Consider the following 72,089-nt stretch of genomic DNA (forward strand, 5'->3'; position numbering starts at 1 on the left):
TCAGCTTGTACTTGCTATTTAAAAACCAGTCTGTTTGGAAGAGACTAGTCCTATTTTAGCTTCTTTTTTCTTTAAAAATTGTATCCTCCACTTACAGCATTAATCTTGCCATTTTGTTTCCTGAGAGTGTATTTGTGTGTGTATTGAGGAATATAAAAGTGTAGGAACATACACAAGCATACATTTACCTGTATATATAAATAAATATGCAATTCTCTCTCTCTCTCTCTCTCTCTCTCTCTCTGTTTGTGTGTGTGTATTTCTTGATATGATTTTCTTAAAAAGAAAACATCAAACTTTTCAAAAAGAGACAGCTGAGATTATCAAGAAGTAAAACTCTTTTTCTGAGCTTAGTTTTGCCTACAAGGTAGAGAAGCTGTGCTGATGGTGCTGGAAAGTGATCTGGAGAGTATTTCAGAAGTGATCTGTTTAAATGAGTTATCCCAGTGGGGTCATGGGACAAACAAATGTGTACCTTTCAAACATGTGTGCTTGTGTGCTTTCATGGGCCTAGTTTGTGTGGGTTCAGCCCTATAAAACACGTAGACGTTTCTGGGATCATCCATCCCCATGCAAATGAACCTGCTAAAGACAAGACATGAGTCAAAAACAAAGTATCTTTATTAACAGATAAACACAGATTCTGACAATTCAGTGACATAGAGCTGATTGGGCCCAATAGGATTTACAGTATATTCTTGGCTGCAAAGCTGGGCTGATGCTGAGGTTATACTGTGCCCTGGAGACCCTCCACCAGGTTTCTTCTTCCCAGGCAGGCTTTCTCAACCTTGGCCCCTTAAAGATGTATGGACATCAACTCCCAGAATTCCCCAGCCAGCATGGGTAGTTGAGAAACACTATCCTAGAGCATGGTACTGAGCACCATACTCCCTAGGTCTGGAAAGAAAGAGCATACATACAGGGGCAGGTCTTGCCAAATAACAGGGCTGCAATGAGAACAGGACTGCAGCCCTTCGAAGCAAATAGCTCTTTCTCTGTCCCCCAAAAGATGAGGAATGAGAGAGCTCAGAGTTGAAAGCAGAAGGGGCTTTGATAGCGGAGAGGAAATTGACAGGGTGGTCTTGAATCTGCAAGACATGCCTATGCTGAATAATAATATACGCGCTCACAGGTGTGTACTAGAATACATGTGGATGGAGGTGCATTCTTTTTGCAACAATGATATGGCCGTGCCTCTCACAATTGTTGACCTTTTGCCAACCGCGCCTTTGGATGTGCAGTCTGTGTGTGCAGATCCATGAATTCCCTTTCCTAGATTCCTTTCTAGTCCTCCAGCCTAGGCCATGTTCATCCTCAAATAAACATCCATAAATACATGAATGCGACGGAAGTTCTGTAGATATAATGGAAAGATGCCTGCATTTGTAAGCACTACCACAAGTAGGCACAAGTACATATATTCATTGGGCTCTATACATCTCAAAGCGGCCTGAGAACTCTCAAGCTCTTTCACTTTTGGTACTTGAAAATGTAACAGTGCTTCAGTGAGTCAGTTCGGCTAATTCAGATTTTTTTTTTTTTGGCTCTAAAACTACTGAACTTCTCTCCCCCCCTTCTAATTTTTGCATAAATAGCCCTGTACATAAACATAAATATACAGTACATTTACAATTTCATTTGTATTGGGACATGCATGAACAGCTTTGCTATTTGTGGGGTCAAGAATCTCATCTGAACAATTTTTTGACAACATGGGGAGAGATCATGAAATCTACAAACGTGTAAATATACAAGTGCAAGTGCACACGTTTTCATATTTCAGTGCAGATATGACACCTAGAAAGAATTGTTGGTCTTGCTGTCCACCATGTTGAGGCGTGTGGAATGAAGAACGTTTTTTGTTTATTGTGAGAAGAAGAGGAGAAGGAGAAGAAGGAGAGGGGTAAAGCCAACTTAGAGCATTGACTATCTTGTCTCCTTGCTTTGGTCAAAGTTCTAGAAGCCAAAGCAATGCAAAGGCAGCGTGCACTTGAACGCAGCTCAGGAATTATTGTAGGTATGCCATGGAGCGGGGGAGAAATAATCTGAAATGATTGCATGGTTTTGGCTTAATGTGAATGCAGTTTTAATTGGTAATGCCCTGTTGGACTTAGGTCAGGATTGCAATGTCAGGCTAAGAGATGTTCTGCCTGAAGAACAGCCAACAAGATGTGTCCTCCACCAGTTTGACATTTCATTCAAATACCAGTTCTCTTGCTTTCTTCCATTTCAATCTGCCGTGGTGCAACTTGAAGCCAGTTGCTTCGTTGCTTCGATCTGTTCCATCCTTATTGAAGCGTATGGCTGCAGCCTGATTTTGTTTGCATCGGGGAGCTGTTTGGGTGCATATTGGCATGTATTAGGGACGTAGCTGGAATAGGGTGTCCATAGCTCTGCAAACGAAGGAGTCAAGTGCTAGAATGAATGTGCAGATGCTGCTTATGGATGTTTTTCTGGCAAGTGTACCTACCTGAAGTATGATAAGAGCGATGCAGTCTTTGGTGGATAGGTCAAGGAGAAAGTGAGGTCAGAGTGAGACATCTTCAGCTTCTATTGATGCCTGTTGGACTGGCTGTGTTGTTTCTGAGGAACATGACAAAACCTATCCATCAGCCCTTTGGCTGATTCCAGGATGGCAGCCAAAGTGAATATTTGCTGCTCTTCTTGTTTGGTAGTAGAGTCATCAATTTTTGTGTGGGTCTGTGATTCGGGATAGTAGAACTCTCATTTCTGAGTTCAAAAGGACTATGTGGAAAGTGGAACAGACTCCACTCATTTGATGTCTAAAGTCCATTTTCATTTTATTTGTATATCTTCATGCAGGTGAACCAAAGATTGTCTTCTGGAGCATTGGCTCCCAGAGTCTGTGAAGAATTATACAAAGCTTGATAGGAATCGAGATTGAACTGTCTAATATCTGTTGAAAAGCAAGGTAGGAGGCAGGGTTGATGAATGAAAAAGGATTTCTCCCCCCATTGCTTTCAATGGAACAATCTCATATTGGAAGATGTTGGCCTCATGTGTAGAGTTTTATCTGAATGTTTTCTCATGCTGATATATTTCAGATTCTATGGAGGCCAACACACATTTCTGTGGACGGTAGGACTGTGGAAACTGAAACTTGCTTGAAGTGCTCCATTCCACAAATAACTTCACATTGGCTGTTCTACTTGGAAAATCATGGTCTATTTTTTGATAGCCATCAGTTGAGATCCTTAATGAGGATTGTGCATCTCTTCACCAGCAACTGAACATGTAGGTGGGATGGGTGAAGAGGACAGTGTGTTTGTGTGTGTGTGAGAGAGAGAGAGAGAGAGAGAAAGACAGACAGACAGACAGAGCCAGAGAGCCAGAGAGAGCCAGAGAGCCAGAGCCAGAGATAGAGAGACAGAGACAGAAATCGGTCAGACAAAAATATTATTGGGGTGTTGGATAAAGAAAGGTGGGTGGTCCCACACATTTTCAGCTTTGGCCCTGCCTGTCATGTCCAGCCCTGCCCACCATTGGCATTCAATGCAACTCTGCAACAGATTATTCTTGTAGAAATGTAACAATCCCTTCAGAAAAAAAAGGAACTCGCTCTATAATCAACATAGACTGCAGGAGGATTGAAACTATATGTAGCAACCAGAGCCAGCATAGTTCCATGAAATGATACTATTCTCAGTTATTTGTATATCTTCATGCAGGTGAACAAAAGATTGTCTTCTGGAGCATCCAAATTAAAGACACCCAAATTAAATTCCCATTTAGCCATGAGGCTGGTTGGGTGATCTTAAACTGGCCACTCTGAAACTGAAATATCTTATAGGATATTTGTATGATAATAAGTTATCCTGAGGTTTTTGGAGGAAAGAGGAGGTATCAATGCAATAACTTCTATTTGGTGAAAGATGAAACAGAGTGCTGGCAAAACTCCCCCTTCTTTTATTTAGTGAAGGGGTATATATGTAGAGAGAATGAGTTTTGTAGAATTTGCCAGGGCTTTGACTCCATCCTTATTTAATTAGGGTTTTCCCCCCCACCCAAAGTACCCAAGCTCCAAAATTAGAAGTTATCTCTCTTATGGACACTCCTTTTATTGACCAAGGTCGCATAATAATTATAATAATAGGATAAAAATGCCAAATCCAGTCTAATCATCTAGGTGACTGGTCCACCAACCATAATATAATAATAGTTTACCCTGTTCCCACCCCCTCCCCGGTTTTCGCCATGCAGAGAAAGTCTCATATCAGCCGCCCTCCTTCCATTAGGAGGGACTGAATGGGGAGGGTAGAATCGCCGTTTCTCCCAAGTTTTTCTGATTCATCCTTGATTGACCAGAGCTTACAGAAGGAGCCTCTGGGAATCCACAGAGATGGTAAAGCCAAGAAGAATAAAAGCTGACTCACGGGGAAAGGATTTGGGGAGGCAAAACAGGGAGGGAAAAACTGGAGCCAGGGAAGCTCAGTCTGGGTAGATGATGAATCCAGAAAATGTGCTGTACTTGTTGGTGTTTCCACCGTGAACCTTCCCGCCATCCAGCTTGATGAAGACTTCATCACCTACATCCAGGTGCAGGATCACGCTGTTGCTGGCGTAGTCGTAGTTCTGATCGGCATCTTGTGCGATAGCGCTGGCACGGACCTAGTTAAAGAAACAACAGAGGTTCTGTCTCGTCTGCTTTCAGCAACAACAAGAATCCAACAGTAAGGTAGCATCTCCACCTTAGGTCCCCAGGTGAGGTAGGATGAATGACAAAGGGCAAGGGACAAAATGTGTACAGATAGTCTTCGAACTAGGACTACAACTGAGCTCAAAATTTCCCTTGCTAAACCAGACCGCTGGTAAGGGAGCTTTACTCCATTTTATGATCTTTCTTGCCACCGTTGTTAAATGAATCACTGCAACTGTTAAATTAGTAACATGGTTGTTAACATCCTCATTGACTTTGAGGGTCACACAAGGTGATCCCATGACACTGCCACCATCTTAAATACATTCCAGTTGCCAAGTGCCCAAATTTAAATCACGTGACCATGGGGATGCTGCAAAGGTTGCAATTATGAAAAATTGTCATAATGGTCACTTTTTCCAGTGCCTTTGTAACTTTGAACGATCACTAAATGAGTGGTTATAAGTCAAGGACTATTTGCATGTGGTCTTAATATCATTGTTGATATCATTCTGCTCAGGAATGGATGCATATATTCTTATCAATAGGTTTTGAAGTGGATATGAAAACCTTTAAGGCTATTCACTGAGAAGAATATGCACAGATTGAATTTATTTAATATAAGTAGTCCTTCACTTGCATTTAGTTTGATGCCCAATTTTCTTCCGTTTCCTGCCAAAAGCAATTGTTTCAGGAACTTGACGAGGTCCCACTCGCCATCTTCAGGCTGGTGATTTCAGCTTTGTGCTTGTGTGAGCAAAGCATGATCAGAGCTGCTATCTCTTTATAAATACTAGTGGGGAGGTGTGGTGTGCTGGCTCTGTTGTAAGTGGGCTGGTTGGCTGTGTTGTTATTTCTTGATTGGTTGATGGAGTTGAGTTTGCAAATTGGTTGGCTTTTTCGTAAGAACCTGTGTGGCTAAGGTGCTGGCTGTATGTCTATCAGCCTCCTGTGTTATAACGACCTGGGTAATGGGCTGTGTGATGACCTTCTGAGTTCTATTGTTGTGATATCCTGGATCTTGTGCTGTAATCTCTGGGGTCGTTGGCTGTGTTATAACATCCTGAAGTTTTGTGGTGTAAGCTCCTGAGTTCTGTGATGTGATATCCTGAGTGGGTGGCTGTGATGTAACGTTCTGGGTTTTGGTTTGGCTCCAAGTTTGAAGTCTGGCTATGCTTACAACAGAGCCAGCACACCACACATCCCCACCAGTATTTATAGAGAGACGGCCGCTCCGATCATGCTTTGCTCGCACAAGCACGAAGCTGAAAGCACCAGCCTGAAGATGGTGAGTGGGACCTCATCAAAACATCACCAAGATACTCTCAATCTTACACAGGAAAAGACTCGAACATGCCAAGACCTGCATACCTGTACCCGTAAAAATCTATGAAATATATATCACAGACTAACACAATACAGAAGCCTGATGATGGCAAATGAGATTCTGCTGAAACGTTGCTACAACTTTAAAAGCACAACTATAATGACGTGGGAAAATACCTGAACAAAGCTGAATACCATATATGTAAGTACCCGTGAAAACTTAAGAATGTATGTATGTATGTATGTATGTATGTATGTATGTATGTGTATAGTATGTATACACCAGGAACGTACTCTTTGAGAATGATCATCACTCTTATCCTGGAGCCAAGTAGTAGTATAATTTCTATCAGGAGTGTGTCCAAAACCATAGGTGCTAACCCCTCCCCTGAAAAAAAAACAACCAAATATAGCAAATCCTATCTACATTGCCACCAAACTTATTTTTTAAACTGTGAAGGAATTTCACTCAGTTCATTCTAAATTGAATCAAATGGCTGGTCCTGTTGTCAGCCCGAGCAGGTAAACAAGATTAGGAAACCAACCACACAGGAAGACTGGAATTATTTTTAATGAGATTGTCTATAAGGACAGAATTGTCTGATCTTCCCCCTTCTTATATATACTCCAGTGAAATAGGGAAGTCTTTGCCTAAGCTGCTTCTAAATGTTATCTAGTCTCTCAGGATTTAATTTTTTCCCCTCCAACACTATTGCCTAGTTAACAGTTACCAATATTGCATATTTTCATCAAGGTCATTTTCCTTGGTGACCTCTGCATGTGCTCAGGCAACTTTTGGCCTTCCTGCTTTTTTCTTTTTTCTTTTGGTCCAGCTTCACTTGAGGGGCAAAAAAAGAGGGGGGAGAGGGATGGCTCTCTGCCCCAAACAAGTAGCCTGCAGTACGAAACAGGTTGGAATTACAATTCTCAGAATTCCCTAGTGGCACAGCCAATGCTTTTGAGGCTTCTGGTAGCTGAAACTCCCATCCCATCTGGAGAACATCAACTTTGAGAAGACTGCTCTAAAGAAAGAGGGTTACCTATACAAAACATGTGACTCGGTTCTCCATAGGAGCTATAAACTCAGGAAGTTGTAAACTCAACTTATGGGTACATCGACAACATATAACCATTCATTTAGTGAACATTCATTCAAAGTTACAACAGCACTGAAAAAAGTGACTTATGACCAGTTTCCACACTTATAACTATTGCTGCATCCCCATAGTCACATGATCAAAATCCAGGCATTTGGCAACTGTATGTATTTGTAACTGTTGTGCTGTGCTGGGTTCATGTGGTCACCATTTGTAATCTTCCCAGCTACCTTCCAAGAAGCAAAGTCAATGAAGGCATCCAGATTCACTTAACAGCCATCTGATTCACTTAACAACTGCAGAGATTCACTTAGCAACTGTGGCAAAAAAGTGGGGCACAATTGGGCTCAATTGGGCTTGTAAGTTGAGAACTACCTGTACTCTGGATCCTGAAAACTGAATTAATTATGAAAAGAGAGTACATTTGCTATATTTCTTGCCACTTCAGAGAAGGCATCCAGAGATCCAAGAAGAAAGGTGCAGTCAACCACTTTTCTGCCTTCTGAAAACCTGTGCCCATGCTCTTGCAATGTATTTTCCTGGCATTATGGGCTAAGGTACTTCAGGGAACAAACACTGGTATGCTCAGGAAGATTAAGTTCAAGTATCAAATTGTGTACATGTGCAATGTGATAGGTAACAAATGTGGCTCAGAGCATACCAAACAGTGATTAATCTTTGAGGAGCACTCAATAATTGTAGATTGACAATGGACGGCAGCTGCAGCTCACAGAGAACACCTGAGGCCAGAATAGCTCCTATACATTCTAACTGGGCATTAACTCAAGGCGCCGTTTCTCATCCAATCAAACTTCTAGGAGATATAATTTCTGGAGCTTCCTTCCTAAGGCATCTTTATTATTATTATTATTATTTATTTATATTCCACCTGTATTATTCTTTATAAACAACTCAAGGCAGTGAATATATCTAATGGTCCTTCTTTCTCTTATTTTCCCCACAACAATAACTCTGTGAGGTGAGTTGGGCTGAGAGAGAAAGACTGGCCCAAGGTTACCCAGCTGGCTTTCATGGCTAAGGCGGGAAAAACTCAATAGTACCCAGTTTTTAGCCTGGTGCTTTAACTACTGGACCAAACTAGCTCTTTCATTCCAGGCAGCATCATTTTTGGAACATCTACCTATTAACTGATTTACACATGGACTATTCTAATGTGACTAGATACCTCAACCTGTGCATTTAAAAATAAATTTCATTGATTTATGAGCAGTAGCCTGTCTGGCTGTTCCTGTAATTCCTTTGGTACTGATAAAAAAGATAAACTTCATTGCTAAGTGAAAATAGCTTTCTGGCATTTATTCTTTTTTTAAAAATTTTTTATTGAACCCCCCCCAAAAAAGAAACATTTAAAAACAGTGAACATGGTGTAATCATCCTGACACACCTAATTGTCTTACATAGCTATTTCATATGATAAATAATACATATTTACATAATATATACGTAACACATAACATATATACATCAATATCAACAATTTTTAATTAATCCTAATCTATCATTTTAACTTATTTTAATTTACATTTTGAGTCTTTCCTTTTTCCCAACCAGTAGTAAAATTTTCCCCATACTTTACAATATTCATTTGTTTTTTAATTCCTGTGTTAATTGATCAATTTCTGCACAAGTCCATATCTTTTTAATTATCTCTATTTCATCTGGAATTTCCTTAAGTTTCCATTTTTGAGCATATACTAGTCTTGCAGCCATAATCACATGTATTATTAGGTACTTCATATCTTTATTATATCTCTCCATATTAATTCCCAATAAGAAGAATTCCGGTTTATATTCTATTTTAGTTTCACAAATTTCTTCTAACCAGCTCTGGATTTTATGGCTTTCTGGCATTTATTCTGATTGTCCAGAAGGCATATGTGGTAAAGATGTTGAATACCTGAGACTGGTTTACACCTTGCCATTTTCTTCCTCTTTTCATGTAACATTTTTTGATGTCTTGATTTGGGCAAGAAAAAAACCAAATGCACAGGTATAGTATAAGTGGTACCTGGCTCAATAGGAGTAACTGTGAGAGGGATCTTGGTGTCCTAGTGGACAATCACTTAAATATGAGCCAGCAGTGTGCTGCAGTTACCCAAAAAGTCAATGAAGTTCTAGGCTGCATTAATCAAGATCATGTTGCAGGAAATCAAGACCATTGCATTAATCAATTAATTAATTTAAAATTAAATTAATTAATTAATTGAAAATCAATTTAATTTAATTAATCAATTAATTAATTTAATTTAATTGGTTTAATTAATTTAATTAAACCAATTTTATTAAACTAATTAATTAATTTTAAATTAATTAATTAAAAAATTAATCAAGATCACTGCAGGAAATACAACTTCAGCAACAGAGTGGTCAATGTCTGGAACACTCTGCCTGACTGTGTTTTTTTCCCCAAACCCTAAAAACTTTAACCTTAGACTGTCTACTATTGACCTCACCCCTTTCCTAAGAGGTCTGTAGGGGGCGTGCATAAGCGCACCAACATGCCTACCATCCCTGTCCTATTGTTTCTTTTTCTTTTTCTTATATGTATCCATTTCATGTATTCATAACTATGCTTATACTTAGTTATGAATACATGAAATGGATACATATAAGAAAAATAAATACTTATACCTGTTATCTTGTAAGTGATTGACAAATCAAATAAATAAATAAAATAAATAAATAAATGTTGAAGTGCTGATACCACTTTATAATGCCTTGGTAAGACCACACTTGGAATACTACATCCAGTTTTTGTTCACCACAATGTAAAAACGATTCAAAATTCTAGAAAGAGTGCAGAGAAGAGCAATAAAGGTGATTAGAGATTGGAGGCTAAAACATATGAAGAACAGTTGCTGGAATTGGACATGTCTAATTTAATGAAAAAAAGGACTATGGGTGACATGATAGCAATGTTCTAATATCTCAGAGGCTGCCACAATGAAGAGGGGGGTCAACCTATTCTCCAAAACATCTGAAGCAGTGATGGGATTCAAATTTTTTTCCTACCAGGGCGTGACTTGGTGGGCGTGGCTTCTGTGGGCATGGCTTCTGTGGGCGTGGCAGGGGAAGGTTATTGTAAAATCTCCAGTCAGAGCTGGGATTTGCCGGTTCTCCGAACTACTCAAAATTTCCGCTACCAGTTCTCCAGAACTGGTCAGAACCTGCTTAATACCCACCTCTGATCTGAAGGCAGGACAAGAAGCAATGGGTGGAAACTAATCAAGGAGAGGAGCGGCCTAGAACTAAGGAGAAGCTTCCCGACAGAACAATTCATCAGTGGAACAACTTGCCTCCAGAAGTTGTGAATGCTTTAACACTGGAAGAAGAGATTGGATAACCATTTGTCTGAAATGGTGTAGGATTTATTGCCTGAGCAGGTGGTTGGACTAGTCTAGAAGATCTCCAAGTGCCCCTCCAACTCTGTCATTCTGTTATTCCAGTGTTCCAAGTCCATCCAAGTGAGAGCAACTAGTTCATTGTAGGTGCTTCTAAAAAGTGACTTCTGTTTTGCTGTTATGAAAACCATCTGGACATGGCTTTGTAACCACCAGGAACCCAGGTATCCCTACTTTTATTGAGGTGCTCCAAAGGTGGCTGCTGCCTCCTCAAATGTAGATTTCCCTCAGAAGAAGAGGTGTGTGAGCCCAGTGCCTTCACTCTGTGAATCAGCTCACTAAGTCCTGAGAGTTATAGACAAAATACAGATGATAGATGCAGTTGATAATGCCCAAAGAAAGAAAACATAAACCGTAACATTTGCAACAGCCAGGAAGCTTTCCTTTGCATGAAAATTGGCTTGTTTAGCGGTCCAACAAAGTAAGAGAGACAAAAGGATTAGGCCACAGCAATAATTCTGTTTTTTACTGTTAAATCCTAGCTGAAAGATCAGCTATCTGGCAGTTTTGTGAAATAGCTCCCATTGAACCCCTAACTTCAAATGACAAGGCTGGTTTTACAGATTATGCTAACACGGTTTTGTTAAACTTGGTTTCTTGAATAAAGTATGATTGATTGGGTTGGAACAACATGCAGAATTGAAATCCAAGAAACTGCATTATGGCTGAGCACGTACAGCATTGTGAAACCTCTCTAGGAGGTTTTTAGTCAGGGGTGGGATTCCACCAGTCCACACCTATTTGCTAGAACTGGTTGTTAACATTCTAAGCAGTTCGGAGAACTGGTTGTTAGAAGAAATTATTGGCCTAATCCTGTAAGGAAGACAGGAAGGAGACATTCTGGTGTTGCTTACAGAAACTGCCTCTCCGTTAACCCTTATTACATTCTTGGCAGGACTAGACTTCCTGTCTCAGGAATGTCTCTGGAGTTTTTTTCCCCTCCTTTGCTGGTACTTTGCTTGTGTGGAGTGACCATTCAAAGTTACAATGGCACTGAAAAAAGTGACTTATGACCATTTTTCACACTTACAACTGTTGCAGCATCCCCAAAGTCATGAGAGGCCAGGCGAGGAGATGCGTGCCTCGATGTGAGTGACATTGAGTTGGCCACGCACAGCCAATAACATGACCACCAAGCCACTCCCACCAACTAAGCCATGCCCACAGAACTGGTTGTTTAAAAATCTGAACCCCACCCCTGCTTTTAGTGCTGTGATGATGTCCTCCATCACAGCCCAGGACTGGATTAAGATGATAAGAGTCAGTCGGCAAATAAGAAGGTAGAGGGCTGCCTACTCAAATAATATTCTTCAGTCTTCTGCCTCAAGTAAGACTTTGGCATTTGTGCTCCTGCCTGTTATGGAAAAAAAAAATGGAAGTCCTATTTACATATTTTAACAGAAGGAAAGTGGAGCAATGTGTAAATTTGTGTGTGTAGTTCAAATCTGGGAGATATTAATTGCCAGTTAATCCTATTGGATGCCTGGATGCTTCTGGATAAATAATTTCTAGTGTTATCGTTCAAAAAAGGATGACACATTACTGTCTTTCCAATCTCTGTTAGCACATATTCTATGAAGGAAAAAAAAGGAAGAAATAGAGGAAAGCACAAAGGTTTTTTTTACCTGGTATGCAATCTGACTTCTCCCTCCTTCCCTTTTATAAATCCCACGAATGAAGCATGTTACTATACAATAAAAGCCTGTTTTGCAAGCAATCCTAGATTTGTATCCAGGAAGCCCGCAACACCTATTTCTGGACATGCCATTTAGTTGCAGGGAGTTGAGGTGTAGCTAAGGGAGCTGATTAATGAACAATCCAATGACTATTGAGATGTTTTCCTACCGCAGAAAATTCTGCGCTTGAAACGCACTAAGGTAGCCAGAGCTGACCATCACAAGAGATTTCTTTGAATATGCCTATTCTTGCAGTTGACTTGCTGTTTCGGAACCTTGGTTTCTCATATTGCTCTTGCCTTATAACCACATATATAAATAGATGGATCGCAAGGTTTGCTTGAGTAAAAAGAGCTCAGGTGAGGAGAACTCATGTTTTGAAAACTGACAGAAATTTACAAATGCTGGAGTGGTTTCATCTTCATATTATTCTTTTGTTGCTCATAGATAAATATATTTATTTCCCCCTGCTTTATATGCAAGGTGACAGGAATTAGAGACATCTGACTCAGTGGTGGGATTCAATTTTTTTTTTACTACTGGTTCTGTGGCTGTAACTTGGTGGGCATGGTAGGGAAGGATACTGTAAAATCTCCAGTCAGAGGTGGGATTTGCCAGTTCTCCGAACTACTCAAAATTTCTCCTACCGATTCTCCAGAACTGGTCAGAACCTGCCGAATATCACCTCTGATCTGACTGGAATAATAGACATATCACTTTCAGCTTCTGCTGGGGAGAAATAGTTGCTTTGAGTGATGCTACCCTTCATCCAAGGAACTCTTCTGCACCGCTGTTTTAAATGCTCGGGAGCAGCTTTCTATCAATCTGTGACTGGCTGCACCACAACTAAACAGTCTGTTCAGAGTCAAGTGGCATACATGTTCAATTAACAAGGACAATAGCAATAATAATAATATCATGGCTGTGTGCTTTCCCCTCAGCACATCCTTTCTCCCAAAGTTGCTGCTCCCGGGGTGGGGGTGGGGGAATTGGGAGGAGGGAGTGCTATGGTAGTCTTTGAGTTATGTCAAAAACTATCAAATCAAACGATTTTATTACAGTTGTCAACCAGCAGAACCAAAACCTCTCCTTGAGCCATGAGGCTGCTGACATTGGGTGCTGATGGTGACTTAATGAATTGTCCATGTAGTTACCAGGAGTCAACAGTGACTTGGATGAAATCTGCAAATGCATAGTTCTACTTCCATTCTCTGCATCTCTTGTGTTGTTATGTTAAATAGTCAAGGGACCTTTTGTGAAGTTGTGGGCCTGGAGTATGGTAACTGAAAATCAAAGCTGAGAAACAGACTGGAAACTAATCAGATAAACTCTCCCCAAGTGATTCAGGCCTGAGAGACATTGCACAGGGTCCAAATGGATATGCTTCTCTCAAGCCCATCTTGAAAAGGGTTTTCCAGTGAACAGGTCTGAACTGATAACAGAAGTGAGACCATTTTAGTGACATAATATGTAATCCTATCAATAAATTTGTACTGGCAATTTCTCATCCTATCCCAGCTCCAAGTTGTTTTGCCGAAGATTTTAAGCAGGGATGGGCTGCTGGAGGTTCGGGAGAGCCCCTAGCTAAGATTCTGTGCAGTTTGGAGAACCCCCAAATCCCACTTCTGGCTGTTTCCGCCCACCCCACTTCTCCCAGGAGTCCCCACGTGGCCTGTTAAGTTTGAGCAATGAGAGGCTGAACCAGAGCATGAGTGCAACAATACTTTATTATACAATAAAGGGCTGACCGTGCTTGCCACGCCTGGAACTGGCTCGCAGCAATCAGCAACTGGTTGGACCCCGCAGCCTGCTTTTATAGCTGGCTGCTGGAGAGAACCAACCAATGAGGATGGGGGAATAACGCCCACACAAAGTGAGTGGACCTGAGTGAGAACTCCTAGAGTCCTCAGGACATAACACCCCTTCCCCCAGATGCGAACATGCATAGTCCTTGAGGTAGACGGGGGTTGTGTTGGCGCCCGGAACGGCGCAGCTCGGGAACATTGTCTGTCTGTTCGGTATCAGTCTGTGACGGTTGAACCGGCATAGTGTCGCTAACGCTCTCTCCGGACTGGGCATCCTCGGAAACCACCGGGTTGGTTACTGGGGTCGAGCTCTCGTGGGTTGGATCAGGCTGGTCAACTCTCTGGGTGCTGTTGTCCGAGTTCGGGCTGACCGGAACGACTGCTGGTACAGACTGGTCGTTGGGTGCGATGTGGCTGGGCGGCGGATGAGGCGGTTCCCTCTTCGACTGGAGACTCTGGATTCTTGTTGGCAAGGGTGCTGAGGCGCCTTCTAAGCTGGTCTATGTGTCTCCTCCAGACGCGACCATCCTCCAGCCTGACCCTATACGATCTCGGCCCGGTGACGGCGTTGACCTCGCCTGGAATCCAAAGTGGGTCCCCAGCGAAATTCCTTGCGAATACTGGCTCCTGTAACATAAAATGTCTAACCCCCGAAGTAGAAGCGAGGGGAGAGTCAGGGCAGTATTGTGGGTGCAGTCTATCTAATACAGTCCTCAGGCGCCGGCCCATCAGGAGTTCCGCTGGGGACTTATTGGTGACTGCACAGGGGGTTGAGTGCTGGCTCATCAGGAACCGTGAGAGTTTGTGGTGCCAGTCATCCCTGCCAAACCTAGCGAGGGCCTCTTTGGTGGTCCTGACGGCCCTTTCAGCCAACCCATTACTGGCAGGGTGAAATGGGGCTGTGAAAATGTGGCGAATGCCCAGGTTGGCAGCAAAACGGCTGAATTCTACTGATGCGAACTGAGGGCCATTATCGGAGACAATGGAGTCGGGTAGTCCATGTGTAACGAACAGGCGCGTTAACACGTTGGTGATTGCTAGTGTGGTGGTCGTGGATAGCTGCGCCACGTCTATCCATTTGGAATAAGCGTCCACGACTACTAGGAACATCTTTCCATGCACGGGCCGGCCAGATCGATATGGATTCTAGACCAAGGGCGCTGGCGCTCCCATCTGGTAGGGGTGGCGATGGGGGAGCAGGACGGGATTCCTGGCAAATGCTGCAGGAACTTACCCAATTGACAATGTCCTCGTCTAGACCCGGCCACCACATGTAGCTGCGTGCTAATGCCTTCATTCTCACGATGCCGGGGTGTCCTCGTGCAACGCCTCCAGGACTCGGGACGCAGCGAGGTCGGAATGACCACCGAGTGCCCCACAGTAGACAACCCTGCAAACTGGACAGCTCCTGCATGCGAGTCTTAAAGGGTGCGAATTTGTTATCAACGTTGCCTCCCGGCCACCCCTCCTTACCCAGTCGAGCACCTGGGCGAGCGTTTGGTCTGCCTTGGTTTTAGCGGCGATGTCAAGGGCGGTGATGGGTAGGTCCAACTGGGTGATCTCGAAAATGGCGTTGACAGGAGCTGGGTCTTCAGCCGGAGCGGTAAGGGGCAGCGACTGAGAGCGTCGGCGTGGATAGAGTTTTGCCCGGGCGGTGAATAAGTTTGTATGAGTAGGCCGCTAGGAAAAGTGTCCACCTTGTCATCCTAGGGGAAAGGACTTGAGGAGTCTGTTTGTCGCCGGCCAGTAGGCCCAGGAGGGGCTTATGGTCGGTGACCAGTTCAAGAAGTGGCCAAAAAGGAATTCGTGAAACTTTTTCACGGCCGCAACAGCTGCTAGGGCTTCCTTGTCTATCTGGCTGTAATTTCGCTCCCGTGGCTGAGAGCGTCCTGGAGAAAAAGGCGATGGGGGCCTCGGCGCCATTGGAGAGTCTGTGACTAAGGACCGCCCCAATTCCAAAAGGGGATGCGTCTGCTGCCAGTACTAAAGGAAGGTTGGGGTCGAATTGGATGAGCACTGCCTCTGACGTAAGTAGTGATTTGACGGCGTTAAACGCCTGGTCTTCTTTGTGCCCCCAGTGCCACGGTGACTTTTTGTCTAGTAATCTGTGTAGGGGTTCGGCTACTGAGGCTTTATGGGGCAAGAAGGATGCATAAAAGTTCAGCAGCCCCAAGAAAGCTTGTAGCTCCGTTTTGGAGGTTGGTGTGGGAGCTTCGTGGATTGCCCTAACCTTGGACTCCAGGGGGCGAATGCCAGAGGCGTCAATTTTATAACCCAGAAAGTCCACCTGTCTAGTGGCAATGGCGCATTTTTCTTTTTTTAACTTGAGGCCATGCTGTCTGAACCTCTCTAACACTGCTCGCACTCTCTGGAAGAGTTGGGGTCTGTCCTGGCCGAGACCAAGATATCGTCGAAGTAGGGTACTACACCAGGGAGGCCCTGTAAAATCCGCTCCATGAGGGATTGAAAATACCCGGGCAACACTTACGCCAAATTGGAGACGCTTGCATCCGAAGGCACCCCTGTGAGTGACGATGGTCTGAAGTTCCGCTGTTTGGTTATCAACAGGGAACTGCTGATATGCTTGAGACATGTCCAATTTAGCAAAAATACTGCCCGGCTCGAATGTGTGTAATAAGTGCTGAATGACGGGCACCGGGTAGGCGCTAACTTGTAAATATTTATTGATTGTTGTCTTGTAGTCCGAGCAAATTCTCAGGCTACCATCTTTTTAAGGGGTGTGACAATGGGCGTCTCCCACTTGGCGAAATCTGTTGGTTCAATGACCCCTTGTTTTAATAGTTTATCCAATTCAGCGCCTAGTTTTGGCCGAATAGCAAATGGAACTCTACGTGGTTTTAATCTGATTGGGACTGCCTGGGGGTCAACGGTGAACGAGATGGGGTTCCATTATAACACCCCAGCTCCTCGCTGAACACATCTGCGTAGTCAGCGAATAAGGAGTCAGTGTCTGAGGTTGAGACAGCATGGACTCCTGTTAGCCCTAGGCCGAGGTGGGGAAACCAATCGAGCCCCAATAAGGTGGGTAGATTGCCGTTAACTACCACTAGAGGTAGGTGGCCTTTAAAAGCTCTAAAACTGACAAAGAACTTGCCTCTGCCGATCACGGGAATGGCCTTCCCTGGTAGTCCTTCAGACCGAACTGGCATCTCTGAAGCCGGGTAGTAGATAGGTTGGGGTGGAGTCTCTTGAGGGTGTTCCACGAGATTATTGAGAGCGCTGACCCTGTGTCAACCTCCATGTGGCACGGTTTACCTTCTAGGGAAACGGAGAGAGAAATTTACTGACAGTGTGGCAAGTACGCCTGGCAAGGCGGTGCGTGCGACAGTTTAATACTTGCCTCTGTGGTCCCAAGTGCGAGGAAGGGGTCTGTGTGCAGCGCTTTGGGGGCTTGGCAGACTCTCGCGATGTGCCCCTCTTATGGCAATTGTTGCAGGTGGCTCCTTTAAACTTGCAGGTGGCCCTTTGATGCGATCCCCACAGGCTAGGCACAATGTGATGTGCTTGGGTGGACCGGTGTTTTCTTGTTTGGCCCCTACCTGCGACCGTCTGTCGTTGGCGAGGCGGTGGACGTCGTTTTCATCGTTGTGGGTTTCTCCGCTTCCACCTCTTCGGAATGGACTGGGAACGATGCCAGCTTGGCACTTGGGCCTTGAATTTCGGTGGCTGAGTTCGTTGCTAGCTCGGCTGCTAGGGCCTCCCTCGACCGCTGCGAGGTTGAGGTCTTTTTGCTAGCAGGCGCCTCTGTAGGCTGAGATCCTTGACCCCACAAACTAATTGATCGAGGAGCATGTCCTCCAGGTATGTTCCAAACCCGCAGTGCAGGGCTGCTGTTCTGAGGGCGGCCATATATTGATTGATGGTCTCCTTACTCGATTGCTTCCTCATACGGAACGTGAACCTCCTGGCGATTTGTGAAGGCCTGGGAGCGTAGTGGTTAGTGAGGATCTCAAGCAACTCGGACCACGGAACGTTTTCAACTCTCTAGGCGCCACGAGTGCTGCGGCGGTATCGTAAACGGTGGCTCCTCAGTAGATTAGGAAATAGGATTTTTCCGATGCTCTCCGCATCCGCCAGGCCGACCGCATCGATGTAATGATTGAAGCGGTTCTTATACGATTCCCACTTCTCTTCGCCTGGTTTGAACGCCGGGAATACTGGGTTGGAACTCATGGTGCTGGAACGGCTGGGCTACCTGCGGAAAAAAATCTCTCTGGGACAACGGGCGCCGTGGGTTACTAGTGATATCAGCTCTGGAGAGGTTTTTTTGCTACCCTCTCTTTCTCTCTGGGTTACCACGTTGGCTGTTAGCCGTTGGAGGTGTCTCGATTCGCGCCAATGTGGGCGTTAGTGGCTTCCTACAGCGCTGTGCTGTGTCTCATACTGGCTCGAAATTCAAATGACACCCGCTTGAATTTCGCGCCAAATACAGAGCGGCTGCGCTCGCAGCGCTTCACTTTCCTGTAGAAGGGCTAACAAGCGGCTACAGACGCTTCTAACTTTTGAACCAGACCGCTTTCTCTGGCTGCGGATCAGCGTTTGCTCTTTTTGATCGCTCGTTTTGTTGGCTGACCGCTCTCTCTGGTTGCGGATCAGCGTTTCTCTTATCGCCAGCCGATCGCTCTCTCTGGCTGCGGATCGGTGGCTAGTGACTCAGCGGTTGCATGGTGCTTCTGGTAGCCATCCCATCCTCGTCGCCAGTGTTAAGTTTGAGCAATGAGAGGCTGAACCAGAGCATGAGTGCAACAATACTTTATTATACAATAAAGGGCTGACCGTGCTTGCCACGCCTGGAACTGGCTCGCAGCAATCAGCAACTGGTTGGACCCCGCAGCCTGCTTTTATAGCTGGCTGCTGGAGAGAACCAACCAATGAGGATGGGGGAATAACGCCCACACAAAGTGAGTGGACCTGAGTGAGAACTCCTAGAGTCCTCAGGACATAACATGGCCCATTTTGGATGCAGGTAAGTGCAGGGCATGCACGGAGGGAGGGCTAAAACAGGCCACTTGGAAGTTCTGGAAGACCAGAAATGGGCCTGTTTCCGGCTTCCAGAGAGCCTCTGGAGCCAGGGAAGGCCGTTTTCGCCCTCCTGGAGGCTTAAGGAAAGCCTTCTGCCCAGTGGTGGGATTCAAATTTTTTTATTACTGGTTCTGTGGGCATGACTTGGTGGGCGTGGCAGGGGAAGGACACTGTAAAATCTCCACTCAGAGGTGGTATTTGCTGATTCTTCAAACTACTCAAAATTTCCGCTACCGGTTCTCCAGAACTGGTCAGAACCTGCTGAATATCACTTCTGCTCTGAGCCCCGGGAGGGCAAAAATGCCCCCCCCCGCCATGGTGCAGGGGATTGACTAGGCCACACCCACCATGGTCACGCCCACCCAGCAACCGGGTAAAGAACCCTTTGCTAAAAATTTTGAAACCTATTCCTGGCTCTTGATCTAGGTCTATCCAAGTATGGCACCAAGATTTCAAAACGTTCCCCTTTGATGCTGACAATGTCACTTGATTCTCCAAGTGAAATGTATTATGCAGGGTGCACATATCAGCTTCTGGAAAAAATATCATCAATAGGACAGATCTGACAGCAGAAAGGGCACTGTCTGGAAATCAGTATATAAAAATTTCACCACACCTTAGATATTCTTTCCAGATCTCAAATTGGCTATTCTTAAACAAAAGAATTTTCCAATAGAGGATTCGGTTTTCTTCATTTTCTTATATTACATTGTCTCCTTGTACAGATAGTATGGAATTGGGAGAGAAAAATAAGAGAGAAATCCTATGAAGACCCATGAAAGGTTTAAAATGTAATAGATAAACAAGCAAACAAACCAATATGACACTGAAGAAACCGAGTCTTTAGTAGCTGGTAAACTGCTACACAGGCTGATCAGTCATGTTTTTCCCTTCCCCTTCTTTGTTATTATTATATTATATGAAATCTAATTAGTGCATGTTATGTTAATTCCTTTTAATTAAATTAATTTGCATTGTTAATTTCAGCACTTGAACAAATGCTGCTTTCAATTTTTCCGCACCTCTTTTAGTAACACAACTGAAAGTGTCATCCAGAAGAGATTTGAATTGCTGTGTGAAAGAAAGAAGGCAGATCTTGTTACCTTTTTATCACTGTCAGAATCCTTGTGGTTTGGTGTTCTATAGAAATATATAACCTATATAATTGTTTGTGTGAGTGTGCATGTTTGAGTCAAACTTGACTCACTGGACAAATCTGCTTGGCAAGATTTCTGAAATGGTCTGCTATTGCCTTCTTCCTGGTTCTGAGTGACTGCCCAAGGTCACCCTAACCCTAACCCTAACCCTAATCCAGCTGGCTTCGTTCCTAACATGAAACTAGAACTCACTGTCTCCCAGTTGCTAGCCTACACCAAATAGTCTCTTAATAATCAGGGACAGAATAGGTTAATTTTAATAAAAAAAATTATCCTCCCCATAGGCCATTAAGACCCATTTAAATAAATGTTATGTTTATATCATTTCACATAATTATTTAATTTAGTAATTGAATATTGGAGTTGTTTAAATTAAATCATGTAAAATAATTAGTAGTTCCCTATTTTGAACTTTTGAACAAAGACGAATCTTCCTTGGTAGCTGCTGCAATTAAAGTATACTGGATTGCAATTAAATAGACAGTGTACCAATTCAAAACCTTTAGACAATAATTGAGTAACTCTTTGCATTCCACTATTATCTGACTAGAAATACAGATGGTAATGAACTTTGTCTAGGTTTTCTAGGTAATTGTGCAAGGATATTAACACAGGCTCTTTTCTCAGTATTTAAATATGCAATATCTTCCTGACTAAATAATTTAACATGGGAACAAGAACATAATTCAGCCCAGTTTGAAGGTTTTCCTACTCCCACTGATTTTTATGGGAAATTAAATGTCAGCCAACCAAACACCCTGTCGTTGAAGTTAACATCTTGGTTTATTCATCATGCTTTAATTGTCTGAATTAATATCTTATCACCAATTGCTGGGTTTCTATTATATATTGCATTTAGGAATAACCAAACCAAATATGTTGTGCAAATGTAGAAAACATGTTTGTGTGTGGGGGCCACAGTTTTAGAAATGTTTAGCTTACAAACAGGGCACATCTGAAATTGTGTATTTACCATTCAATTTAAGAAGCAGCTTAGTGCATTTGTGAATCCAGTCAATGAGAAATAACATTGTTCAATTTACAAACAGATACAACCCGGACTTATTCAAGCATGTTATTTCTTAAACAAAAGTAGCTCTTTACACTTATGGATATATTCAGATTGACACTTAATTATGCCTTGACTGGTTGTCCAACTTAGTCAATGTTCACAAATGCTAATAATTGCCACAATAATTTTACAAGACTTCATTTCAAGAGACATTTTTTTTACATTCAAAACTGATGCCTGTGTTCCATAGCCACCAAGTACTTAGTTGTTCATATAGATTTATATATAAATGCATACATATTCATTATGTTATTACCTTTGCAAGATTACGCAAAATGCAGGAAAGGACCTACAACTTGTAAATCTAAGGCAGGGTTGTCAAACTCGATTTCATTGAGGGCCACATCAGGATTGTGTTTGACCTTGGGAGGGCTGGGGTGGGTGTGGCAGGGATTGGCGTGGCCAGCTCAATGTCACTCGTGTCAGGGGTGCCCGTCGTGGCCTGAGGGCTCTGCTAGTGAAAACAGGCTCCTGAGCTCAGTTTTAGGCAGCAACTACCTCCTGCAACCCTCTGCCAACGAAAGCAGGCCCCCCAAGTCCATTTTCACTGGCAGAGGTGCCATGGGCTGGTCTTTCACTCTTTCCAGGGTGGCCCTGTGGACCAGATTTAAGCACCCCACAATCCGGATCCATGAGTTTGATACCCCTGATCTAAGGCATACTGGTCATTCCACATCTTCCTGTCCTTCCAAACCAACGATGCTTCAACCATACTGATGCACCTCTTTGTACCTTGCCTTCTGTTGCTTAAACTTCTCACTTCTCTCTTTTTCAGATTCTCATCAACTCCATACTTATTGACCCATCTATCCTGCCTTTACATTTTTGCAACTATTACACCAAATCACATCAACACTCTTCTTTCTCTAGCCACTCATTTTTGTACAGCTAGTCCTCAACTTAAAACAGTTCATTTAGTGACTGTTCAGAGTTACAACAGCACTGAAAAATATGACTTTTGACCATTTTTTAAATAATTTTGATCTTTGCAATATCCCCATGATCATATGATCAAAATTCAGATGCTTGGCAACTCCCTAGATCATATTTATGACCATTGCTGTGTTCCAAAGTCATGTGATAGCCAGGTGTGGGATTCAAAATTTTTAACAACTGATTCTGTGGGCGTGGCTTGGTGGGTGTGGCTAGATGGCCATGTGACTGGGTGGGTCAAAAGAGAGAAACTCACTTTAACAATGCCCTTGGAGCAGGGGGTTGGACTAGATCAGGGGTCGCCAACCTTTTGGACCTCAGGGAGCACCAAACTCATAATTTTTGATCCCGGGGACCACTAACCAGTTCTGTGGGAGTGGCTTGGTGGTCATGTGACTGGCTGGGCATGGCTTGTATGTAAATATTATAAATATTTATATAAATATTGAATTTTCTATAAAAAAGAACAACTTTTACCCAAAATCAGTCAAAGCAGGCAGGCAGATTGAGTTGCTCACAGAATCACAGATTCATTCAGAGATCTATCTGCCATTGGCTAGCTCAATCTGTCACATAAAATTTGCTTGCAAGCAAACTCACAAAATTAACTCAAAACACACCATGCATGTATATGTTGATTAGTTTTATAGAAAATAGCAACTTTTACACAAAATCAGGCAAAGCAGGCAGACTGAGTTGCTCACAGAATCATTCAATGATCTATCTATCTGCCATCGGCTAGCTCAGTCTCTCAAATTTGCTTGCCATGAGTCTGCACTGAATTTGCTTGCAAGCAAACCTTCAGTCCTAAGGAAGATTTGGCAGAGCCGAAGATCTAAAGACTAGCTAGAAAGCAAGAAATCCAACCATTTCCTGCTTCCTAGCTAATTTAAATCTCCCAGCAAAGCAGAACAGATGCTGGTCGGAAAAAGGTAAAATAGCAATTTTAGCAGGCAAGTTTGTCGGGTAAGGAGTGAGTGGATGGGGAGCGTTCCTGTGGGCCATGTGGGCAGCGCAGCCTTGTGTTTCTGCACAGCCTGGATTAATTGCTTTGGGGGGGTGCTCTGGGGGTGAGAGTTCTCTGCGGCCCACCAAAATTTTCTCAAGGCCCACCGGTGGGCCGTGGCCCACCAGTTGGCAAACGCTGGACTAGATGACCTCCGAGGTACCTTCCAGCCCTGGATTGCTGTGCTGTTTCAAAACATCCTCTAAAGCTGCATCTAGTGCCAGAGTTTGTGTCCTTCCTTCCTCTCCTTTTTCTCTCCCTTCTCCCTCCCTTTACCCATCTATCTGTCCGTCCATCCATCCATCCATATCTCATTCACTTCTCTTTCCTTCCCTCTTTCTCCCTTTCCTTCTTTCTTTCTCCCTTTCTTCCTTCCTTCCCTCCCTCCCTTCCTTCTTTTCTTTCTCCCCTCCCTCTTTTTTCTTTCTCTCTTCCCTCTCTCCCTCCTTCCCTCCCTCTCCTCTTTCTTTCTTTCTTTCTTTCTTTCTTTCTTTCTTTCTTTCTTTCTTTCTTTCTTTCTTTCTTTCTTTCTTTCCACCCCCACGCCCCATTTTGGGCCTAGTAAGCCTCCTCGCAGCCTTGTGGGAGCAAAAGCGGGGTGTGGAGGAGGCTCGCATCCTTGAACCCCATTTTTGCTCCCAGGAGGCTGCAGGGAGGCCTCTTAGGCCCAAAACAGGGAGCAGGGGTGCTGGGTACTGCAACCCCCTACATCCCATTTTGGGCCTAGCAAGTGTCTCTTGGAGCCTCAGGAAAGCCAAAACGGGGCCCACTGTCTTCTTTATTTGCTTTTGTATTTTGTATTTATTTAATAAAAAAGTTAACCTGAAAACAACAGAAATTTTGGGCCCAATTGTGTCCATAAATCAAGGACTACTTGTAGTCCAGCCACTCTAATCCACTCATTTTGAATCTTAATTCTTCTTAATTTGCTACACTCTTCTTAACCCATGTTTTTAATGCCTTCAATGTATAGTTCTTCTGAAATCCCTAAATTTAATTTCCCAATAGCATACTGACAAAAGCATGCAAATATATACAGGCATTTTTGTTTATTTTGACAAATTTGATTGTTGTTTTGCAAATGACTTTAAGTACCTTTCTACAGTTTTCACACATCTTATATAAAGTAGTTTACTTGTACTAACTTTTCATCATCATGTATAATGTGCATTTTAAAATTCAGTTTTCTCTGTCAAATGCAACTGCTTTTTGATAAGAAATTGTTTGTTGCATCTATGGTATATCTAACATTCACCGCAAATCATTTTCATTCAACACAGAGTTGCCTCACACAAATGCATGCACATATTCAACATACTTCTAGCCTCACCACAATCAACAACTTCTATCTCACCACAATTAACAATTTCTAGCCTCACCACAAACATTCCCTGTGCAGTTATCTACAGTATAAATACACTAAACATGAAATAAAATTGCATATTTTTACCACTGATATTTTAATTATTGCTTATTTTTTATTGTGTTAAGTGAGGGAAAGATTGGAAACTATGTCAATATATAAATATAATTAATAATTAAAGCCTCTTCATTTTATTACACACTTTCTCTAATCTATAACAATCGAATAAATTTTCTTTATCACATACATAGATTTCTCAGTAACTGACTGAAGAATAAAAATATAGCCTGTATACTCACTGCCCAGTATAAGCTAGACTTCACTTCTATTGCTGTTTAGCTGAAAAATTATATATATGTAAAAAGGTATCTGAGCATGTTAGAAGTAACACAAATACCTCATTATTGAAAGACTTTTATAAAAAGACTAAACAAAAAATTTGAAAACTTTTGATAGACATGCAAATTTGGTGGTGATTTGGAATGCATTTAAGACATAAATTGGTGGTTTTATTACTGAATATGCTTTACACAGAAGAGAAAAAAAATGAGATTATTTGAAAAATAAAACTCAAGAGCTTCTGAATATTCTGTATACACTTGACAACCTCTGCTAGAATCATACAAAGCTTATTATCACCTTCTGTACTATTTTAATCAGAATTCTGCCAAATAACTCTTCAGGCACAAGCTATTTCCCTAAAATTTTGGAATTCATTCTATCCTCCCTTTTGGTAGGAAGGAATAAAGGCCTTCTTTTGATTCAGTATTTTAAATATATGAACTCATATCAGACTTCATTTTTATTCATTGGTCTTTTTAGCCAAAAGACATTGTATAATTGCTTGCTTAAAAACCAATTTTAAAATAAGCATGCAGTTTTACTTTTTAATAATTGATTTTCATCTGTTGCAGCAAGAAAAAAACGTCTCTGCTTCCTAAGGCAGAAGACACACCAGGGCTTCTTTAAATTAATTATCTCTTGGTCTACTCCCACCTACGTAGATACTTGAATCGCCTTGGACAGCAAGACAGGTAGTATATAAATGTAATAAATAAACATACTTCTGAATCCTCTACAAAGGCTGAACTAGACAGACTCTGCCCAAGTGAATAAATAGACCCAAACTGGACACCTTAGCTCAAGACTGCAACAAGATAGATAATGTTTTACTCCTAGATTAGTCCAACTCAAGGTATCAACAGAGGAACAGAGATATTGCTTCATCACAATGAAGGCAATCTAATTACAATATATCAACCAATCCAAACTGTTACTAAAATGTTGAATAGGGCTAATGAGCTCTTAAATCTGTTTTTATATGCGTGGCCCTTCAAGTCAGTTCCTTCTGCTGCTCTGTTGTGTCTGACTCTTTGCGCCCCCATGGACCAGAGTACACCTGTCCTTCTCTGTCTCCTGGAGTTTGCACAAATTCATGTTCATTGGATCAAGGACAATGATCTAACCACCTCCTCCTCTGCCTCCTCTTCAATCTTTCTCAGCATCATGGTCTTTTCCAATGAGTCCTCTTTTCTCATTTGGTTGAGAAAATATTTGAGCTTCAGCTTCAGTATCTGTCCTTCCAAAGAGGTGTCAAGGTTGATTTCTTTTAGGATTTACTGGTTTGATTTCCTTGCAGTCCAAGGGACTTTCAAGATTCTTCTCCAACAGCACAATTCAAAAGCATCAATTCTTCAGTGCTCAGCCTTACCCACAGCCATATGGTACTACTGAGAAAACCACAGCTTTGATATATGGACCTTTGTCGGCAAGGTGATATTTTTTAGTATGCTGTTTAACTATTTAGACTAGTTCCTGCAAATTTCTTGGCAAGATTTTCAGAAGGGATTTTTGCCTTTGCTTCTTCTTGAGGTTGAGAAAAAGAAGACTGGCTCAAGGTTACCCATCTGGCTTTTTGTCCAAGACAGGACTAGAACTCAGTCTCCTGACTTCTGGTACCTTAAACACCTCACAAACTGGCTCTCTTTTGACCCATTTTTTAGTATAACTCAGCCTCCATCCTTATTTGTGAGAACTTCCTCTGTGTCTCAACTACTGGGTAAACCTGTTAACTCCCCATCTTATTTTCCCTCCATCCCTTTTTTCTCTTTAACTCACTGTACTGTATTTCAGCTCCTGTAATAGTGATGTGCATGTGATGAAGTGATGGTCCATTCACAATAGCCTTAATACAGTTGATTACTCTCAAAAGTGTTTTCAGATTTGTGTTGCTCCTGTGTGGCGCTGTGCCCAATACACACAACACCCAGGGTTATTTGAAAGAAAGAAAAAAATCAGAAAAAAATATTATTTTATCTTCAAGGAACCACTAAAGTGAATCAGAAGCAAAGTAGCCGGTGGTCAGAGATCAGAAATTCTAGTTTTTCAGCTGAGATCAGAAAGTGCAGAAAATAATTTGAAGTGGCTCTAAAAGGGCCTTTTTTCTTGATGTAGGATTGCTTGCTTCCTGCTACCAAACAATCTACACAATGCATGCCAAGCAATTGCTATCTTATCTACCGGCATGTACTGCTTTCCATAAAGAATAATCTCAACATTTGGAGGGAATGTAAATAGTTCCACACTGGCCTCTCCATTTTTATTTTCTCCAAATGTGATAGCCTTGGGGAAAAATTTTTTTTGGAGAGGCAATATTGGGCTGCTGTGGTGCGACCAGTCTTCCTAGATAATTTTTCGCCCATGAAGGGAATGTGTGCATGATCCTGATTCTAAAACTCCTAAAGGCTAGACATCCTAAACTAGCTGACTCACAGCAGGGAATCAGATGTCTATAGGCTAACTGCCCTAAAGTAACTCTGGGAATGCAAATGTTGTTAAAACGTGACAAGACTTCATTTAAAGTTGTCTGTAACCCTCCGCCTTTGGAGAAACAGGATTTCACTTTTTTTTTTCTTTCTACCACCGATGTCCAGATAGATTCACCTTGGGCAATTTAATCCAGCAATGTGCTCAGTGCTCCAGAGAAACCAAGAGATGCACCTGCATACCCAGCCTTGTCTAAAGGCAGATATATCAATGATGTGAAAAGCTCAGATGCTCTAGTGACAGTGTCCAGGTAATAAATCTCTTGGATAGACAGATCAAAAGAGGCCAGCATCAGGCTTTACCAAACAAATCTCTGACAATAGAGTGAGCTCTTACATGGATCAAGCTGTCACCAGGGGAGATGAAAGCCTGCCTGTATCAGCAAAGGAAGGATAAACTTGCCATGTGGAGCTTATGTCTGAGCCATTGACATAGGGCAACGACCATGGGGCCGGAGAGAGGATTTAATGGGGAATCGGCCATATCTGGGGTTGCTGGGCTCAAGATATTTGCTTTCTCTCTGCTTTGTAGACAAGTCCATGAAAAGGACAGCATCAAGGATGTATCTTGTTTATTTCTTCCTGACTCTAAAAATAACTGGTATGCTGTTCTCAGTAAAACAGGGCTTGATTTCTCCAAATAAAAAAGTCAGAATAAGCCTGAAAGATGTTAAAACTATTGTGAAACAGTCAACATCATTTATTATGCGGTGTATGGTACATGCCTTAGAAATAATATGATACTTTTTGGAAAGAGATTTCTGCGGAAGTGATTCTGACAGGTTCTGGAGAACTGGTATTGGAAATTTTGAGTAGTTCGGAGAAGCAGCAAATACCACCTCTGATTGGCCCACCCCCATCTATACTCTGCCTCCCAAGTCCCAGCTGATTGGCTGGATCTTCTTTTGTTGCCCTGTACAGGAGAACGGAGCCGGAAAGCAGGTTAGTGGGTTGGGGAGGGAATGGGGACTTTACAGTATCCTTCCTCTGGAGTGGGGTGGAAATGGAGATTTTACAGTATCCTTCCTCTGCCATGGCCACCAAGCCATGCCAAACCCACCAAGCCACACCACCCGCACCAAGCCACACCCACAGAACCGGTAATAAAACATTTGAATACCACCTGTGGATTTCTGCATTGAATCATACAACTTATTTCTTCTGGATCAAATGCAGATGAGCGAAATTCAAATACCCAATTCTGTTGTGACTTGGAAATATATTGTACACTATATCCACATTCTGGGAACAGCAACATATCATTCCCGAAATATGTATGAAAATGCATAGAATTAACACAGGCAGGCAAAAGAGCACATGTGTTACTTCCTGAGACTGAACTTTCAGTTTCAAATAAGACCAAGCACAGTTAATTGAAACAGTAACAGTAACTATTAATTGTTTAATAACTGATTAATTATCTTTGCTGTTTACATTCATAACAGAATACAGATACCTTCAGTTTACAACACTTTGTTCAGTGACCATTTGAACTTAGAACAGCAGTGAAAAAAAGTGACTTACTGTGATGACCCCGGGCATGACACAAAAATAACAGTCACAAAAATTGAATAAATTCCATTTAATACCTCCAACTTGGGCCTCAATGTCCAATTATTCTCGACTTGATATCAAACTCTTCCAAAAACAGTCTATGAAGAAAGTAAATGCAGTCTGAACCAAAAGTAAAAATAATTAGAAATTAAAAAAAAAACTAACACAAACCATACTAGAGTCATTAACACGGCAGGCCAGGATGATACATTGCAAACCTCCACAAGTTAACGCAGCAACCACAATAGGGAAGAGGCCAAAACCCAGATAAGACTTGACCAAGATAAAGGACACTTTGGTTCCAGCAAAGAGCTATTTAAAATGCCCCACTTATATCCTGTTCTCCCAGCTACAAGTAATGAAAGGGATCAGGGCCTTTTCCTCTCCTGTAAGACACATTGCTCCCTTCTCTGTTCCTCCCTGCCTGCCCTAGGATGAAGAGGGGATGGCCCTGGGTTTTTCTCTGAATAGCAACCCGGACTGTGCCCTTCCCCCGTTTCCTCCACAGCCACCAGAGCCATACTCCCACTCCCTGTCAGCTCCTCAATCTCCCAGACTCTCTCAGACTTTAACAAGGGCATGACACTTATGACCTTTTTTTATGCTTACCACTCTTGTAGATCCTCATGATCACATGATGAAAATTCAACAGACTCATATTTCTGACAGTTGCAGTATATGGGGATCATGTGATCGCATTTTAAGACCTTCTGACAAGCAAAATCAATGGGGAAAGCAGATTCACTTAACAACCCTCTTACTAACTAAAAATTGCAGTGATTCACTTAATAACTGTAGCAAGAAAGGTGGTAAAATGGGGCAAAACTTACTTAATGAATATCTTATTTAACAAAAGAAATTTTGGGCTCAATTGTGATTGTAAGTTGAGGACTACCTGTAACCAGGGGTGGGATTCAGCCAGTTCGGACCAGTTTGGGGGAACCAGATGTTAAATTTATATCTGGTTCGCCAAACTGGCAGTTGAACCAACTGTCTGGCTCCGCCCCCCCCGCCCCCCCGGGAGTCTCCAGGCAGCCCGTTTTGGAGGCAGGTAAGTGCAGGGTCTGTGTGGAGGCTCTGGGAGGGTGAAAAATGGCCCTCTAGGAAGTTTCAGAAGTCTGGAAATGGGCATGTTACTGGCTTCCGGAGTGCCTCTGGAGCCCGGGGAAGGCTGTTTTTGCCCGCCCAGAGGCCCGAGGAAAGCCTCCGGACTCTGGGGAAAGTGAAAAACGGCCCTCCCAGAAGTTCTGGTAGTCCATGCCCACCATGGCAATGCCCACCCAGCAACTAGGCAGAGAAGCGGTAGTTGGGATTTTTGAATCCCACCCCTGCCTGTAACAAGGGACCTTGGAGGCCTTGTAGTCCAATCCCCTGCACAAGCAGGAAACCCTATACCATTCTGGACAAATCTCTTGTCCAATCTCTGCTTAAAAACCTCCAGTGATAAGGCACCCACAACTTCTGAATGCAAGCCATTCCACAGTAATTGATCTCACTGTCAGGAAATTTCTCCTTAGTTCTAGGTTGCTTCTTTCTTTAATTAGTTTCCATTCATTCCTTCTTGTCCTGCCTTCTGGTGTTTTGGAAAAAAGGCGAGCCCCTCTTCTTTATGATAGCCTCTCAAATATTGGACACTGTTATCATGTCACCCCTTGTCCTTCTTTTTACTAGACTGGAGGATTTCTTGGTGTTATATTGTTTTATAATTTTAGAATTATAAGCTTATTTGTTTCACTTGACTGAGTTATGATAGGCAATAAGAATAAAATGAATTAATAAATTTAAAAATATTGTTCTCTTGCTTATTCTTCCTACATTTCCCTTCCGTTCTCCAGCTGTCTCTCTTGCTTTTCTCACCATGTTTTTAAGTTAAGTACCATGCGCATGGATGATGCCAAATAAATAAATTGCTAATTGCAGTAATTCACCCTATGAGCCACTCCGTTAATTAACAACTGTGGTAATGACACACGAGGTAGAGAGACAAAAGCTGCTCTAAGAAAACCATTCCATTGGCCACCTCTTAGGCAGTGTTTCAGCCAACCCAGAGGAAATTACAAAAGGTTTTAAACAGAATAATAAATGGATTTTTTGCTTAATCAGTCTTTCAGAGCCAATGAAGAAACTGAGTAAACGGACAGGAGACAAATGGAGAATAGATATTTATCTATGTTTTCCTAAAGCAGGTTTGAGTCGCCTGTTGACTCAACTACTTTTTTTTGCCGACAATGTGAGTTTGTGAGTTCTAGTTCTGCTTCCAGTACATAGCCATTTGGGTGAGCTTGGGCCAGCCATTTTCCTTCTGAACTAGGAAGAAGGCAAGGGCAAATCACTTCTGAAAAATCTTGCGACGAAAACTGCAGGAACTTGTTCCCATATAGTCTCCAAGAATCAGACACAATTGAATGGAAGGAAAAAAAATACTGTAAATTGTTTTCACTGGAAGCCTTGCTTTCCTCCCAGTTATCACTCTTTCAGCAGAAAAGGTGACTTCCATTATGAATGAAGATGTATGTATGTATGTATGTATGTATGTATGTATGTATGGCATTCAGCTTTGTTCGGGTATTTTCCCACGTCATTGTAGTTGTGCTTTTAAAGTTGTAGTGACGTTTCAGCAGAATCTCATCTGCCATCATCAGGCTTCTGTATAGTGTTCATCTGAAACCACTGTAAAAGTCTGACTCACAGATGAACACTATACAGAAGCCTGATGATGGCAGATGAGATTCTGCTGAAACATTGCTACAACTTTAAAAACACAACTACAATGATGTGGGAAAATACCCGAACAAAGCTGAATAACATACATACATACATACATACATACATACATACATACACACATAATAACAGCAGCTAGAATTGTATTTGCTCAAAACTGGAAAAATGAGAAAGTTCCAATGGAGGAAGAAATGATTAAGAAAATAATGGAATGTGCAGAAATAACTAGATTAACATTAACAATTAGAGAAGAAGAAAAGGAGTATTACAAGATTTGGGATTTATTTTATGAATGGCTAGAAAGAAGAGTAAGAAAGTATATTGCAATAATAATAACATATTATAATTGGTTATTTTTGAATAAGTTATAATATGAATATAATTTAGTAACGGTTGAGATTTGCTCTTAAAGATAGCCTGGAATTGAAATAAAAACTTTAATGATAGTATAATAATGATACAATATGATATAGAATGTTGATTAGAATATAATATGAATGTAAATTTAAGAGGAAAGGTTTATAAATATTGTGCACATGACATATGTACCAAATTGACACACTGTATGATTGAAAGAAGGTTTTATTTGTTGTTTTGTTTGTCATAAAAATTTTTTTAAAAAAGAATGAAGAAATAACATTTACAGAGGATGCAATTCAAAGCTACAACTAAAGGTTGCAATATATCCTTACCTACAAATGAATTTCTTTTCTAAGTAATAACCACCACCAGCCAGTCAGCCATGCAATACCCCTTATCCTAGAGAGCCATTCCATCCTCTGTCTTTCGGGTATTAGATTTTTCTTTTTCCCAAATCCTCAACACTGTGTGGCATTGAGCACACTCACTTTTAGAGAATGCTTTAGTTTTGTTTCTGAGGGGCTCCGTTGTAGATATCCTTCCCATCAGCAGTCAGAACCTGTGTTTGTTGTTAGAGGGAATGACCGCAGATGGCCACTGTGATTGCACTACAGGGCTGCAAAAAGTGAGATACTTCATAGAAGAGCCAGTTCAGTCTTACTCTTGCTTGAACTCTGAGCTGCAATTGTTGAAAGCCGCAGTAGACACTGCTACATACTTTGCTAATAAAGCAGTTTTTTTTTTTTTCCAACCTTGGCAACTTTAAGATGAGCGGACTTCAATTCCCAGAATTCATGCTGGCTGGGGAATTCTAGTAGCCGAAGTCCACGCACATCTTAAAGTTGCCAAAGTTGAAAAACATGGCTGTAGAGGGAGAGGTGGAAAAGCTCTGGGCTGGCACTACACACGAACGAGCACCCAGGGAGAACAACAGTAGAAGAGGGATCAGAGGAAAGAGAGGCCTAATGAGATTGAAAATGGCAGGTTTGAAGTGATAAGAAGGTTGATGGGAGGGCCTGCTTTGAGGCCTGTTCAGTTGGGGGTGTGTATAGAATTGGGGCACGACAGGCAAATTCAGCTCCTGATCTCGGAAAAGGGGAGAGGGAGAGAATCCACATTCTCTGGCCTAGGGAGCATGAGGATGGCAAATCTGTGCAGTGAGTTGGTAAAATTAATGTGGCCTGGGAGGAAAGACTGTCATGTAATTGAAAGCTCCTGAATTAAAGCAAGCAGACAAAAAAAAAAAAAGATTGAAGTCTCAACAAGGGTCAATTTGTTTATTTTTTTTATCCTGCCCTTTTTTACTTTATTAGTAACTTAAGCCGGAGAACCTACTTATTACTCCTCCTTTCCCCCCCCACAACCACAACCCTGTGAGGTGGGTTGAATTCAGTGGTGGGATTCAATTTTTTTTCCCTACCGGTTCTGTGGGCGTGGCTTGGTGGGCGTGGCAGGGGAAAGGATACCATAAAATCTCCAGTCAGAGGTGGTATTTTCCGGTTCTCCGAATTACTCAAAATTTCCGCTACCGGTTCTCCAGAATTGGTCAGAACCTGCTGAATACCCACCTCTGGTTGATTGGCCCAATAATCATTCAGCTGACTTTCATGCCCAAGTCAGAAATTAGAATTCACCATCTCCTGGTTCCAGATCAGCACCTTAACCACTACACCAAACTATAGGTAGTCCTCAAGGTGCAACCATTTGTTTAGTGACCGTTCAAAGTTACAACATCATTGAAAAAAGTGATTTATGACCGTTTTTCACACTTACCATCATTGCAACGTCCCCACAGTCATGTGATCAAAATTAGGGCCCTTGGCTCATATTTATGACAGTTGCAGTGTCCCGGGGTCATGTGATCACATCACCTTTTGAGACCTTCTGACAAGCAAAGTCAAAGGGGAAGCCAGATTCACTTAGCAACCGTGCTACTAACTTAACAACTGTAATGATTCACATAACAACCATGGCAAGAAAGTTCATAAAATGGGGCAAAACTCACTTAACATCCGTCTTGTTTAGCAACAGAAATTTAGGGCTCAATTGTGGTCGTCATCTGTAATATTTTCCACAGAGCGTGTGAAACTGTACATAAAAAAATTGCTTTAAAAAAAAAACCCAACTCTGGAAATGGGGAGATGTGGAGAAGTATTGATCTAGGCTTTCATGGCTGGTATCAGTGAAGCAGTGATGAGTCTTCAGGCTGAATGGCTGTGGTCTAGACTGAGGCTCCAAAGCAGCTCACCCTGCTTCTGGAGATGCAAACCACCAGTTGCTGGTAAAATGTTAGGCTGGAATAAAGCTAGACCATGGCTATTCAGTCTGAAAGCTCATCACTGCTTCATGGAAAAGTACAGTATTCCCTGGCTCTCATATGAAGGGGAGTGTGACAACTTGCCACAGCCAACTTACTGCGGCCAATTTATGTTGGCCAACTCGCCACGGCCAACTAATCATGGCCAACTCACTGTGGGACAACTTGCCACAGCCAACTCGCTATGGGAGAACTCGCTGTGGGATAATGTAACAATTCTATTTAATTATTTAAAAGAAATAAAAAAAATATTTTAATTTTTGCCATTCACATTTTATTCTGTCCCTCCTTTTGCATTGTTTCTTTAATAATTCTATTCCACCATATCTTTGATATTAGTGTAGCTCTTGTCCCGCAGCGAGTTATCCTGCGGCAAGTTGGCCATGGAGAGTTGGCTGTGGTGAATCGTCATAGATCCCATATGAAGCAGTATTATTGGATCTCTGCCCTGAGCCCACTGCTAGGGAGAGTCTTCTGCCTCCGTAGCTGCTTTTCATGCAGAGAAATTTTCCAGTGAATGACTGGAGTGATCCTGAGGAACAGTCACCGTTGCCAGTTCTTTTACGTGCTACTTTCTGGGTTGCAGTGGTGACTGGACTTGGAGATGGAAGGATTTGGAGATGATTGGTGAGATGAAAAGGAACCCTTTTGCTTACTTGAGAAAATTATTGAGCTATGTGCTGCATTTTACTTGATATGAGGTTGTTTGATGGGTGACGAGCAGTCCTCGCTGCCTGATCCAGCAACACCTGAACCTTCAAAACAGCCCTTTTGATATGACACATTTATTGACTATGCTCCCTCTTGGATAGAGATGATAAATGGAGGCATTAGAAATGCTTCTGCTGTATATCGGTGACCGTAATGGTCTCTGCAGTTGTCACCTTTGTTTTTTAGTTTATTTATTTTACAGTCCTTGTAATGTGCCCCAGCTTCAAGGGACTCGACTCGTCTGGGTGGCAAACAACATCAAAACAAAGAGGGAGAAAAAAAACTAGAGATTCATTACATAATGTGTCTTTCTCTGGGCAGGCATGTGACATATGTTGTGTCTGTGCATGTGTGTTTCTGCTCCTCCCTTGCATGTTTGTGTGCATGTGGTTTAGCAGCACGGGATAGGGGTCATGTGATCAGGAGGGATAAAGGCTTGGAATGGAGGATGCTGCACTATTCCATGCCCTTCCTCAATTCCTGTCCCATAGAGATACATTGGGAAAGGTTTTTAATTTATTTTTCTCTGAACCCCCGTCCAGAATCTGCCCATTTTTCAGCTCAAGCTTTCATTTGTTAGCTTCTCTCACCACACCGTAGTCCTATTGTGTTCCTGGTTTTGGAGAGCAATCCTGTTGAAGGATAGCTAGAGAGAAAGTCAGAATCTTTCAACAATTTCTTTCTAATCTTCCAGCCACTGGAAAGACTACAAAGAGACAAAGGAGAACAGAGCTACAGAATGTTGACTGAAAATGAAAAAAAGAAGAAAACGGAGCAAGTGAGAGTACAATGGAATGGCCTCTGGTATTGCCCTCCTATGGGAAGATGAGAATATATCACATTTTGCTGCAGGTCTCACTTGTTCGGTATGCTTTTTGCACAAGGTGATTTATTATGCCAATGAGATTTTGTAGGAGTGCGCAGTGCAGAGGTCAGTTGTAACAAATTAATGTTGTTAAAAAAAAGTGAAAATGCCCACATTTGCTCACTTTTGAGAGTTAGGTACCTCAGGAGAAAGCAAAGGTAGCATATAGTAAAGTGGGTGTGGTAAAACAAGGAAGAGAGAGGTTGAAGAATGTCTACCTGCTGAAAGGATGTGGAGTGAATACCAAAATGGCCAATTCAAAAGAAGTGTGTTGAGGTCATAGGGAGAGCTAACATGGATTAAATTGCAAAGCAAATCTAGGAAGGAAGAGTGAATGCTCAAGGGGAGGGGAAAGTTGTCTTTAGAGAAAGGCAAGATCCTCAAAGAGAAAGAAGTTTTAAGAAACAAAAAACATTATCTGAAGAGAAGATTGCAAGGAAAAAAAAAAAACCAGAGGTGGATATTCAGCAGGTTCTGACCAGTTGTGGAGAACCGGTAGAGGAAATTTTGAGTAGTTTGGAGAACCGGAAAATCCCACCTCTGACTGGAGATTTTACAGTATCCTTCCCCTGCCACACCCACCAAGCCACACCCACAGAACCGGTAGTAGAAAAATTTGAATCCCACCACTGAAAAAAAGGCAAGATGAGATACGGTGAATGTTTACTCCTGTATGTTGTGGCCTGTTGGTTGCTGGCCCTTCCAACAGCCAAATCAGAGGAGGAGTCAGAGGAATCAGGATCAGCATCAGGCCAACCTGGGAGTCCAAAGGGGAAGATGGAATGGAGCTGGCAGAGAGAGAGAGACAGAGAGAGAGAGGCGGAGTCTGGGCCATCCGTCAGCCCTCAGATCAGTGGTGGGATTCCTAATTTTTTTACTACTGGTTCTGTGGGCATGGCTTGGTGGGTGTGGCATGACTTGGTGGGTGTGGCTTGGTGGCGTGGCAGGGGAAGGATACTGTAAAATTTCCATACCCACCCCATTCCAGGGGAAGGTTACTGCAAAATCTCCATTCCTTCCCCACCCCACTAACCTGCTTTCCAGCTCTGTTCTTCTGTGCAGGGCAACCAAAGAAGGCCCAGCCGATCAGCTGGGACTCAGAAGGGTAGAGAATAGATGGGGGCGGAGCCAGTCAGAGGTGGTATTTGCCAGTTCTCCGAACTACTCAAAATTTCCACTACCGGTTTCTCCAGAACCTGTCAAAACCTGCTGAGTACCACCTCTGCCTCAGATGGAGTGTCAACAACCCCCAGGCCTGGAGGTGGTTGATGAAGAAGAGGAGGAACAGCTGGGTCCAGTGCCTGATGCGTGACTGCGCAGAAGGCAGAGAAGAGGAGACCAGTGGAGAGCCGTGGGCTGATCCTGGGCAAGAAAGAGCCACCACTGCTAGTGAGGCCCCACCCTAGCTCTGGGGATAAAAGGCAGCGGGAGGAGATGAATAGGTGTAGCAGGTGTAGCTATTTATCTTCTGGACGGACAGACTTGTTAGCCTGCGAGAGAAACTTTTTGCCAAGGCTGCCGGCATTCCTAATAAAGGAATCTGTTGAGTTCCAGTCAGAGGGTTTGTTGTGTTTGGGGAGCTGGGTCAGAACCCTGCAGTTGGGTTTGCTTTATTTCCCTCTCAGCTCCTTCCTTGAATGTCTTCTGCCAAATAATCTCCCCCTTTTCCTGCCTAGTGCCTAGAATTGAAAGAGAATAAGGGGTGGGTTATATGAATCTGCCTATTTTGGTTGGTCTCCAATACAGGTAGTAGTCCTTGATTTACGACCACAACTGAGCCCCCAATTTCTGTTGCTAAGGGAAACACTTGTTAAGTGAATTATGCCCCATTTTACGACTTTTCTTGCCACAGCTGTTAAGCGGACCACTGCAGTTACTAAGTTAGTGACGTGGTTGTTAAGTGAATCTGGCTTCCCCATTGTCTCTGCTTGTTCAGAAGGTTGCAAAAAGGGATCCCATGACCTTGGGACTGCAACCGTTACAAGTATGAGTCAGCTGCTAAGCGCCTGAATTTTAATCACGTGACCCTGGGGATGCTGCAACGGTTCCAAGTGTGAAAATCGGTTCTAAGTCATTTTTTATCTGTGCTGTTGTAACTTTAAACAGTCACTAAATGAACCATTGTAAGTTGAGGCCTACTTGTAGATAAAAGGCCAAGGTCTTGGCCATTTCTCCAGTTCCAACATTCAAACTGAGCCTAGTGGGGAGATCCCTGGTGTTTGGATGGCTTCTCTGCCCACAGGAGCATCAGAATTTGTAGTATGAGGAGCAACCCAATGTTTTTCAAAGGAGGGCAAAGATATTACAGCAGAAGACACTCTCTGCACGGGTATAATTCCTGCCCAGGGAGGCCAAAGAATTAGGCCTGACTTAGAAGAGTAGTGCCCTCTTTTGATCTGCTAGAGTTTTCCTGAGTGGCCGCCTGTCCAAGAAGCGGGAGCTGCTAAGCTGGGATAAACTGACAAGATCACAGATGGAGTTGGCAGGGCTGCATTTGATGAGGGTATTTATGACAGTGTATCTGAGAATAATGCAGCCCTGGAAATGTATATATGTGTTTTAAAAATGACTCTGGAGAGAAGTTGGAAAGAATCGCTGTCTGTCGATGAACTGACCATAATTCCTCCAGTCTTTCCTCAGGCAGGCTGACTGGAGGCTGAAGGCAATGGTGTGCTCCTCGGGTCCAGTTTCAGTTAGAATTTAGGCATTTGGGAATGGGAGGGAGAAGTAGGGGATCGAATAGGAAGAGGCTTGTCATCCTGCATTTGCTGATGGATAGCGGGGCTTAGTATTTAATTATGAATTTGGCTATGGATTCCACCCGATTCCAGCATTTGCATTAAAGGACAGTTCAGACTGAGGAGAGAAACTGAGGTGAATAAATCCAGTATTTTCCTTCTGGCATATAAATTAGAAATCAACAGTTTAAATCCCTGGAACCCTCAATGATGGGAATTGCATCGTGTTGTTAAGTGAGACATTTGTTAAATGAGTTTTGCCCCATTTTACGACCTTTCTTGCCACAGTTAAATGAATCACTGCAGCTTCCCTTCAGGAGTTGTAGATGCTCCAACCCTGGAGGTTTTTAAGAAGAGATTGGACAGCCATTTGCCCAGAATGGCATAAGGTTTCCTGCTTGTGCCAGGGGGGTTGGACTACAAGGCCTCCAAGGTCCCTTCCAATTTGTTACAGGTAGTCCTTAACTTATGACCACAATTGAGCCCAAATTTTCCGTTGCTAAATAAGACATTCATTAAATAGGTTTTGCCCCGTTTTACCGCCTTTCTGGTCACTTATTACTTGAATCACCGCAGTTAAGTTAGTAACATAGTTGTTAAACGAATCTCGCTTTCAGTTTGCCTTTGCTTGTCAGAAAGTCTCAAAAGGTGATCACACGATCCCCAGAACGTTGCAACTGTCAGAAATATCAGCCAGTTGCCAAGCATCTGAATTTTGATCACATGATCATGGGGATGCTGAAAAGGTCATAACTGTGAAAAGCGATCATAAATAACTTTTTCCAGTGTCGTCGTAACTTTGAATGGTCACTAAATGAACTGTTGTAAATTGAGGACTACCTATAATTTTAGTTCTTGAAAAAATAGAACTGAAACTTACAACTCAATTTTTGCTTAAACTAATGATGGGTGACAAAGATGTGATGATAGTAAATTATGTTTAAACAATGTTGCAAAGATGTGATGATCAGGGGTGGGATTGTACCAGTTTGCAACTATTCGCTAGAACCTGTTGTTAACATTCTAAGCAGTTCGGAGAACCAGTTGTTAGAAGAAATTACTGGCCTAATCCTGTAAGGAAGGCAGGAAGGAAACATTCTGGTGTTGCTTACAGAAACTGCCTCTCCATTAACCCTTATTACATTCTTGGCAGGACTAGATTTCCTGTCTCAGGAAAGTCTCTGGAGTATTTTTTCCCTCCTTTGCTGGTACTTTGCTTGGAGGGAGTGACCAATCAAAGTTACAACGGTACTGAAAAAAGTAACTGATGACCCTTTTTCACACTTACGACTTGCAGCATCCCCACAGTCATGAGAGGCCAGGCGAGGAGATGCATGCCTCGATGTGAGTGATATTGAGTTGGTCACGCCCAGCCAATAACATGACCATCAAGCCACGTCCACCCAGGCACATGACCACCAAGCCACTCCCACCAACTAAGCCACGCCCACAGAACCGGTTGTTAAAAAATTTGAATCCCGCCTCTGGTAATGATGTTAATAAACTATGTCTAAACTACATTGCAAAGATGTGATGTTAGTAAAGTAAGAGGAATGGCTATGGGAAGCCAGGAATTGGACAAGATTTTTTTTTCTTGCCTTTCAAGAGAACTATTGACTTGACAACTATTGGCTCCAGTGACTTGAACCAGTGCTCTTGCTGAATCACAATTTCTATTCTTAATTTTATTTTATTCGCCAATGAAGCAAACGTAAGATCTGGTTGAAATATGCGCCATTATGAAAAAAAAATGCCTTCGCATTGATAATTTGAAAGTACGTATATACTGTACCAACAATAATCAGAAATGCTAGATACTCCAAAACAAAGATTCATAGAATTCAAACTTTACACATTATTCAATAGCAGGTGCCATTCAATATTAATTTTGGTATAATGCAGATAATAATTTGTTATGTTGCATTCCTATATAAGCCGTGGTTTATGAATTTCTTTGTCCTCCCCCCCAACTTCCATTACTTTATTTCTAGAAAACTTTTCCACAACCAGCTGTTTTTAACAGTGAAGAGGAGAACCAGGAGAGACATGATAGCAATGTTCCAATATTTGAAGGGCTGCCACAGAAAGGAAGGGGTCAATTTATTTTCCAAAGCATCTGAAGGCCAGGCAAGGAATAAAGGATGGAAGCTGATCAAGGAGAGATTCAACCTGGAAATAAGGAGAAATTTTCTGACAGTGACAACAATCAACCAGTGGAACAGCTTGCCTTCGGAAGTTGTACTGCCTGATTGGACTGCCATTTGTCAGAAATGGTGTAGGGTGTCCTGCTTGGGCGTGGGGTTGGACTAGATGACCCGCAAGGTCCCTTCCAAGTCTGTTAATCTGTAAACAGTTCTCCTATTCAGTCTCCTAGCAAGTGAATTTCAGAAAGCATTCATACTAGCTTAATTTATCTTGCTGAAACCTAAGTTGATGTCCTCTGCATTTCAAAAATGGACACTCCTAATAAGAGATTATTGTTGTGATAATAAATTGCAAAGTTTATCCTTACAACGCATGGAGGAAGATGATGTTTTGGAACAGATTGAGTGCTGGATCTGGATCATAAATAGAGCAAGTTTCAAATCTTGGCACAGCAATAAAAGTCACTGGATAATAGATCTCATTATATATTTTGCATGGCAATTATGGGGAGAAATGTGGAAGATATTCCCTATGCTGTATACCATCCTGAGTTTGGATCAAATATGGTGACAATAGATAACAACGGGGCTGTCAGTTTCCCCATACCTGCAACTTTTCTATTTCTCTGGCAGGGCTTCTGTGCTTTAATATCTGCACAACAGGAATGAAAAGACATGGTACTTTTCCTGACAGAGACACGCCAAAACATTTAAGTGATGAGTTACTTGTCCTGTTGAACTAGTATCCTTAGATCTAAAAAATACAGAAACTCTTATCTTTTTTTTAAAGAAGGTGATGGCCATGAATATTTCCCATTTCCCACTGGACACATATCTTTTTAAGGCTACCTCTTCTGTTCCCTTGTAAAAATTTCTTTGAAGCTTTGTTTTGAAATCCTTCCTACAAAATGATGCTTGAATGGCAGCTGATTCTTGTTTATTCAAACAGTGGACACAACTTTGCCAGCCAGCCAGTGGCTTCCATGATCCTGACCAGGGACCACTGTGACGTCTAAGTACTTCACAGCCTGTCTAATCCTCATCTTCCCTCTGCTACAGATGTCAGTTAGTTTAGATACGTATTCAGTGAAATGGAATGCATGTGTCTGTGGGAATCCCAGCGGATTTTCTTCAGACCCTGCCAGTCACATGGAGGCATCCTGCATCTCTGAAAATGAAGAGTTCCCCCTGAATCCTGATCAATAAAATCTGGTTTGTGGGTGCAGGGAACTCCTGCACTGGCAATAAAGTTGGCGTGGGGGAGATATTAAGTTGAGCTAGGATAATGCACCCATTATTTATTTGCTTGCTAGATCTGTATCTCACTTTTTATACATAATCCCCTCCTCCAATTCTTTCCCAATAACAATAACCCTATGAGGTAGCTTGGCTTAGAGAGAGTAACTGTCCCAGTGTCACCCAGTGTTCCAGCTGAGCGTGGACCAAAACACAAATCTCTTTTTGTTGTTGTTGTTAATTGTGAAGTTGTGTCCGACCCATTGTGACCCCATGGACAATGTTCCTCCTGGCCTTCCTGTCCTCTACCACCCCCCGGAATCCATTTAAGCTCACACCAACTGCTTCAATGACTTCATCCAGCCACCTCATTCTCTGTCGTCCCCTTCTTCTATTGCTCTCAATCTTTCCCAGCATTAGTCTCTTCTCCAGTGAGTCCTTCCTTCTCATTAGGTGGCCAAAGTATTTGAGTTTCATCTTCAGGATCTGGCCTTCTAAAGAGCAGAATGTCTCTTACACCAGTCCAATTCGTCAACCATAATACTTTACTGGCTGTGTGGTTTGTCCTTTGAGGTAAACCCAAGGGAAAAGTTCATCTAGTCACGTGACAAAAAGCTCACACTTGACCTCTCCATGTATCCTTACTTAAGAAGAAGCCTTTGTTGGCTGGAGGTGATAATTTCCAGGCAGATGTGAACCATAACACTCCAGTGAGGAACTGGATTGGAACCATACCTGGGGCTGTCCTATTACTACCAAAGTCTAATATTTGAGCTATTGTAGAAGCAATTTTTGAATGATACTTGAGGCTGAGAAGAAAAGGAAAACTAAACTAAACTCAACCTTTTCAAAGCCCAGGGACAGAAACCAAGAATGCATTGACTTCCTTGTGAGGTTTGAGACTGACAAAATGATGAATATTGAAAGAGATTGGCCAAAGAGGGCACAAGACAGTCTGATCTACTTGGGAATGCTCCAGGTTCTCACTCAGAGAGGAACGCTGTCTGTCTGCCAGCGAGCTGAACCGTGCCAAGACAGAATAGCTGAACGGAGACTGAGATTTGTGGCTGTGTGGGAGCCTTTTTGTAGGTTTGGACTCCTACCAAAGGACTTGGAATTTTGAATCAGCTCCCCCAAATGCCTCCAAGTTGATCTCCCTGTTCATCTACTTTACAATCTTGGCTATTAACTGCAGAGAATGCTATTAAAGATGAAGAAAAATTAAAACAGGCCCGACAAGATGTATGGAAGACAGGAATAAGTTGTTCTGATTTTCGGTAACTTCTGAAGTCTCATGCTGAATCAAACCCTTGTTAGGCTGGATCACTTCTGTCTAGATGGCTTTTCAGATCTTGGCAGAGATGTCAAATAAGGCATAGGTGTCCATTTCACCATTATGACCCTTTCAGGACATCTCTGCTTTTGAGAATTGAGAAATGCCTTTTGAATTTAATTTGCCCTTCTAATTCCGGAGTTTAGGATTTGGCAATTTAAACGGGATTGGTAGAGGTGTCAAGGTTTAAAATCACAATTCGGGGAATTGTTTTATCCATCCCAACCTCTGGTGCTCTGTCCTGAAGAATCCCTTCTATTTATGCCTTGATTAATTGTGCATTAAGAATGGGATAGAGCGCTATTAAACTCAGAGACTTACAAAGATTAAGTGCTAAAGATTTTGTTTGTTTGTTGTAGGATCCTGCTGTCTATGTGTGGGTAAGCTTTTAAACCTCCTCCTTATTTGTGCGTAGGGTTATTGTTGGATTTATAGGCTACACATAGATTACTATTATGATCCTTTGGATTACAAAAAAAGGTATAGGACATACAGCAAAGAGAACAGGAGGAGTTGTGTGGAAAAGGGAAGGGAAGGAAAGCAAGAAGACTGTTACTGCTCCCTCCCCGATCTCAATTGACAGGAGGTATTTTGATCTTAAAACTTTTATTTTTTTCTAAAATGCCCCTTCCTGACAAATTGACTGCAAACAGGTCTCAGGAGGCGAATTGACTGAACCAATATTACCAGGTGTCCTGTCAGTTTTTATCCTTCCCGCTATTTATTATTTAATAAGCAGGCAATTGTTCCTCTCCACCAGGCACAAATTGTGAAGGTGTTGAAATTTAAACATCTCTCTCAGGGAGGGGGAAAATTAACCCTCTCGTCGCTGCTTTCAATTGTCTGCTGCAATCTGTGCTGCTGTTGGAGAAAGGATAGGGGAGAAATTTTTATTTCAAGTTAGGAGAGTGGGGGCTGGGAGGAAAAAGCAGAAAAAGAACAGAAAACCTCACAAAGCATCAATCACTTGGGGAAGGGGGAAAGACAGCAGAGTGATCCAGCCTGACATAATTCTGATCAATAGAGCCAAGTGCCATTTTACCTAGGAGGGAGAGGCTCCCAGCTTAGGTCTGGCAGCCTTTTTGATGTCTAAATATAGCTAATAATTAATTGACTTTTTTTTGGACAAATAAGAAATAACTGTGATAATAACAATAACGTTATTGGGTGTAAGTATGTAATTGATTGTGTTCTCTATTTTTTTAATGATCTGGAATTAAAGAATGGCATGTTTGAACTGTCCCCAATTTATTTATGCGGCAAGGAAAGTAAGTGGCGGATCAGTACACTATAGCATACAAACACACCTGGGCAGGCACTCATTTCAGGGGTCAAAGTGAGGAAGCAGACACAACCTATTTTAATTTATGTGACTATCCAGAAGAATGGCTAAGACTTGTATTTTGGGAGTGTGTTCCAAAGCCAGGCCCAAATTGTTGTCTTAGTTCTACTGAGTTCCCCTTTTGCTTGCTACATGGGATGTCCCTGGGTCTTTACTTCACACATTGTGGGTTGGGATGTTACAATAAGGATGTATGCATGTGTCACATGTCCACTGTCAAGATGGAAGTGACTCCACCTGTAGCACCTGAGGGTTTTTTGGCTGCTTTTAATCGTCATTTAATTCAGAGGACACAAACTAGCCCCCTCCTCCATTCAGTGTGATGTTAGCTGCTCATTTACTTTCCAATCTCATTTATTTATTTATTTATTTTACAAGGAAAGGAAATTTTTTTAAAAAAGGACGCAGGACAATAGAAACAGATACCAATTGAACAGAAGAATTCTGTCTGGCTGTTAAAATATTTTTGTTGTTTGTGCCCTTTCACAAAATAAGAAATTATTTTTAAACGCTATGTCTCCCAAAGCCTTTTGCTGAAACTCCCTGTTAGCACATGTAAATATGTTTATTGATTCGATGAAGGGAGATGACAGATTCCTTCTCTTGAGATGTTGCTTTCATTAGTTCAGGTGGTTTGCTGAGGGATAAGGGAATGAATTTTTAAATTTCAAATCGATGTCTTCTTTCTATTTAATAAATGGAAAGAGTTGGAAATGAGACTCTCTAATTTAACCTAATCAATGTAATAATTTGGTGCCCTAGGTAGATTTAAAAAAAAAACTTTAAACATTTCACTCATAGTTAACTCCCTTAATCTTATGGTACCAAGTTTGGGGACTTATGAAAAGCCATTCAATAAAAAAAGAATTATCTTGAAAAATAAATAACTTTTTAAAAGCCCAAGTTGCTTGTAAAGTTTCTATCCACCTGAAGCTTCAGGCTGGCAGTTAATAAATACAGAGAAGAGGGAGAGGTCATATAAACTAGTTTATTGAAAGGTGGTTAAAAGAAGGGCAAAAAGGAGCAATAGATTTTGGAAAAATTGCTTGGCTGGAAAGAAACAAACTAATACAACATGCAAGAAGATATTGAAGTGATATTGCTCTGCATTTGGCATTCACCTGGCTAAAAATATTCCAGTCCCTACTTTTCTTTTTAGATTCATACCTCTCTGGTATAGCAATATTTTAGGTTCAATTTCAACAATTTATTCTGATAATTGTCAGATTTTTATCTCTCTCACCATTATCTCAAGTTGGGAATGTAATTATTAGTAAGTTTTGTTGCTAAAATATATTAATACTGAATTTTTATACAACTATGTGTACATATACATGTATGTGCTATTGACCTGGAAAGTATGCAAATAATAATTACATAAACTTACTAATCTTTACATACCTGTATGGGTTACTACCCAAACCTGAAGTAAATCTAGATTGTGCAACATACTTCAAAACACACACATTATTTTATTTTTTCTGCAACTCAGCATAACTATTTCTTTGCATACACCATATACAATATATGTCTATGATAATTCTTAGCATTTAAATTGTATATGTTTTGATGTATTTAGTACAATACTGACTGATAGTTTCTATTCAATAATAAAACAATGGGATATTGAAGAATACATAACAGACCCTGTGCTAAAGTGAATAGCTTTTTCGTGTAGGTGAAGACTTCTTAACATTCATTTTTTTAAAACATGAAGATGAATGGAGGCAATTTGTATAAATGATTAATTCATATGCATGCTACAAGTACATTGTATATGGATAATTTATCAAACATTCGGTGAATATAGGCACAACCGTTTTAAGAAATACCTCATTCTGTGTGCAGGGCATGTCTAATAACCATTTTATTAAGATAAACTTAATTCTTCTGTAACTGGAAGAAAACAATTATCTTACTGATTTAATTGTTTTACTAAGTGCTTTCTAAAATCCTTTCATTAATTTTAAAAAACAAACAAACCAAATATCTTTTTCCTCTCCTTTCAGTTGTACACTCTATTCATTAATGAGAGATACCTATTTGGGAGAATGCCCATCAGTGTGTTGCCCTAACAGCTGGTTGCATCATTATGCAAAGTTTTGATTTCAGATTTACTACTGTATCAGGAAGCAGAAGGTATTTCTTTAATTATGGCACGGTGAACTGAAGTTTCACAGTAGATTAACATAAATGATATTTTAAAAAGAAAATAGATTCCCTTTCCAAGCGATCTAGAGATGTGTAAACAGAACAAACATAGTATAAACTGAATCCTTTTTCAGCTGCTTTAGATCCAAATGGTCTGAGAATCAGAATATAATTTTTTTCTCAATATTATATTGCCTTGCATTTTGCTTTATTTTGAATTATGTATTTCTTTAAAAAGAAAAAAAAAGAGCCATTCAGGATAAAGAAAAGGAGAGCAAAGTTGAATTCAAGGGTAGTTTTCAATTCAAGAATTTTAGTCAATCGACAGCAACACTGAATTGCAAATCTAGAAATTTTCTTAATGGGAGAACCTATGTTAAGTGATAAATACCAGAAATATGTTTTATTTGTTAAGCCATATTCTTTTTCCTTTGAAAATTCGTAAGAGAACCAATGACGATTTATAAAAACAGGCTTCTTTTAAACACTGTATAACATGCCTTGTGATTCTTGTAGAGCTTTTAATACTGAAGTTACTGTTTTATTTTAGATCACTCATTGCATATGTGTAAAAATGAATGAGAATGACTATACAGAGCAATGACAATTTTAACTAAAGTTAGAGGAATTAATCCTTTCTTCTAACTCTGTGAGAGTTCTTATGAATAATAAAATCATTTGTTTGAGTTGCAAACTTCTACGGCACAATACTACATACATACATAGCACAATCCTGAGATGTGAGATGGATTGTGCTCCAAGTAATTAGCTGTGAAGTTTCTGAACTTAAAGCACATTCAGGTTTAGACTAAGTTTTTAGAACAGGTGCAAGCTGTTTATGATTAAGAAATAAGGCAAAGGTGAATGTTAGCTTAGGAGGAGTTAGAGTTTAAAAGAGGAGGAGCTAGTAAGGGTCACTGTGGTTAATTGTTAGAGTGGGAGGGGTCCTAAATTAGAACAGGTAGAATGAAGAATTTATAAGGTAGTTATAATAGACTACATCCATCAGTAAAATGAGACTGGGGAGTGGAGGAAATTATTTGGGAAGAGGCAGAGGCAAGAGGCAAGGAACTCACACAGATTTGTATACAGAAAAAGAGAGAAAAGTAAAACAGGAAAAGATGAAAGTAGAAAGGAAAGATTTGGGGGATAAGAGAGAGCATTGCTTTACCTGCCCATTCTTCATCAGATCTGCCCACATGCTGGTACCATCACCACCACGCATGAGTACATGGTAGGTGAAGAAGTAGATGCCAGGGAGAGGGCAGGTAAACTTGCCACTTGATGGTTCATAGTAGTTTCCCACATTCGTCACCACATCATCAAAACGAAGGATCTCATACCCTTCGTGTGGCTTCCGCAATCCTGCGTAAAAGGCAATTTTAGGGCTGTAGAAAGATGGGACGTAACCTCCAGGACCTGGACCCGGTGGGCCCGGGGGACCTGGCCTCCCTGGTTCTCCAGCTGGACCTCGGGGCCCAGGTGGCCCTGGAGGTCCTGGCGGCCCACGGATTCCAGATTTGGCCTTTCTCCCTGGGTCTCCTTTCCCTCCGGACACATAAGGCGGTGGTGAGATGAGAGCCAGTTCTTGGCTTGCCTCTGCCGAAGCTGCCCCGTGGGTCTGGGGAGTGTACGGATCACAGACCATGCGACAGCTGCCCAACATCTCATAGTGGGAGGTGGTTTTGGAGCTGTGCACCAGCAAAGGAATGGCCACCAAGAGTACCAGCACCATGGCCACCCCGATGGCGGCCCCAATGACCCTTTTTTTGCGGCTCAGCCTGGAAGCGGCCAGGGTTAAAAAATCGTCTTCGCTTTTGGAGGTAATGATGGAAGTTCCTCTGGAGTCAAAAACCACGCGGATGGAGGTGTCCCTGGAGTGATGCTCTCCTCCGATGTCCTGTCCTTGGCAATGAAGCACTGGTTTCCTTACAAGGCAAACTCCATCACAAGTTGGCAGCTCTGCTCCTTGGTCTGCCTTCCCTCCACTAGAGAACTGCTCTCTTTCGCAGGAAAATCACTTTGTCTCGCTCTTACTTCCCGGAGAGCAGCACAGCAGCAGCAGCAGCAGCAGCAACATCAGCAGCAGCAGCAGATGTGTTAGGGGGTGGAGATGGAAAGAGAAAGAATGTGTGTGTGTGTGTGTGTCTGTGTTAGAGAGCGAGAATATGTAGGTCTGTCTATGCCTTCCTTTCTCTTCTCCAGTGGAGAACTCAGCTGGTGGCCACGGAGCAGCTCTAGGCTTCTTGTGCCATATCATATGGCCATCAACGGAGAGCCAGAGGGAGAGAGCAGGGTTTTCTAACAAACAGGTCATCCAGCACCCCTCCCTACCACATGCAAGACTCTTTCCATAAACTCAAAAAGGAAAGATCAGACTGAGCTGCCCAAGATGCAAAAAGTAGCTTTAAGCCAACCAGAGCGACCTCTGGTGCTTCGCAAAGGAGGCTTAGCGGCTCAGCTGTGGAGACAGGTCTGTCTGAAGTCTGGAAGTGTCTCCTGCCATCCATGGCAGCTGGACTTTCTGCTTGCTTTCCCTGAGCCTGGGGCAGACGCTCAGGCGTAGGGGAGCAGGAGGCCTCTGTCCTCGGATGGTAGGAATCCAGTTGGACAAGCATCCCCATCCTGTCTTGGAAGGAAAAAGGACTCTTGAGGGACGATGAAGCCTCTCTGCCTGGCTGGCTTGGCCATTTGCGTTGTTGAGGGAGGAAGAGCTCCTGTAGTTAGTGCCCCCTCTCCTCCATCTCTCCTGGACTCGGCTCACTCTGTCTACAGCCCAGCCAACCCCCAGCCCCGCTGGCATCCAGAGTCATGTTTAAGGATGTGTTTTATATGCTGGGGTTGTATCATTTCTCCCCCTGCAATTAAGTGCTCTACCTTTGTGCCTCCTTTGCCTCTCTCAACAGAGATTGATTAACAGCTGACAGATCCAGCAGGAATCTCCTAGAGGGGCTGCAAGCCATCCCATTCATTAATTAATCAATTATTCCCCCCTCCCCAAACACCCAACTCTCTTTCTCTCTCTCTTTCTCTCTCACACACACACTGCACAAAGAGAGGTAGGTGCCTTAACGCTATGATTCAGTTTGCTGAGATGCTATACAAAGCGGGATGGGAGGAGGCAGACTTAAAACTTCAGCGGCAGCAGTTACACATGGAGACAGCGGAGGAAATCGAAACAGAACACATGTGTGAGAATGAGTACATGCCCTACTCAGATTGTTTGTGCCTGATGACATGGGGATCATTCACAAACATGCATGGGGAAAAAAAGATCCATGCATAAATATGGGTACACGTGGGAAAGAAATAATATGGGATCTGTTGGGTAGGCAAATAATATACAGTGATGTGTGCGTGTATTTCTGTTTACGGAAGTTTGCATTTGGTTTATAGAGGTGTGTGATAGATGAATATCCAGGAAGGTTGAGGATATGTGCATAATAAATACATTTTAAGTGGCAGAGGAGTAACTGTACCTGTATATACGTTATAGTACACACCTATGTGCTGAAGACAGAAATAGCTTGTTCAGAGACAGGTTGAATTGCTTGACTGACTACTATGAAACAAATTTTAAATCAGGATACTAGAGTAAGGGGATATTTTATTAAAGGCAGATACTACGAAAAAGGCCAATCCATTTCACCTTTCACTATATAGAGTCCTCCTGTCAGTGTGCTGTTATGATTTTATTATCCATTGCTCAGTCTCTCTTTATAAGTATTAAGAACATTGTATGCCCATTGCATTGTCCTTTCTCTATCCTTTCATATTCAAATCCACAAACATACCAATGCAAGGCTTGGTTTTTGTTAGATGTCATGGAGGCAGATTTCATCAAGTGAATAGGGAAAAAAACCCCAGACTTTTCCACATGATAGTTGTGTGTTCAGGAGTCATCAGAAACATGCAGGTATATGTGACCAGCATTAGATCTGTCCGATTAGAAAGAACTCTGTTTGCATTTATTTCTAAATCCATTACTACACTAATATATGTAGTTCTAGAAGAATACTTACTTTTGTATACACGCATTCATGAATGCACTTATTTTGGAATGTGCAGAATTATATGTGTCTAATGATCAGAAAAAATGTACATATGTACTAAACAAATTTTATATATATGAAGCCAGAGATTGAAAAAAGACCTGAAAGCATGAATAGAAGATATGATTCCACCAGACTGTCAATCATTTGGAAGCCTGAACTCACAAACAAAAAAATCTCCACACTACTAGCCAGGCAAACACCTGGGCACAAACATCCCCCCTGATACCCCAGCTCAAACACACCCCAACCAGGCACCCAGATGAAACCTAGCTTCCTAACAAATGATAGCCATCCATTTACTCGGAGCCAAGCTGCACTAAAAGCCTCCAATACAGGAACACAATGTTGCCAGCCAATCAAGACACAAAAAAAGCCACAAAACAGACAGAAGATATTAGAAACACCAATCAAGCAGAACACAGCAAACTCCAAGACCAATAAACACAGACCAAGACTCCCAACCAATCATGATGAAGAAAAAACCATTCTGGCACAGCAGTAGGCTAGCCCCAAATTTAAAACTGAAACAACTGTAAAAGTCTGACTCACAGACGAACACAATACAGAAGCCTGATGATGGCAGATGAGATTCTGCCGAAACGTTGCCACAACTTTAAAAGCACAACTATAATGACGTGGGAAAATACCTGAACAAAGCTGAATACCATACATGTAAGTACCCGCGAGAACTTAAGAAATATATATATATTATACACACATCAGTGTATGTTGATGTTCTTTATAAGAGTGGCAAATAAGTGAGTTTGTATGTTATTCTATCTTGTTTCCTTCTGTTCAGGTTTTATCAGTTGCTATAAGCTTGATATTAGATAAACACAATGAGTTTTAAATGGAAATGTTGCAGTTCCTTTTCTAGAACAGTCACTTTTCTCTCTAATCTGCAGCATTCAAATAAAGGAAGGAAGGAAGGGGAAGGAAAGGAAAGGTTCTTTAAATTGAGTCTGAATTTCAATCTGGATCTGAAACACACATACATGTATATGTTTGATAAACAAGTATTAAATAAATAAGCATGTGGGTGGAAAGCACCAGAAGGCAGACAAGAAGCAATGGATGGAAACTGAACAGAGAGAAGCAACTTAAAACTAAGGAGAAACTTCCAGACAGTGAGAACAATTAACCGGTGGAACTGCCTGTCTCCAGAAGTTCTGGGTGCTCCAACATGGAGGTTTTCAAGAAGACAGCCATTTCTCTGAAATGGTATAGGGTTCTCCCCAAGGTCCCTTCTAAGTGTTATTCTGTTATTCTGACACCTTTTCCAGGACCTCTACTCAGATTTTGGCATCCTCAGAGTTTTCCCGCCTGTGCAGGGGGTTGGACTAGAAGACCTCCGACGTCCCTTTCAACTCTATTTATGCTCTGGACTATCGACCTTGAATGCATGTAAATCCTGAAAAATATGTGGTTGCCCTAGGCAAAAGAAAAACTCCTTGGAACCAGATATGTAATGACTAATAATATAATATAAATATTTTGGTTTTACTCGATATACTATTGCTTTGGGTTATGCTGTCACTGCTTTTAGAAACTTGCTTAGACTCCCCCCGAAGCAGACTAGTAATTTCATAATCAATCAATCAATCAATCTCCCTGGTGAGAACATATATATTTTCTTCCTGCAGGAAGAACTTCTTCTGGGTCTTCTATGGGAAAGTTGATGAAGAAGGGAACTACCTGCTAAAGTGGAGCTGTGTGGCTAGCAAATCCCAAAGACCATTGTCATGATGATGATCCCTTGCGGGGTGGAGTCTGGGCAACTGAATCAGTGGTGGGATTCAATTTTTTTTACTACTGGTTCTGTGGGCATGGCTTGGTGGGCATGGCAGGGGAAGGATCTCCAGTCAAGAGGTGGTATTTGCCAGTTCTCCAAACTACTCAAAATTTCCACTACCAGTTCTCCAGGACTGGTCAGAACCTGCTGAATGCCACCTCTGAACTGAATAGAACTGAGTGTTTACTGGCTGGATGCCCTTCCTGTCGCCAATGTGGAGTTATATTCAGCAGATACAGCAGAGGGAGAAATATCTGCCTCTACTTAGGATCGAACTCACAGCCTCTAGATTGTGAGGTGAGAGCTCCACCTCTAGGCCACCGTACCACTCTAGCAAATCCCAAACATGGATAGTACAAATGTGTCCCCTAACCCAGGGGTCCCCAACTACCGGTCCGTGGACCGGTACCGGTCCGTGGAACATTTCCTACTGGGCCGCTGGTTTGCTGGGCGCCGCCATCTTGTTTGACGAGAAAGTGCTTCCGGGTGAGCTTTTCCGGTTGGAAAGTGGCGTTTGGGTGCTGAAAGAATCCTCACGCCTTAGTTTCATCAAAGGGGGGGGGCTTTGAATGAAACTAAGGCGCGAGGATTCTTTCAGCACCCAAGGCAAGGAGAGCCAAGCGACCATCCCGAAGCCGTCCCAAAGTGAAGCCCATCGACAAAGGTACAACGGAGGAGTTGAAGGTGGCAGGGAGAAGCGGGGGACGGCTGGCTGGCCCTTCGCTCGGCTCACCTTGCCTTGTCATGCGTGCTGATGCCGGTACCGGGCTGCAGATCATTTTGTGATGCCGGTACCGGGACGTGGCACAAAAAAGGTTGGGAGCCACTGCCCTAACCCACCCACCCACCCCCAAAACCCCCAACTCTGGTGTCTTCCAAGCAGGTTTAATAGAGACTTCCATCAGCCCCACCCAAAATAGCTTTTGGATGTGTCAGGTTGAATCCATACATCTGAAAGCTGCCAGCCTGGGAAAGGTTGCCTTATACTGAGCTTACACAGGTAGCTTTTGTTTAGCAACCACAATTGGGACTGGTCACTCAGTCATTAAGCAAAACAGTCTTGCTTCAGCTTTCCTTTGCTTTGCTGACCTGCAAAGGTCATAAATGCGAGCCCTGGTTGCAAAGTTGCATTTTCATCACTGTCGTAACTGCAAACGTTTACTGTCCAAGGCAGTTGCTAAACAAGGACTCCCTCTGTAGGAATGACTGAACTATTCTGCCTGTCTCTGTGGGAGTGTGGGAGTCTGATGTCATCCTTGCACAGATGATATTAGTTTGGGCTGGGGGATTGACGTAGTGTTAATTCACTTCTCTGTGTTTGTGTGTTTGCATAAATATGTATTTTAACATGCAGCGTTTAAATCTTTACACTTAGCACCTTGTTGCTGCTTCCTGGGCTTGTACACCATACAGTGTAAGCTAAGCAGGTGCTAGCCTCATCTTAAAATTTCTGCTCACTTGCATTCTCATACACTTTCTGCATCCATTCCTATCTCACCCACCCCCACATCCTTCTTTAATATTTTATGTTTCTCTCCACACAACTTTTAACATTGATTTGTTCCCTGGCATGTGACAAAACGGAGCTGTATCAGAGGGCTTCCTTTGCGGTGTTTTCACCCAGAAGGCAACAACGCACAGACTCCAATACATCTCAATCACAACATGCCTCTGCCCCTAGCAGCTGTCATTCACTCGCCCATCTCTCCCCAAACTGAAGAAGCCGGCTGATTTATGTGCTGCTCTTTTGCCATCTTTCTTGAATTTTTACCGCCTTTGCTGAATACCGCTTCTTTATGCAAATTTTAGCTTTTGCCCTCCGGATTCCCAGGAGGCTAGATTTCCTTCAGGAGGGGTTAGAGACTGCGTTTTTCTAGGCAATTAAAAAAGAAGAGGAAGAAAAAAAAAGGACTAGAAAAATGCAAGGTTTTATTGTTGTGCACCGTGGGCGGGGCTAGGTGACAGAGAGAGATAATTTTTCTGTGTTTGTGAAAGCAGTCTCCACTTGGGTTTTTTTTAACTGAAATGAGGGGTGGTCCTGCATCTCACATCTTCTCCTGCCCTTTGTAGGCTGGGCCTCCATTGTTGTGCTAGTTTTGGCCTGTGTAGGAAAGAAAAGTGTGTGTTTTTTTCCCTCCCGTCACTAAGGGCTTTGCCACTACTAGCCAGTATGTGTCAAATATGCACACTTGTCTCCTGTTGTTATTCTCTATTTTACTCTCTGCTGTCCTTGTGAAATCCTACTTTGTCTCAAATCGTGTACATGTAAACAACACACATGGTTGAGCAGCGTTTAATTTCTTACATCTCTGCAGCCTGGGGTTCAATTATTGTGCTTCTTGTCAGAATTAAACTTTTTTTTTTTCTGGGGGATATTTGGGTGAATGATTTTGTGCGCTTGCTTACTTATTGTACAATGTGTGAACATTTGTCTTTCTTTCACCTAATCATTGTTTGCTCCATCTCTCTGTGGTGGTTTTGTGTGTGTGCGTGTGTTGGCATCTCTTTCCTGTGATTTATGTCTGAGATTTTGTTATACTTCAACTTGTCATCCTTTGTTTGTTTTTGTCCTGCGTTGGCTTGCTGTGTTGATTCTTTACATAATTTGGGGGCATCAGACAGCTCCCACTCTGAGACCCTGCCCTCCATGTTTCTGGTCCCTCTTTCTGGTGCTGACCCACTAGCAGGGCCCACTTCCTACCATTTTTGTAACAGTATACAGAATTTATTAGTATCATTTAAAAACCTGCACGGGAGTCTTTTCAAAGGGCAATAGTCAATCAACTTAGGATATTAGATGGATTTATGGATGCTTTATAGACTAGGATCAATGCAATTCTTAAAAGGGGAAGGAAAATAAAAAAACCGCCAACCAGATGGCAACGTTTGCGCAGCAAATTATGCTTGCCTCCCACCCTTATCCTCGGCGCAATGGCTGAGCAGAATATATTTGAGGGGATTGTCATAGGATCGATGCTCTGATCTTCAGCTCCACCTTGGCTAAAGACAATTGCTTTCCCCTCCTTCCCTCTCCCCGGCTTTGCTTGATGGGGGCGGGAGCAGGGGGGGCGGAGGGGAAAGGAGGCTCTAACCAGCCAGCCAGTCGAGCTGTTTCCTTTGTAGCTCAGAGGCCACTAGAAAGCCTGTATTGGAAGTCTTCTGCAGGCTGATCCTAATGAGCAGCACCAGTGAATTAATTAGAAAGAAGCTGAACAGTGGGGAGAGGAGAGGCCTCTGGAAGTGGAATCCCTGCTAATTAGCAGGACGCCTGGGTGGGGTATCCAGGCGATGTGGCAGATAGCCAGAGACCTCAAGGAAAAGGCTCAAGTTAGCTCAAGCGCCAAGGGAATCCTTTCTCTGATCAGAGTGGGGGTGTTGGGTGGGCTTCCCTTAGAACTGCCTTTGTTTCATGCAACAGAAAGACCAGGAGATAGATAGATAGATAGATAGATAGATAGATAGATAGATAGATAGATAGATAGATAGATAGATAGATTAGATATAGAGATAGAGATAGAGATTAGATATAGATATAGATATAGATGCTGTGCTTACCAGCTTCTTTCTATTTGTCCAAGGCTCCATATGTGCCTTATGTGCAGCAGACCCACTGATGAATTTGGTGGACTGCAATGCAAAAGAGATCCAGTGTGATTAAAGTACTGGATCGTGGACCAGGATTGTGGAAAAGCAAGTCCAAGCCCACTCTCAACTGTTGAAGCCCGAGTCACTGCTTTTCAGCCAAAGATACCTACCTCACAGGGATGTTTGTGATAATCAAAGGCAAAAAGAAAGTCCTATGTGAGCCACCTTGATTTCCTGGAGAACAAGTTGGGTACAGCATGAGACAGCGAAGCTAAGCAACAGGCACAATTAGAGCCTGCAACACTGTCTGCAACAAATTGAAATCTAGATAGGACGTGTACAGGGATCAGTGTGCAAGGAGACAGTTGTGCAATAAGATGACAGCCTGCGTGGTTTACAATTCTGTATGGCCATTAATATTCATCTTTTTCTCTTGGGTTTCCTACTCCATATCAGTGGAGACACACGTGGCTGTATGTTTGCAATTTTCATGTTTGAACTTCTGCAATCTATTTCTGTTTTGTCTGGCTGTTCCTCATGTGGGATCAGGACTGGATGCAAAATTAAGTTGGTTCCTTTTCATTAGAAATAAGTAAAAGGATCCTAAATGACCATGTAGATTCTCAATCATTCAGGTCATGGTTGCCCCAAAGGTACTTTTCCAAAAGGATTTTCTTGGGATTTTTTTCCCTTGAAAATGTTTCATTTCTCATCCAAGAAGCTTCTTTAATTCCAACTGAATGGTGGGGAATTGAAGGATTTATATTATTTCAAAGAATATCCAAAGAATATAAATCCTTCCATTCCCCGCTAGTTAGAAGTGAAAAAAACTTCTTGGATGAGAAGTGAAACGTTTTTAAGGAAGTCCAGTTGCCTTTTGAAAAAGCACCTTTGGGAAAGAAGGATCCTAAATGGTTAAATCCTAAGCTTATGCCTTTTTTGTCTTACAGAAATACTCTTAAAAAAAACCAATGGAACCCACAGTATCTAAGATTCTGCATGAGAAGCGGAACTATTGATACATAATCTGATATTAATGACCTTTATATTTCATATACACAAAGAGATGTACAAATACAACCTCCCCTCAAGAAAATATTCATGAGATTGTATTCATTAATGCCTTGAAGGCAGTAAGAGGGAGAAGGAAACATCAGGGGTGGGATGGGGTGGAATGAGGTCTGTCTAGTAAGATCAATGAAATCAATTTTATCCTGCATCTGGGGTGGGATTTGACCACTATTTAATAAAGATCTAGATTGAAGAGAAGAAATAGCCTTGGTTTTATTAGAATGAAATGAATTATTAGTTAGGAGGGACTTGGAGAAGAAGGAAGGGATTATAACTGATACAAATGAAGGCAAATATATATATCCCAGGATAATGTTGCAGGATCCAGTCTAGGTCGGTCATTGGGATTGGAGGTTTAGTCTTTCAAGTTTTCAGATTCATGCTGGAGCCCATCCTCAGGGAACGTCTCTCTAATGGATTGTGTGCCTTGGGCTATTCTATGTGCAATATTTATGTGGGGCCTAATAAACTGGTGCTAAAACATACTCCTGTTGGCTGATAAGGGGCCCGTTTCTCAGGCCCCAATAATTTCACTGGCTACCTTTGTACCTGCTCGGCCAACAATCTTAGTACTGTAAAATTGAATGTATTTCCTTGTTCATTGCAGTGTGAGGCTGCCAATGAGTTTGAGTCTCTTGATCTTACTGCTCGCTTGTGTTGTTGCAATGGTGGTTAGCTTCCTCCCTGTTGGTCCCTAGTCACAGGGCAATCCATGGAGGGAATCCGGTAGATTATCTTAAAAGTATCTCCCACTTCCTAGCAATCCTTGTTTGTCCTCATATGGTAGCCTCTGGGCAGTGTGTGATGCCCACTTGCAGGTCTCGGAAGCTGTGTTCTACTGCTTCCAATGTATGGCAGGGTGTAGTTGATCTTGTACCTTATTTCTTCCTTTCACTCCTTTTGTTGCACAGGCACCTTGTAATAAATGATTGTGTGTACCAATTCTACCTGAATTGTTCACATAGGTATCTGTTCCACAGTTGTTTAGCTTGCTGGGTACTACAGAGGGGGTCTCACCCTGCCATATTCTGTTCTGATGCAACTCTTTTTGTGTGACAGTGGATGGTTACTGTTGAAACTAAGGATGTATGGAGTGCTGGTGATCTTGCGATAAACTATGATTTTTAGGCTCCAATCTTCCTGCCTGTTGACAAGCATATCTAACCATGGTCATTTGCTAGCCGTTTCTTCCTCTATTGTGAATTGTATGTCTGGGAAGACGGAGTTCAGTAGGGTATGAAAGTCTTCCAGTGCATTTCTTTTGATGATGACAGATGTGTCATCCACATAGAGACACCAAAATTTAGATATGTAGTTTTGAAATGCACGGTGTTCTAGTCTGTGCAGGACAGTTTATGCAAGGACTCCCAGTATTGGGGATCCCATGGGTGTCCTTTTTATTTTCTCATACATTTCCCTTTTGAATGTGAAAAAGAGATGTTGACAGCACTGGAATTGCTTCATGATTTGTGTCTTGGTTGTTCTGATCTGTGTTGGACTCTTCTAGTTTTCTATTTACTACTTCAAATGCTAAATATCCATCCCTCCCCACTTAGCATACATCCTGCACTATAACTGATGTTACTAATAAAGCACAGGCCAGAAGGTAGAAAGCCCAGGCTCAATGACCTTGGATTGGTAGGATATCTCACAAAGTTAGATGGATTGAAAGTTTCTCCAAAGTCCTCAAAGAGCCCTTACTGATAAGAACCAAGCTTAAGTGGTGTCACCAGATAACGGGCTATACAGGGACACATTGGTGCAGTTTTCCTGCATGATGTAGAAGTGGCTTTTCCATTGCATTCTTCCAGGATGGTTTTCACTTTCAGACTCTTTAGAATAGAGTAGAGTAGAGTAAAGTAGAGTAGAGTAGAGTAGAGTAGAGTAGGAGTAGAGTAGAATAACGACCTCCCTCCCTCGAGATTAGCGAAGATGCACCCCAACACGAGCCTGAAATGTTGGAAATGTAAAAGAATAGATGGAACCTTTTTTCATATGTGGTGGTCTTGTAAAGAAGCCCAGAAATACTGGCAAAGAATTAGAAACTGGCTAGAAGATATAACAAAAGAACAGACTGAGTATAAACCAGAGTCCTTCCTGTTAGGGATTTTCGATAAACAGCTACCTAAAAAAGTGAAGTATATAACAATACATATATTAACAGCAGCCAGACTAGCGTTTGCTCAGTGTTGGAAACTACCTCACATACCTACAGAACAGATGATCATCCAAAAAGTCTCAGACTGTGCAGAAATGGACAAACTAACTTTAGCCTTAAAAAACAAAGATTCTTCAATATATTTTAACAATTGGAATTGCTGGTATAAATGGTTAGATCAAAGATAGACCTTATATCATAAGGTAAAAAAGAATGGGACAAACTTATATGAGTGAAATATAAACATATATATGGATAAGATGTGCGTATATGGCATAAAACAAGAAAAGAAAAGATCTTGCAAACTGTCGAAAATTAGAATGTTTTAAGTGTTCACTTTTTTTCTTTTTCTTTCTTTCTCCTTTCTTTTTGCTTTTCTTTCTTTTTTCTTTTCTCTTTTCTCTATTTGTGTATGTGTTGTTGATTTGTTTTTAATTGTAAAATTAATAAAATCTGTTTTTTAAAAAAAGAATAGAATAACGGAGTTGGAAGGGACCTTGGAGATCTTCTAGTCCAACCCACTGCTTAGGCAGGAAACCCTACACCACTTCAGACAAATCGTTATCCAATCTCTTCTTTAAAATGTCCAGTGTTGGAGCATTTACAACCTCTGGAGGCAAGTTGTTCCCAGAACAATGACTGGTCCTAGAAAGTAGTCTCTGAAAGTTATTAGATCCTGCTCTCAAAATCCCTGGGCTGTGGCATCTAATATTTTCTTTGTGCATCTTCATACTGCCCCACTGGAATGAGGAACAACTTGTGCTTCCCAATTGCAGCAAGGGAAACCCAGGACTGCTTTAACCTTTATAAAGGCACTTACAAAATGCCCATCATTATGATGGATGGATGAATGCATGTATGTGTGTGCGCCTGTGTGTATGCCTGCGTGCATGTGCATGGGGAGGAGAGAGAGATGGGGAAGTATTTGCACCACTCTGTGTGCAAATAGATTTTCCTTCTGCAACACGGAGAGTGAAGAATGGCAAGGTGTTCTTGCACCCATCCTATAGAGGTGATGCCCCAATGCGCAGTGCTTCATGGAACCAAAGGGAATCACCAGTCAACTATCTGCTTCTGCTTTGAGAAGCCCTCTCTTAAAAATATGGCTCCATCCCTTCATCTCTGGGGTCCCATCCTGAGATTCAAAGCATTAGGATTTGGTTTTCATGCTGATTTATTGGGTTATTTGTAGGCTGTTCTTCAATTCCCCAGGCAAATTATAACAATCCATTTAAAAAAAAGACAATCTGAAAACAATCCACTTTTAATATATACATGTGAATTTACAACTATGTTTAAGTTCAGCAAAACAGTAAAACGTGAGCATAATATATTAACATAGCATAACAACGTAACATAGCATAGCATAGCATAGCATAGCATAGCATAGCATAGCATAGCATAGCATAGCATAGCACAATATAAATTTCCCCAAGCTATAAAAAATAGCTTATATAGCACACAGTATATTCATGTCAGATGTGAAAGATCAGGTCCACATATCTTCCATTTAAACTGATTTATTGCTATTCATATCTATGCACAGGAGTATTCTCAACTAATGGTTAGCACCTGCTTAGACTTAGATAAGGGCCCACAGAATTCAAGAGAGGTTGAGCTTAGTTTGCTTGTGGGTTTGTAGAGATTCTTGGCTGATCCCTCTTTTAACTCCACCCCCAGTTTCTGCCACTCCTTCAATTCCACCTGTAATAATTATATAGAACTGGGACAAGTAGTAGATAGATCTAAAGCTACTATTAGATTTCAGAGAAATTTGTAGGCTACTACAGATTTCAAATCCTAATTGTTTAATTAACACTAGAGAAAAATTACCCTGCTTGTCATCAAATTGTATTGCTAGAACAATAAAAGAAAACTTGACTTGCACAGATGTCCATTTTTGCAAGGAACGAATGCCAGACTCACAGGCTGAATTAATCTCTTGTTTTAAACCATGACTTGTTGAATAAGCCAAACTGGCTTAGTTCACACACCACACTAAGGCCATCAGCTAACAGGAACAGTTGAGATTACAAAAGTAATTAAGGTAAAACAAAATGCATTCTGGCATTACACATCTCACTCACTCACACAATCTCTCGTCTGTGCAAAATAAACCACATTTCTGTGTTTAACATACTAACATTTGAAATTTGCATGTTGGTTGAGTGGGTGGATGTGACACCAAGCTAGAAAATCTAGCTCTTTTTTTTAAATATAAATTTTATTTGGGTTTTCACTAAAACATAATACAAATAAAACATCTCTTTTTGAGAATAGCATGACCCCGGGTTATCACTTCTTCATACAAACACAAACAATTTCATGTTCATCTTTGTGTTCTATTCCATATCTTATTACTGTTTTAATATTTTCTCCATATTTTCTCCCTTCCCTTGGTTTTCTCAACTTTATTTTTAATTATCTATCTAAATTCAATTATATCTCTTTTTCTAAGTTTCAATGTCTTTCCAATCATTATATTTATACTTTTGTCTGTCTTGTTCAATTTCATATTATCTTTTCTCATTGAACAAATTTTCCCCTGTAGTTACTAATTGGAGTATGACACCTTTATATCTTTTAATTTTATCCATTCAACTCTTATTTAAACTTCAATTTATGCCTTTAAAATTATAACATTCAATATAGTACATAACTTCCAATCGAATTCTGCTTCGTACATTCTTAAAATACACACTATGTTCTTAAAAAATTTATATATATATATATATATGACAATAGTAAATAAAACACTCATTCCATTCCAATTTGAAAATCTAGCTCTTTTGAGGTGGCGGTACCTGATAGATATGGAAAAAGCTGGATGACTAATAACCCCAAAGATAACTCCAAAGAGATGAAGAAGACTCTTTCTCTTTGTTGTTATCTACTGTTCATCTGGATTTTTGCAGCCCATCTCTGGTACTATTTCAGTAACACATTCTCTAATTAATCATTAGTACTTTGTACAACCTCAGATGCCAAATTCTCAGCCGTATTTTGAATTCCTGTGTCTTCCAGAGGCGTTGGACTTCATTTGGTGCTTAGATCTGGCCTGCGGGGCTGCCTGAGAAACAGTGAAGGACTGGCCTGTGGTGCCTCTGCCAGTCGAAACTGGCACGCAGGCCCTCCCATGCTCTTTCACTGGCGGAGGGCTGCAGGATGATCCCCCCCAGCCCCGCCCAGGCCACCACAGGTGCTCCCAACATGTGTGATGCCAAGCTGGCCACGCCCGTCCTGGCCACGCCACCCAGGCCCCAGAGGTCAAACACAACCCTGATGCGGCCCACAATGAAATCGAGTTTGACAACCCTGTTCTAGAGGTACTGAAACATAGAAGTCAATGTATAAATGTTGAACCCTTGAATTGGAATTGTGTTCTTACCACCAATGCTATAGCAGCCAGAAATTCCTTTTATGCAGTGTGGAAGTTAAACAAATGGAAATTAAATAAAATCTGCAAATGAATTATCTACTGTGGGGGAGGCAACCTTGTCTGAATAAGAGTCTTAATCTTCCTATTTTCCACAGTGCTCGTTCTTCTGGGCCTTGTTTAAATCTGAATTCTCATCACCACAGATACTGAGGATCCCAGGTTATTCTTTAATTCATGACTTGGTGATTTGTAATTCATGACTTCATTATTTTGATATTTAAGCCACAAGGATTTTAGAGAAATGGCTCATTTTGCAGGGCTGCTCATTAAGTGTCCCAACTTGCAAAACAATCAAAGGCCTGCTTGTCAATCACAAATGGAGACCCCATCCTCGAATCCCATAGAGGCTTCAGTTGTAATGGTATGCTAGCTTAGCAGACAAGATAAATTGGTCTCCTGCTAGAATGCCTATCACATATTCCAAAGTGGGACAAATATTTTTGCCCTGTATGGCTCTCTGGGGGAGAAATGTTTTGATCCACCAAATCTTATTTCCACAATATGCCTGACCCACCCGATTAATAAAGGTTCTCAGCATTGGCACTTTTTCCCCTATCTATATTTTGCTCTTTGATTTTAATGCCTTCCCTCCCTCCCTTGTTTTGTTTCTATCCCCCCCGCTTTTTTTACTAACTCTCATGTTGCTCAACAAATTACTCTATGACACAATACAAAGTGATGATGACACTTGTTTCTCTGATGGCAGAATATTCTGTGCCAACCTCTGGCACTACAGGATATCTGCGCTCTCTCTCTCTCTCTGAAAGATGGGAGAAAAGGGATAGGAGATAACCATCCTTTTACTGTTCTGTATTCTGTACAGTGGTAGATTTTGTCTTCTGTACAGATGCAGAGAGATAAACTCAACAAAACATACATACAAAGTCTTTATTATTGGTTCATCAGGTATCCTCATAACTCACATTTGTGATGAAGTTCTTCTTTAATGACCAATCCTTTGCATATCTGTCTTGTAGGTAAAAAGATGGTTATCTCCTTATCCCTTTTTTCCCATCTCATAGCGGTAGAAGTAGAGCAGTTACCACGAGTCCGTGAGTTCAGCCAAGAGTGAGGAAAACTCCCCCAACCCATCAAGGGTCAATTTAGTGACCAATAAGGATTACAGATATGGTCATGTGACATGGACTACATTTCCCAGGATACCTTAACTACATTTACCATGATGCATTCCCTTAAGAGGACAGTTCACAATTGCTACCTAACTATCCAATTCCCATACACTGGCTGGACAGTACAGGAGGACTAGGAAGCTGATTGAGCTGAAGCTATGACAGGGCTGATACCTTACAAAGACACCTGGGATTTATATGAACCTATGATCTCTGAGCAATTGGCAGCGTTCTCTGTAAAATATGCCCTGTCCCTGTGAGCTTGATCCTTGCCTTCATTGATTTTGGTTGCCAAGGAAGGAGATGAGATACTGAATTCAGGTAGTAGAAATAATTATGTGAGAAAGGGGTGATCCTTTTCTCAAGATATTTCCCTTAAACCAGCTCACATCAACAATTACAGGCTTGTCTACAGTCTTCCCATTTTAGCATAGCTTGTTGAGGAGAAGGTGGGACAGCAGCTGTGGAGATCCTGGATGAAGCAGGTTTTCTGGATGCGTTCCACGTGATGTTGAGGCTGAACATGGTATGGAGGCAATATCCATTGGTCTTGTCGATCAGTAGGTCTCAACTGGGAAGTATATGCCTTCCTGGAAAACCTAGGATATGTTATGGGTGGCACAGATGAAAATCATGGCCTGGAGTTTGATGCGACAGCAGCAGTGGCAGCTGGGTGGGCTTCCATTTTCACAACCCCCATTGCCCCTGCTGTTGGTGCATCGAGCTCCAGGCCATGATTTGCACTTGTGGTCCCATAAAATATCCTAGGCTCTGCCGCTCTGTGCTCTGCCATCCACTCGCTTGCCTGCCAATGAGGCGAATTGACCTTGTTGAATCATCCTGCAACGACTTTGTGGTGGCGAGTTGGCAGAGGTGAATTGGTGGTGAGAAGCTGGTGGTGATGAACTGGCCACATCAAGCTGTCCGAGACCTGAAAATCACACCCACTAAAGTTTGGAGGTTGCCCAAGAACAAGGCCACTGAGCAGCAGCTCCCCTATTCTGGAAGAGCCTGCCCTGAGGTGACAACAAATTCTTCCTTGCTAACATTTTGGAAGACAGTGGAAACTGTTCTCTTTTTGTGAACCTTAATTGAAGAGTGTGACTAAATTGGAGGCATCTGTCTAGAGGGAAGGTGCAGCATGTAGAATGGCATGATATATAAATTGTGATGTTTTATGGTATTACCAATATAATATAATCCACCTAGAATTTGTGGAGTAGGAGAGTATGTATGCAATAAACAAACAAACTTGGAGGTTGTTATTCATCTTTATGTTGAAGTAACATCAGTGCTGCAAAGAACACCATTGGTTGATTACGTTCATCCTCTAGTCATCAAGTGTGGCCACTGAAGCATTGTTTGATGGTTGCTCCCATTGTCAGCTCAATTTGTAAAGCTTTCAGTTTCTGCAAAGCACCTGAAATAGGTTGGGAAAATTCCAGTCTAAATGAGCATAATACAAAGAAGGGCGAGTCAGGGACCAATGTGCATTTGAGAATTGCTGGAAAAGAGGAATCATGCTGGAGTGGCGAGTTCCCAAGAATAACTTAGGAGTTTGTGATTTCCCTGCTTGTTGTGGAGATCAGAAAAACACATCTTGAATAGATGATGGTTCAGTCCCACCTAAAGCCAAATAATTGTTGTCCATCTTGATCACAAAACCTATACACCACCTTCGATTGCTATGCAATTTCAGGCACACCTATAAGTATCTTCAACCCTTTCCAGCTGGTCTTTGTCTCACAATATATGACACTAAGGATGTGCAAGTGCTTTGAGCTAATGAGTCTCCCCACAGAAATCAATAAAGGAAATTGTGCCTTATTGATCATATTAGATCTTACTATGGCCTTTGGTTCTATTGGCTGTGCAATGTTGCCATGATAACCGCAAGGACAAGTATGTGTTATATTTGCTAATTCCTTACAAGGAAATCCCAGAGTGTGGTGATAAATTATTCCTGTTGAACTCCCAACTTATTTTTTTTTATCTTACATTGAATGGCAGGATGCCTGACCTTTTGACCATGTGTGGATTTTGAGTGATGTGGCAGGAACCATGGTCTAAAATTGGATGAGGCTGGAATAGAAATGTGATATCAATTAAATTAGCTATAGAAAAATTAGCATCGTTACCACCTACTTATTAATTTTCTTTTTCTTTCACATTAAAATTGATAATCAATTTGGATTTGATATTTTTACCATATTGGTGTCTTAGTATGGCAGCAGCTCTCTCAGATGGCAGCCTCTTCTGCTTACAGAACGAACAAAAGCAATATTCTTTTTTCCTCCCTGAGTTACAGTGAGGTTGAACTACTAATGTTAATTTAATATTCTCCTTTATCCTGGAAAGGGAGGGAAGGAAGGAAGGAAAGAAAGAAGAAAGGAAGGAAGGAGTATTTGGTTAAAATGTGTATTGTATTAAATAAGAATCTTGACCACAAGTTCATTTTTTTTAAAGGAAACAACAATGTTGTAAGCATTTGGTGAATTCATATTCCACACAGAGCTGGTTTGAGTAGGCAGCAGGCCATGAATAAATTCATAAATACTCTCCTCAATCTCACCATCCTCCCCACCATTCCTCTGAACCTCCCCGTGATAGGCCCATCTTCTGACCGGCAATTCCCAGATATTATGCCACATGGATGGAGGTGAAAGTGGGGGACTCCTCTTTTAGTGGCTAAGATGGAGGGCCGGGGGTTGGGGAATTGAGATGAGGGGAGCACGCAAGGCGGCGAGGACTGAGGGATGCAACCTTTTGCACTGTTGTTTCTGATCCATCCATCAAGGGGACCCCAGAGGCAGCTGGCTGGCAATCAGACATTCACTGCCTGAAACAGCCCCACACCCCTGAGAAAGGCTGATGAGGCAAAGACCCTGAATCAAATGTGTATTGCATACCCGCCCTTACCTGCCTGGGTCCCTCTTGGCCTGTCAGTGGCCTTGCACTGAATGAAGCCATCTTCCCTTTCTATCCTGACAACCCACCCCCGCTTCACCATTTGGGGCTTACGATTGTTAAAAACCGCTATCCATTATGACAGCTGAGTACTTAGAGCCTCTTGTTCTTCAGGAACCTTTGGTAGTTAGCTTTGACCCTAAAGCAAAAAACGTATGTTATTTCCACTTCAGGACTTGAAAGAAAGAGTTAAGAAATTGGAGGGGAGGAGGAGGAGGAGGAGGAATGCTAATCCTTTGAAAAACATTCCTTGTCTTCCTAAGGAAACTGAGCTTTCCCAAAAATCTGAGGAATAAACACCCCCACCTCTAAGAACTCCAGCACTGCGGGTTACTTGTTCCTTACATAAGTGCATTGATAGTTCTCTCTATTGGAAAGCAGCAATTTATTAGAAAATTACACCCGTCTTTTAGGAGCGTAAAAGAGAGTATGGGTGACTAGCTTTCCAAAGGGGACTTTCAATTCTTTAAGCAAGTAGTCAAGTCACTGGTATGCATTGCATTTGTGTCCGCGGGGCGGATGGAAGTGGAATTGTATACATTTTATGCTTTGGATTTTTTTTTTTTGTAAGTCACTCAGAGTCACTCTAGAAATTTGCTAAAAAAACAAATAAACAAACAAATAAATAAATGAAAATGTTGATATCATTGGTGATGACCCCATCAGCAGCAGTGTTATTATTGTAGTCCTTGACTTACAACCCTTCATTTATCAACCCTTCAAAGTCACAACAGCATTTGAAAAAAAGTGACCCACAACTGGTTCTCATACTTTACTACAATCACTGCAGCATCTGCAAGGTTACATGATCAAACTTGAGCGCCTGGCAACCGGCATGTTGGGTTCCAGTGTCCCAGGGTCACTGCCAAGCTTTCCATCTGGCTTCCAACAAAATTGATGGGGGAACCCAGATTTGCTTCATGACTGCATAAATCACTTAACAACTGCATGGAAAAAATGGTTGTAAAATTGGGCACAACTAAGCAACAGCCTTGCTTAACAATGGGAATTCTGATCCCAATTGTGGCTGTAAATCAAGGACCACCTGGTTTGGATATTTATAAGTGTCTAAGCCATTCTTAGTGTGTGATACGCGAAAATAGAAAGTACAGAGAGCCCTTGACTTTTGACCACAATTAAGCTCAAAATTTCCATTGTTAAGTGAGATATTTTTTAAGTGAGTTTTGCCTCATTTTACGATCTTTCTTGCCACAGTTGTTAAGTGAATGATTGCAATTGATAAGTTAGTAACATGGCTGTTAAGTGAATCTTGCTTCCCCATTGACCTTGCTTGTCAGAAAGTCGAACAGGTGATCATATGACCTTGGGACCCAGTAACGGTCATAGGTATGAATCAGTTGGCAAACATCTGAATTTGATCACACAATCACAGGAATGCTTCAAAGGTCGTAACTGTGAAAAATGGTCATAAGTCACTTTTTCAGTGCCGTTGCAACTTTGAGTGGACACTAAATGAACTCTTGTAAGTCGAAGACTACCTGTATATTCTACTGCATCTGAAGGAAAAGAGAAAAATCTGTTCAAAAATCTGTTGCACTTTTACCCACAGTGCTTCTCTTGAAGTTTCTAAGGTTTCGCCAACCTAGGGTTAGGCTTAGGGTGGGTTAAGACTTGTCTTTCTGTATGTTAGGTGGGAATTCTGTGCACTGGAGAACCAGAATACCTGGAGGTGAGGACTAGACTACCTTTATTTCTGAGTCACAGTCATTTTCAGTCTTCTTTTTAAAGTAACACTCACAGTAAAAAATTTCCAAAATTAATTGTGTGACACAGATAAATATGTTGAGTAAAATACTAGACTTAAGGGAATTGGAACTGAGTTCACATCTCCATGTGGCCAAGAATTGCTGTGAGTCATAGCTGTCTCTTATCCTTACTGCTTCATCTATAAAATGGGAATATTAATTCATTATCCCAGGTTGTCATAAAGATGTCTAGGAAGAGCACTATAAAACATTAGCATCTTGAAAGTGCCGTAGAAATGATTAATAGGGATAATGTGTATGCAAATGTGGCAATTTGCATAATGTACTCCCAAAATGGCAAATTAGCATAATTTTATTTGCTGGACGGGGAATGTTTAACGCTTTCACTAAAAACACGGAGTCATCATTTTAACTAAGGTCATCAAAGGCATGGGAATTACCTCTATCCAGCTTTTTCTAAAAAAAAAAAATCAGCGTTATATATGTAGGGGTTACTGCATTTTCCTCATGACAACCCTGTCAGGTTGACTACTAGACCAAGATCAGCTATTGACTTGAAATTGCATAGCGCGTCTTGTGACTAAACCAGAATTTAGCCTCAGTCTTTGATCCAATCTCATGCTTCCTAGATAAGAGTAACAAAACTGACCCTACAATAGTAGGTAAACTAACATGCCTAGGTAGTTACTTTTTCCAAGCAATTATATTTATTTACAGTTAAAAGCTTCATTGTATGTTAATTGTACTTGTTGCACAAAAAATTGGTGTCTCCTTTCAGACTATGTTTTTCTTTCAGGTAGAGATCACATTCCTTAACTTTATATGACAGTATTGTGTTGACAGAAATTTTTAATTGGAGGGAAAACAGGGAATGGCCTTGAAGGACAGGAGGAAGAGTTGCTACCAAGGCAATGGTCAGATAAGAGACCCTTGAGCCTGGGACAAAAAAATAACCCAAGAAAGCATCTCAGACAAGCCCTTCTCTAGTTCACACAAAGATAGAGGAAATAGTCAAACTTGCAATAGTCGCTATAGATGTTTCAGGGGACACCGTGGCTTAGTGGCTTAGATGCTGAGCTTGTCGATCAGAAAGGTCAGCAATTCGGCGGTTCAAGTGAGCTCCCTTCACTTGTCCCAGCTTCTGCCAATCTAGCAGCTCGAAAGCATGTAAAAAGTGCAAGTATAAAAATAGGGACCACTTTGGTGGGAACTGGGAAGGTAACAGCGTTCCATGCACCTCAGTCATGCCTGTCACATGATCAGGTCTTCGGACAGCACTGGCTCTTCAGCTTTGTAACAGAGATGAGCACCGCCCCCTAGAGCCGGAAACAACTAGCACGTATGTGAGAGGGGAACGTTTACCTTTATAGGTGTTTCAACAAAAGTAGTCTTGACCTATATGGCATTAGTTTCTTTGTCCGGTCAATCTTGTTGGGCTGACAAATATACTTCAAGGTCTCCTATGTCCACAAACCACAATTATGTTTCTTACTTTTTTTATTAGGCAAATATTTTTTTATTATTCCCTTTGTTGTTCACACAGCTTTCTCCAGCCTGGTATCCCCAAGATGTGTTAGAAAAAATTCCCATGAACCTTAACCAAACTTGTGGAAACTAAAATCCTGAAGAGTACTAGTATGAGGAAGTTAATTCTGATATTTTTCTCTTCCAGCACTTAGTTTATTCATCTGTAGCATATCCATTTCTAACTGTATTTGTACACTCCACAGTTCAGGGACCCGTCACCTTATTTTGGATCATATGGCTCAAGAAAACCAAGCAATTCCACATAATAATGAATGTGGAGGGTACATTTGTGTCACAAATGCAACAAAATTAGAACAAAATGAGTGGGGGGGGGGGACATTGAGAAACAACAATAGATCTCTGCATCCTAAAGATGTATCTTCAGGTTAAATGCAAGGCAAGGCAAGGACAAACGTTGCCTATTAGAATGTGTATATTTATTTATATGCAGTCCGTCCTGCTTACATATAATTTATAGTTTACTGGAGAACAATTTTCCTAGTTGGAACTTTCAGACTTGAGCATTTCAACTGGGAGATGAGAACACACAGCAGCATTTAATTGCACTTTGTTACTGCAAAATAATAAATACCCCTCCCTGCCTCATCCAACTATCACATTTGTTTCCATTAATAGGGCTCTCTGGAAGGTGATAATCTATCTCTCCCGAATTCATATAATATGCTGTAAGATTTTTGTTTGTTTTAAGCAAGCTCAGACGAGAACTTTGTTATCTACCTCGAGCCCCAAATGGGAATGTTTTTTTAGAAACCACCCATTTCACACAGGGACTTTGGATGATGTAAAATTAAATGCTCCACACCTAAAAACTGAATATAAAAATTTAAAATAGAGACAAGGATAGTAAAATTCAACATTAAAAGTTAACTAAAAGGTGAGAGAAGGACATTCAGCACTAACCAGCCCCATAGTTGCATATTCCACAGTTGTAAGCTCCAATTGATGTTAACTAGCCCCAAACTCGATTATATTGAGGGACGCATCAAGTTTGCTTTTGACCTCAGGGAGATGGGGTCGGCCTGGCCAGGGTGGCATGGCCAGCTCGATGTCACTCATGTCAGGGCCACCTGTGGTGGCCCGAGCGCTCTGCCAGCGAAAATGGAGCTTGGGAGGGCCACGTGTTGGCAGAGGGTTTCAGGAGGCCCTCCCGAGCTCCGTTTTCACTGGCAGAGGCACCAGAAGCAGGTCCTTTGCTGTTTCCAGGACGGGCCCATGGGCTAAGCACCCCATGGGCCAAATCTGGCCTGCGGGCCTTGAGTTTGACATCCCTGATCTAGCCTATCACTTTAACGGGGACAACAGAGGTATAAAGTATAAAATTCAGACAATCTTCTTTCCTTATAGGAGTGTTTTGCCCCTGCTCGGCCTCTATACACACATCATCCCAAAGCTTCTTTTCCAAAAGGCACCTGGACTTTCCTGGTTTTTTTTTTTCCTTGAAAGTATTTTCCTTCTTGTCCAAGAAGCTTCTTCTGATCCTATTGGTGGGGAATGGAAAGATTTATATTCTTTGCAGTCATCTGGTACTTAGCACTCTGAAGGTCAGTCATTGGCATTCTGAGAGTCATTGAGGCCACGTGGGGATTTATCCATATCCTCAGAGACACCTGAATCAGGGTGCAGGTGGGTGTGGCATCTTCTTGGGGCTGCTGAAAGACTGTGTTGTAGACAGGAGATTGGCGGTGTTGTATCCTTCCCCCTCTGTGGAGAGAGGGCTGTTTAGTTTTAATGTAACTGAACTGAAGAACCTGCTTGGACAA

The 72,089-nt window shown here is 41.9% G+C and overlaps 1 protein-coding gene across 1 annotated transcript; it reads right to left on the minus strand.

Annotated features, from left to right (window-relative positions):
• Nucleotides 1-1,724: 1,724 nt before the first annotated feature.
• Nucleotides 1,725-48,861, minus strand: C1QL4 (complement C1q like 4). Its single transcript, XM_026711194.2, has 2 exons — nucleotides 48,029-48,861; nucleotides 1,725-4,629 (listed from the first exon to the last, which is right to left on the minus strand). Exons 1-2 carry the CDS (start codon nucleotides 48,590-48,592, stop codon nucleotides 4,450-4,452), a joined length of 744 nt encoding a protein of 247 aa, XP_026566979.1. The 5' UTR covers nucleotides 48,593-48,861; the 3' UTR covers nucleotides 1,725-4,449.
• Between the last annotated feature and the right edge of the window lie 23,228 nt (nucleotides 48,862-72,089).

Source organism: Pseudonaja textilis, chromosome 2 (genome assembly GCF_049901715.1).
Source record: "Pseudonaja textilis isolate UNSWEBS1 chromosome 2, rPseTex1.2, whole genome shotgun sequence".
NCBI lineage: Eukaryota > Metazoa > Chordata > Lepidosauria > Squamata > Elapidae > Pseudonaja > Pseudonaja textilis.

Bases quoted from the DNA above. Each gene is read 5' to 3' on its own strand.
- C1QL4 (XM_026711194.2), bottom strand. From the start codon at position 48,592: ATGGTGCTGGTACTCTTGGTGGCCATTCCTTTGCTGGTGCACAGCTCC. The intron at 4,630-48,028 runs GTAAAGCAATGC...TTCTTTAACTAG, and splicing joins ATCTGATGAAGAATGGGCAG to GTCCGTGCCAGCGCTATCGC.